General features: G+C 34.4%; 1 long non-coding RNA gene across 1 annotated transcript; it reads left to right on the top strand.

The window, feature by feature from the left end:
- Window positions 1–29596: 29596 nt before the first annotated feature.
- LOC118499587 lies at window positions 29597–41185 on the top strand. Its single transcript, XR_004902085.1, has 2 exons — window positions 29597–29783; window positions 40893–41185. It is a non-coding gene; the product is annotated as an uncharacterized LOC118499587 (long non-coding RNA).
- The last annotated feature ends 30904 nt before the right edge of the window (window positions 41186–72089 follow it).

Genomic DNA, 72089 nt, shown 5'->3' with positions numbered 1-72089 from the left:
ATATCCAGATCCACAAAGCCCAGAAAGTTTCATAATATGAACCCAAAGAGCCCCATATTAAACACATTATAATTAAAGTATCAAAAGTTAAAAAATAAGATAAAGTGGGAAAAAGAAAAATTACTTACTACATAAAAGGGAACCCATAAGACTATCAGCAGATTTTTTGGCAGAAATTTTGTGGGCCAAAATGAGTACAAAAATATATTCAAAATACTAAAAGAAAAAAAAAAAAAACTGCCAACCAGGAATGTGTCACAAAAACCATAATTATAAATAATTACTTTAAATGTAAATGTACTAAATTCTCCAAAAGATGTAGAGTGGCTCAATGGATAAAAACAAAACAATAAAATAGCAACAACAAAAACAAGATTAATCTATGCACTGCCTAAAAGAGACTAACTTCAGATGAATAGACACACACAAACTGAAAATGAAGGAACAGAAAAAGATAGTCCATGTAAATGAAAACCAAAAGAAAGCTGGAATAGCTATGCTTATGTCAGACAAAACAACCTTGAAGAAAAAGACTGTTACTAGACTTATAGAGGGGAATTACTTAGCAAATCATATAAATGTCTAACCACTGTGCTGTAAACCTTAAGATAATATAAAATAATATTGTATTTCCACTTTAATTAAAAAGGCAATAACTTATAAGGGAGAAAGAAGGTAAAGTCATTCCAACAAGAGGATATGACATTTCTGTACCCAAAACATGAGCACCTAAATATGTAAAGCAAATTTTAACAGACTTAAGAAAGCAATAGCATAATATAAGGAGAATTTAATAACCCACTATCATCAAGGTATAGATCATCCAGAAAGAATATTAAAGAAATAGTAGGCTTAAAGACATGTTAGATCAGATAGGCTGAAGAGATATACACAGAATATTCCATTCAACTGCTACAGAATGCACATTCTTCTCAAGTATAAATGAAATATTCCCCTGGATATATCATGTTAGACTTTAAAATAAATCTTAATAAATTTAAAAAGATTAAAATCACACTAGGCATGTTTTCTAACCACTATGGCATAAAAACAAATATTATTCATGATTAAAAGAATAAATTCAGAAATGTATGGAGATATATATATATATATATATATATATATATATCCATGCTACTGAGCAACCATTGGCACAAAGGAGAAATTAAAAAAGAATGAAAAACAAAGAAGCAAAACTGCCACAGACTCATTGATAGAGAGCAGACTAACAGCTGTTGGGGTTGGGAGGACTGGGTGGGTGCATTGAGAAAGAGCAAAGAGTAGAGAAAGAAGAAAAAACTCATGGACACAGACAATAGGGTGATGATTGCTGGGGAAAGGGGGAGGCATTGAGGGAGGGTGTCAGGGATGAATGGTGATGGATGGATACTTGACTTGAATGGTGAACACACAATATAGTGTACAGATGATGTGTGTAGAATTTTGGACCTGAAGACTATATACTTTTTTCACCCATGTCACTCCAAAATTTCAATTAAAAGGAGAAAAAAAAAGAAAATACAACATACTGAAACTTATGAGATTCAGTAAAATCAGTCCTAAGTGCAAGTTCATAGCAATAAAAACATACATGAAGAAATATTTCAAATAAATAACCTAACTTTACAAAAGGAACTAGATCAGATAAAACCAAAATTCATACAAAAAAGAACAAAGATCAAGTGAAAATGAATGCAATAGAGACAAAGACCATAGAAAAAATTGTGAAACTAAGATTGATTCTTTGAAAAGATAAAGAAAATAGAGTAACCTTTATCTAGACTCACCAAGGAAAAGAAAAGAGAGAGAGAGGGGTCAAATGAATAAAATCAAAATAAAGATATGTACTCAAAAAATTGTGACACTGAAGATATAAAATTAGATACAATAAATGAAAGCATATACTGTGTTCATGGATAGGAAGAATGAACATCATTACAATGTCTAACTACTCAAAGAAATCTACAGAGTTAACACAATTTTTATCAAAATATCAATGACATATTTCACAGAACTAGAACAAATATTCCAAAAATTTATCTGGAGCCACAAAAGACCTCATACAGCAACAGTGATCTTGAGAAAGAAGAACAAAGTTGTAGAAATTACCCTACCTAATGTCAAACTATACTACCACACTATAGTAATCAAAACAGCATAATACTGGCATAAAAACATATAGGCCAATGGAACAAAAAAGAATCCAGAAATAAACCCACACCTTATAGTCAATTAATACTTGACAAAGGAGGCAAAAGCATACAATGGGTTAAAGATAGTCTATTCAATAACTGGTGTTGGGAAAATTCGACAGACAAGTACAAAAAATGAAACTTGACCACCTTCTTACATCACACACAATAATAAATTCAAAATGGATTAAAAACTTTAATGTTAGACTTGAAACCAAAAAAATAAAAGAAAGAAAGAAATCCTAGTAGAAGACATAGGGAGTAAAATCTCAGGCATTTATCTTAGCAACACTTTTTTTCCAACATACCTCCCCAGGCAAGGGAAATAGAAAAATAAACAAAAGGGACTACATCTAACCGAAAAGTTTGTGCACAGCAAAGGAAACCATCAACAAAATAAAAAGACACCCCACTGAATGAAAGAGCATTTTTGCTGGTATAGCTGATAAGGGGTTAATATCCAAAATTTATAAAGAACTTTTAAAATTCAACACTAAAAACCCAAACAATCCAATTAAAAAATGGGTAAAGACCTAAAGAGATACATCACCAATGAAGACACCAATACAGATGGTAAACAAACATAAGAAATGATGTTCAATGTCACTAATCATCAGAGAAATATAAATTAAAACCACAATAAGATATCATCTTATACCTGTCAAAATGGATATCATCAATAAATCAACAAACAAGTTGTGGCAAGAATATGGAGGCAGTGGAACCCTTATGCACTGTTGGTGGGAATGCAGATTTGTGCAGCTACAGTGGAAAGTGATATGGAGATACCTCAAAAAATTAAAAACAGTTCTACCTATTGACCCAGGGATCCCATTTCTGGGAATTTATGCAAGGAAACCCAAAATATTAATTTGAAAAAAAATGTATGTATCCCCATTTTTACTGTAGCCGAATTTCCATCTGTAGATGAATGGATAAAATGGCTATGGTACAGTTACTTGGTAGGAAAAAGAAGAAACTTTTACCTTTTGTGATTGCATGGAAGGATCTGAAGAATGTTATGGTAAGTGAAATAAGCCAGGTAGAGAAAGACAAATATGATATGAATTCACTCGTAAGTGGAATCTAATGAACAAACTGAACTAACAAACAAAATACAGACAGAATCCTAGACAGAGAGCAGGTTGACAGCTCTAGGTGGGGTAGGGAGGTTAAGGAATTGAGTAAAAATGAACAAAAAAAGAACTCATGGAAGGGACAACAGTGTGCTGACTGTGGGGTTAAGTGGAGGTAGAAGAGGTTATAAAGGAGATAAATGATAACTGAAAAAAGAAATTAAAATTAATAAATAAATAGAAAAAGGTAAAAAAGATGTTAAAAATGATATCATGAAAATTTAAAGGGTCATAAACTAAGACTATGGATATTTATAAACCAAAAAAATTGGACAACTGAAAAGAAATAGAAACACTTTTATATACCTGCAGCCTACTAAAACTGCATCTTGAAGAAATAAATTTAAAAAAATAAACAGAACAGTTACTAGTATGGAGATTGTATCAGTAATCAAAAACCTCCAAACAAACAAAAGTTCGAGACCAGATGGCATTGCTATGAAATTGTACAAACCATTTAAAGAAGAATTAATGCTAATCCTCTGCAAAATCTGCATAAAAATAAAAGAAGAGGGAACACTTCAAGTCATATTTTACAAAGCTAGCATTAACCTGATACAAAAATGACATGACACTAAAAGAAAATAAAGTGCTACTATCCTGAAGAACATAAATGTAAAAGTCTTTAACAAAATATTAGCTAATTAGATTAAAAATTACATTTAAAGCATCATACACCATGATCGAGTAAAATTTATTTCAGGAAGAAGTGGATGGTTCAATATCCAAAAACCAATGTACTAGATCATATTAACAAAATAAAGTATAAATATGTGATTATCTCAATAGATGGACAAAAAAACATTTGACACAGTTCAACATTCATTTATGATAAAAAAAAATCTCCCACCAAAGTCTGTATAGAGGAAACATACCTCAGCATAATGAAGGTTATATATGACAGTCCTACAGCTAATATTATGCTCAATGGTGAAAAGCTGAAGGCTTTTCTTCTAAATTCAGGAACAAGACAAGGATTCCTACTCTCATCATCCTTTCTTTTAACAGTGTTTTTAATTGTATTTTTTTGATTACTAATTTCCTCCTTATACCCTCTTCTACTGCCACCAACCACCCCCTGCAATAATCACCACACTTCTGTCTGTGTACATGAGTTATTTTTCTTTTTTGCTCGATCTCTCTGCCCCTCTTCAAATGCCTTCTTAGAGCTGTCAGCCTGCTGTTTATCTGTCTACCAGTCTGTCTCTATTTTGTTTATTTTAGTTTGTTCATTAGATTCCACATATGAATTAAATCATATGGAATTTGTGTTTCTTTGACTGGCTTATTCTCTTTAGCATGATGTTTTCCAGGTCATCCCATGCAGTTGCAAAGGGTAAAATTTTCTTCCTTTTTAGGGTCAAGTAGTATTCTGTTGTGTAAATGTCCCATAGTTGTTTTATCCACTCCTCTGATGTGGATAAACATATCATGATGACACTTCATCATGATGAAGACAATGTTGTCACCACCTTTATTCAGCATAGTATTGGAAGTCCTAGCATAGCAATTAGGCAAGAAAAACAAAACAAAACAAAACAAAAGTCTTCCAAATTGGACAGAGGAAAGAAAAGTGTTATTCTTTTCTTTGCAGATAACAAAATATTATATAAAAAACATCAAAAAATACTGTTAGAACATTCAAATCACTAAGACTGAGTCACGAGGAACTAAAAACATAATCAGCAAAATTGCAGAATACAGGATCAATTTACATAAATCACTGTGTTTCTGTACACTAATGACCAACAATCAGAAAAATTAAGAAAACAATCTCTTTTTTGATTGCATCAAAAGGGGTAAAATTCCTAGGAATAAATTTAATCTAGGGGGTTAAAGGTCTATACACTAAGTTATAAGACACTGATGAAAAAAATTGAAGCAGGAACAAATAAATGGAAAGATATCCATGCTCATGGATTGAAAGAATTAATGTTGTTAAAATTTTCATACCACCCAAAGCCATTTATATATTCAATGCAATCCCTATCAAAAGTGCAATGGTATTTTTCACAGAAATAGAATAAACTATCCTAAAATATGTATGGAACCACAAAAGACCCCCAAATACCCAAAGCAACCTTGAGAAACAGGAACAAAGCTGGAGGCATTATGTTTCCTGACTTCAAACTATATTACAAAACTGTAACAATAATAACAGTATGGTATTGGCATAAAAACAAACATACAGATCAAACAAAATAGAGATCCAAGAAAAAAATATGTATCTGGTTAATTAATTTATGATAAAGAAGCCAGTAATATACAATGGGGAAATGATAGTCTCTTTAATAAATGTTGGGAAACTGGACAGTCACATGCAAAAAATGCAATAGGATCCCTATCATACATCATACACAACTCAAAATGAATTAAAGAATTATATTTAATATTTTGTAACCATAAAACTCCTAGAAGAAAACATATGCATTAAGGACCTTGATATCAGTTTTGCTGATGATTGTTTTTGAATATGACAGCAAAAGCAAAGGCATCAGATAATACAACAAAAAAACAAGTGGGGCTACATGAAACTTAAAAGCCTCTGAATAGAAAAGGAGATCATCAAGAAAATAAAAGGAAGAGAAAATATCTGGTAATTGTTTATCTGATAAGGGGTTAATATTATATATATATATATATATATATATATAGTCTATAGAAAAGACTTATATTCTGATTAAAATTGAGCAGAGGACCCTGGCTGGTGTGACTCAGTTGGTTGAATGCTGGTCTGTAAAGTGTAATGTTGGTTTGATTCCCAGTCAGTGCACCTGCCTGGGTTGTGTCAGTCCCTGATGGGGACTGGCAAAGGCCACTGATTGACGTTTATCTTAAGCATCAATGTTTATTTCCCTCTCTTTCTCCCTCCCTTCCCCTCTTTATAGAAATGAATAAGTAAAATATTTTTAAAACTTTGGCAGAGGATCTGAAGAAACATTTTTCTCAATAAGATGGCCAACAGGCACATGAAAAGATTCTCAACACCACTAGTCACCAGGGAAATACAAATCAAAACCACAATGAGAAGTCACCTCATACCTGTTAGAATGCTATTATCAAAAGGAAATAGATAAGTGTTGGGGAACCTCTGTGCATTGTTGGTGAACATCTCTAATATGAACCGAACATATATTGGTGCCACCACTATGAAAACAACATGGAGATATCCTGAAAAAAAAAAATAGTACTACCATATGAAGCTAGCAATTCTGTTCATGGGTATTTTTTCTGAAGGAAATGAAATAACTATTTTGAAGTTATATGCATCCCTATGGTCACTGAAACATTATTTCCAAATTCCAAGACATAGAAGGAGCTAAATATCTACTGCTAGATGAATTAATAAGTAAATGTGCTATATAAACACAGTAGAATATTATATATTTATAAAAAGGAAGAAAACCTTGCCATTTGTGGCAACATGGGTGAAACTTTAAAACATTAAGCTAAGTGAAACAAGTCAGACAAAGATCAAAGATATGATATGATCTTATCTATATATGGAATTTAAAACAAAACAAAGCAACTCAAACTCATAAATACAAAGTACAGGCTGGTGGTTGCCAGAGGGAGGGTAGGTAAGATGATTGAAAAGGGTCATGGTGGCCAAACACTTAGTTGTAAAATAAATTATTCATTAGGATGTGATAGATAGCATGGTGACTTTATTTAACAATACTGTATAGCATATTTTAAATTCCTTAAGAATAAACACTTTTACCTTATTTTTAATTGTATTTTTTCATTATCACTTGGTCTCCTTATATCTTAAAATTTCTCAGCACAAGGAAAAAATTGGCAACTCAGTGTAATTACAGATATTAACTAGTCTTATTGTGGTGATCATTTCAAAATACATAAAAATCAAATCATAATATTGTATACCTGAAACTAATATAATATGAATATATCTCAATAAAAAAAGTATTGTTAAGGCAAACATCTCCACATATGAAACATGAAGCGATTCTATTTAAGGAACTCTGTTTAAAGGAGAGTTGGGATTATTTAGTTCATTATATTCCTAAAAAGTTGTGATTCAGTCTATAATGTGCACTCTTTATCTCAGTACACAAAAGTACTAGAATAATTTTTCTAGATTAAGGTATTTTATCTCTTAATATGAAAAAATATTGTTGCATGGGAGCATCTATACAAATAGATTGGGGCACATTTTCAAAGTTGGAGCCAATATTTTTTTTTGTTTTACTTAGGAAATGCTATGATTGAGGATTTATAATCTAGGAGTATGATACTTTGGTAAATTAAGTATCCCATTAGTCAGAATACTCTAAGTACCATTCTTTGTGGGAAAAAAAATGTTACCATATGGATGTATAGTTGGATATTTTGATACATGTGTACATACTTATTTTAAACATGTGAATGATTTCTAGGTTCATGTGTATTTTAGAATGTAATATTGCACTTTGGTTATGTAATGCACTTCTGATAGAACACTTTCAGTAATAGTCTTTCAGTATTTCAGTAATAGTCTAAGCATTTTTTAAAATTTGAAATGGATAGATTTTATAATGATATGCTAGTTAGAAAAGTAAATGTTCCAGGAAAGGTACTATGCATAACATTTCATTTTAATATATGCATTTTGCAGTATTCTAATAACTTCAGCATTGCAATTGTTGGTGTACATATTTTCATCACAAAGAAAAACATGTTAACTCATGCTAAAACCAAAAACAGTATCTTTATACAGATTTGTCAATAGTATGCAAATATAGTAGACATATAGATGGAGAAATAAACCATTAAAAAACTAATGAATACTCTCAGAAAATTTACACAGAGTAATTTTCCTTTATAACATTTCCATTGTAGACAAGCCCCTAAACAATAGCATTAAAATATTGTACTCAGTGCAAATAAAGCACCTTCACATTTAAGAATTGAGTGGTTTATCATTTTCAGGTCTTTGGAAGCCAAATAAAATAGTCTATCAGTTCTCTCTTACAGTAAAGAAATCTATATTAGAGATGCTTTCTAACTAGAATTCTATCTGAAACAAAGTAAAACAACTGATAATTTCAATTTATTAAAATATCACCCTCTGTGTTCATTCCCTTTGCAAAATTTCAGTGAATTAAATGTATCTCTGTATGTCTATTTAAACTATAACAATCGAATTGAGACTTCATGATATGAATGTCTTTTGGTGCAGCTTTGGGAGAGAAAAAAGAATCTGTGTCTTAGAACTGCAAGCTATGTAGACATATGCTGGGGATTTTAAACAGTGATACTGGTTAAGGGCAGAATCTTCCGTGGTGTGTGATTTCTGGAATCACACTGTAATGATCAAAGCAGAAGTCATGTAAATTCATTTATTGAGAAAGTGATGGAGGAACTCAAGAGTTGGAAAGTTTTCAGTTTTAAGTAAGAGTTAATAAGCTTAGTAATTAAAGCACATAGAAAGCTATTGTTCCAGGAATTGGGATACATAACTAAGCCGACCCTCACTCCAAGAAACCCATAAGAAATCTGAACATTTTGCCCTACAAAGACTGCAAGCAATCAAAATGGTGCCTGAGTCACTGTGCTCCAGGGAGAGACATGTGCTGCTCCGGACACAGAAAAAGAATCACCACTGGTCAACAGATAAAAGGATTCTAGGAAAATTGCTTGACTGCAGCATCTATCTGATGAATTCCAATCCTGTCACCTACTTTTTTCCTGAATTGCAAACCCCTTACCTACACTTTTCTTCTCCTTATAAAAATGTTGGCTTGATACGGGATGTAAGATGGTCTTTTAAAATACATAACCCGCCATCTTCTCAGATCACCAGCTGATGCAGACACTGGCCTGCAGTGTCCATGTCATTATGGATGAAATGAGACATTCACACAGACTGCAGGGTCTGGTGGAAGAAAAGGGACAGCATGGCTTTTCTCTCAAGGGGAGCAAAAGCCTTGGCCCTTGCATCACCGGCCTTTATTTCTTTTCAGGGCATATTATATGATGGTCCTTATTTACTATGCACAGGTTTGCTTTAGGTGGTTACCTTTTACAGAAAACAAAGGAGCCAATGCTGCTAATCACATCACAGAAGAGGGATATTTGCAAATGAAAAGACAAAAGTGGTTGAACCGGTTATACTCATCCTTAGAAGGTTTAGCATGAATTTTAGGAAGTTACTTTGCAGTAAATGTTTGCCACTGGGGGCTCGGCCCATACCACTCGTGATGGTCTACTACAACCAGCCACCTGAATAAAGCACCTATAAAGATTCAATCCCTGTCTCTCCTTATTGTTCCTGGCAGTGACAAGCAACATGAATGCTGACTTCTCCCGTCTCAAAAGGACTTAGAGTATTTCTCTTAACTGCATACAGGTTAACTAAAAGTTTCCCCAAATACTCAGTTTTCATCTTTTATCATTTTGTGAACTTAGTATACCAGTCAATAACTCCTAGTCATATAATTTCAAAAGGTATGTAGAACCTTAAAATGACTAGCTAGGCATTTTTGTTTGGCTTAAATTTTCCCTCTAATTGTACTAAAATTAAACAAGAAACATTATGAAAATTAATTTCCACAAAGAGAAGGGAAAATTTGGTAGTTTTTCCAAAACTACCAAATAGCGGATATGACATTTCAATGCATTTCTGTAATAAAAAACAATGTTAGCAAGCAAAAGTGGGGTTCAGCTGCACGTTATCACCTGCAAGCAAATTCCAAAGACACAGTTTGGTGGGGAAGGAAAGAGATCTTTATTCATAATTTGGGAGGATGGAGTTCTCCCTGCCTCTAGGCTTATCTCTTTGCAATACACAAATAAAATCCAGACACTCCTCAAAACACCAAAGCCCAAAATAATGCCCAGTATTCCTGCTCTTTCTTATCTGCCCATTCTTATCTGTCTATTGGAACCTGAGGTGGCTAAGCAGGTGGCTGTGCAGCTGCAGGCTCTCACTTGGAGTCCATGTGTGTCTTCCTCTGCCACCATCAATCAGCATGTGGCTCCCCGGACTAGCTGACGTGGCAATGCTCTGTCCAGCACTTCTGCCAAGAGGATCGAAAACCAAGAGCATGTATCTCTTACTTTCCTCTTTTTAAATGTTCTGGTCCAAACTTCTGTGTGCTTCAGGAGGGTATGGTCCCCCTCAGCTAATCCCATCTTTTTCCCAGGCTAGACTGACAGGGCAGCACCTCCCCTGACACCATATTGACATCTTCAGACACATGTAGCGGCATCCTTTGGTCCCACCTCTACCCAGCAACCAGAAAGGAGTAAGAGGGCTTTTCCCTTAGCCAGCCTTGCCTAAGTGCAGCACCAGGGTTCCTCCTCCCCCCATCTTTGCCCGGGGGTGGGGAATAGGTTATCATATGCCATGCTAATCTCTTGTGGCCCTTCCCCTCTGCACCTGCTGGCACATAGGACACCAGCCAGACCTGTCCAGGCCTATCTATATCAATAGGGGATGTTTGAGGTAATGCAGAAAAGAAATATATAGCAACAAATGGGTAGTAGAAGATGTAGAAAGAAGAATGACGTTGAAACTCCTGAGACACTCTTTGCTCTATGGAATGCAGAAAGAGGAAACAGGTAAAAGAGAGATATTCAACAAAATATTAAATCAAATTGGAGAAAGGCAAAGCTCTTACTGTGTACAAGATCTGTACAGAAACTATCCAGGCATGTAATATGAAGAGGCATTTATTGAAGAAGATACAAGATATAAGAAACATTGTACACAGGACAATGACACCTCAATCCCCTTCAAAGGAGGCACATTGGGATCTCACACAGTTCTCCTAATGGCCATCAGCTGCCCCGTTGTATTTTCCTCATCAACAGTCTGAAATCTCTTCCCTTTCAAAGGTGATTTTAGTTTTGAGAAAAGCCAAAAGTCACAAGGCTTTAGGGGGACTGAGTCACCTGACTGATTTGATCCTTTGCCAAAAACATTGCACGACATATGATGGACGAGTGGGTGCGTTGCCATGATGAAGTTGCCAATCACCAGTTGCCCATAGCTGCAGTGTTCTGAATCATCCAAATAGATTCTACAGAGGAATATTAAAGCTTCACACAAAATTTGATGCAGATTTGTTCATCTACTTGCTCAGTCATTTAGAATGTGATGCCCACACAGTACACCTACTCACTCAAAAGTGTCTACCATCCCCACTGATTAGTACAGTGTAGTCATCATTGTCCACACATGTGCATTCCAGTCCACTCTCCTTGGCTGCCATGTCACGTCAACGTTGCACAAACTGTTCTCATTATATTAACAATGGTTCAACTTTTTCCATACAGACCTTGTATGTTGGTACTGATAATTAAAAAAAAAAACAATAAACATTTAGGAGGGGAAACTGTCCAAGAGAAACGTGTTTTAAAGGATTGAGTAGATTAAAAAAATAAATCAAACTAAGAGAAAAATTTTGATGTGAGTTTGAAGGGATGAGAATTGCAGCCTGTTATGGAGTTTAGTCTAACATAGGACCTGTGAGTTGGATGCCTTGCCTGCCACACACTACACATTCAGAACTCCAGTCAGGCAAATAACATCAAAGAAAGTAACTCCTTTATACCTTCTAATAGGCCAATTTTTCATTATGGAAAATTGAGGACCTCTAGGCATCTATAAATATAAGAAAGGATGATAATAAACAAATAAAAACTTCCAGAGGAAACCATTCAAGACTGAAAAAAATTTAATTTTTAATAGTTAAATTAATATATTCTAAGAAAATGTAGGAGAATTATGTTTATAAGTATAGAAACAGCTTTAGTCAGCTATTTTTTTGAAAAAATAAATACATTTGATAAAGAGATAAGAGCTTTTATGAATTGAAGATTGCCAAATTGAATACAAGTCAGAATAAGAGGGTAAAATATAATTTAAAAATATACCAGAACAATGAACAGAAAGATAAAATACTGAAGTAAAGATAGAAGATAAAAGACATGGTAAAGGGACAATTTTCAGAATAACCCAATTTTCTTTGAAATTGAGGACAGATAACTACAAAATTGAATTTCTTAAAGATGGATGCATACATTTGAACTTTAAAAATATACTTAGTTCTCAGCATAACAACAGAATACATACCTGCATTTAATTATATCACTGTGAAATTCACAACACCAAGGTTAAGAAGAGATTCTAAAAGCTTCCAGAGAGAAACCAAGTGAAACAAAACTAAATTAAATGAAGCTAAACACATTTTCCAAAAAAGAACAAAAACCACACTGGTATATGTCTTCCTACTGGGGACACTAGATGTCTGAAGACAAAGGAAACATAAATTATTGGCTTCATACCTTGATCTTATTTCAGTTAATATAATAGCCCTAAAGGTATTTGATAGACCCTGGGAATTAAGTATAATGCTGGTAAAATACAGACACTCAAAGTTTAACCTTATAAGCAAGTAAAAACAGACTGCTATTAGCATATTAGACAAGTGCAAAAAAGGTCATTTAAATTGTAGAACATTTTATTGTTTATTTAATCTATAGACCATTGTAGGAAAATGAGTTAATGAACTGTGTTAATCTTACTTGGGTCTATAAAAGAGTTTAGGCTTTTCTGTTAGTGGAAAAATACCAGTCTTTTGTGTTTAGTTTTTATCTGATATTTGGGATATAAAAAAGACAAATGATTGTTTTAGCAGATTTAAATCTAAATACAACAGGAGATTCATTTCTTGGCATTGTAGCAATAATTTAAAATATAATAAGAAAAAAGAAACTTTCTCCTAAAATTCACACCAGAATAACCTATTAATTAATTGATATTAATTGCTAGGGTATCATAAAGATATTTTTAAAACATGTACCCTTTCTTCAGGAAATATTTTGGGATATATTCCAGGAAAACTAGGAAACAAATAAGTGCATTTTGTGGAACTGAGAAACAGATCAATCCACTTGAGTGCCAGTAGGTGTACCGAAGCACAAGCTCAGTAATTGGCTCTGGATCTAATCCAGAGGAACAGTATAAGAGTCAAGGAAGTTACAGGATTGTGACATCAGCCCGCCTATATTGGGAATACTGTAAATGGAACAATGAGAGTGAGAATGCTCACAGGGAGCTCTTGGGTGAGTGGGTTGGTATAAAAGGTGAAGAGAGACTTGTAAGGTCACTATTATCTATGTTATATTCACCAATAACTCTGTTTCTTAATTTCTTCATCTGCACAATTTGGTTAATAGGATTATTATTAAAGTTAATGAATTGTTGTAAACAAAGTAATAAGAACAATGCATGCATTATACAGGGAAAACAATATTTTAGATATGAAGGAAAGATGATATGATAAGAAAAATAGATTTAGAAAAACTATGTCCAAGAAGTACTAATTTTCTAAAATGTGGTATCAATTATGGAGAATAAAAATTTCCATTTGACCTTGATTCCAGGTGCAATGTCCTTTTAGAGATCAGGCTTGTAGTTTTCTGATGGATAAAGAAATATAATTCTAACTCACAACTTGGCCCAATCTTCAATAAGATCTATAAAATCAGTCAAATGACTGAAAGATAAAAAACATGGTGTAGTCATGTTGAATGACACTTCAATTTCAAGATCAGACTTCTGCAAATTAAACATTTCTTCAAGAAAAATTAAAGACAGTAGTGATGCTGTGGACTATACCTAATGATGTCTATGCAGCTTTGACCAAGAATAGAACTGAAAAGTGTCCAAATAAAACCTCGTCTCCACACACCTTGAAAAAGATATACTTCAGAACCCAGCCATAGTTATATAGGGAATTTGAGGAGCGTTTATTCTGGAAATTGTGTTGTCTGCGAAGAAAGATTGGGTTGATTTCTGCCTGAGAGATAAATCTGTTTTGGGTCAAGGGCAGGAGAGGATTAAAGTTACTCACAGAAGTTTGTAGACTGGAGTGAGTTGACCGTAGACTGGGTGACTTTTCAAAACATTAGGCAGCTATTAATCGATTTGCTTTCAGAAGAATGTCCACTGTAATGATCTGTAATCGATCAATTAAACATGAAATCACCTGACAAGCAATGGTATTGCTTGTCATGGTTAAAACAGCCATCAGTTAAAAGCTTTAAACCTCCTTTGGTATTCACTTATAATCACTGATATAGAGGATATCTCTTTCCTAAAACTATGAGAAATCATTTTCATCGCTTTTGACCTTGTAGATCAGAAGATGCCCCTACTCTAGCCAAGCAGAATTAGTTTAACATTATATGTTTTCTATTTAAATGACCCATTTCCTCATTATCTACTTAGTCCTGTTGATAAGCATAGATTTCCTCATGAAGACCTCTCATTACCAAGACGCTTTTAGGAATTTATCAGTTCAGTATTATAGTACAGCAAAGTTTGTCTATTAAGCACAGTATGGGTTGTACTATGTAAACATATTAGCTCAAGTGCTATTATCTTCTTATTCTAACCTCTCCTTTCATATAACACATCTCTTCTTATTCTAAATAAAACATAGAATACAAAATATTTTGTCTGTCATATACACATTTCTGGTTTTCTGTTCATATATGTTTCTCCATTCCCTAAGACATCTACTCATTAGACAGTAGGCATTATTTTTATATCATTATTTTGATTACAGTTTAGTTAGTTAACTATATGTTATTTCTTTAGAGGATAGGTGGGAAGAATGTATGTTCTGACTTATTTTTCTTTTGCACTCAACTAAAATTATTTATTTTGGATATATTAACTATTTTTTACCAATGCAGAGTAGATCAATAAAATACTGTGGTAGAAATTGGTAAATACCTACCCAATATCTATCTTCTCTTATTTAAAAAGAGAACCCAATATGAGTGGAAGTGCCCACTAAAAGCAATTTGACTCCCTTAGCAGTTTTATTGCCAATGAGATGTAATTCACTGGTAGGAGCTTTAAGAAAATTCCTTTGAAAATGGGTTGTCTACCGTCTCATCATCATTTGCTCTTCCCATTTCTTTTCTTTTTTTAACCTTTCTTGGAATGGGAATGTGATGCTGGATGTGGAGAATCATCTTCTGACATAGATATTGATAAGATGTTGAATAACAATGGTATTCTGAACACAATACAACACTACTGAGCCAACCCTGCACTGACTGCCTTCCTCTAAATTTATCATAAAACATTTGGGAAATAAACCATATTAAATATTTCAAATTAAGTTGTGTGTACATGTGTCTTATTTGCAGCTAAATGCTTTCCAAATTTCTACAAATAGCTCTAATTACATGCTATTTCTCTATTAAGTGAAACTTACATACTTCATAGTCATAAAAGGATAATAAATTACATTATTTCGCAGTGATGGAACTCAGTATTATACTAGAAAATATCAGGAAATAGATATTTATAGAATATATATACCTTATTGATATATATATATATATATTTACAAAACTTTATTTTTCAAGTGTTTGAATACTTTATTTCATGTGTCAAGTAGCCAGGATGGTGTCACTCATCTGTCTAAACAAAGAGAATGTAATTAATACTGGTTGTTTGTAATATATGGGGGTAAAAAGTCAACTAAAGCTATCACATTTTAAAACTGTTTTGGCATCATGTAGATATAGGGCATATATTGTGCTATAGAAAATGATGATGATATACTTTTTAATGATTCTTGATAGAGAGGACATTGGGATCTATAGTTATAAAAAATTCAATCACCTTTTAAAACCTATGACAAGAGATGTAGTTTTGCATTTATTATCCTTCTACCAACAGCAAAATTTATTTGTAGTGCCTCTGCTTAACTTTTAAAAAATTGTGTTTATTAATATCTTATTAAAATACTAAATATAACAAAAGACAGAAAGATTTTATTGCATTTAAAGAACTTTTTGATTAATTTGAGCTGAAAGCTTGTTGCCTCACCTTTTTCTTGGAATAACAACTCTGTTTTTTTTTCCCACTATATAAAGTTGATTACATGGGAAAGAGTGAAGCAAAGTCTTTGTTTTTTAGTCTCTGCTCTGAGTTTTCAGGCCTCCTCAAGCTTCTTTAATAATTTTCCAAGTTGAGTTTATTTTAATACTTAAATGGTTATTAAATATATAAACAAGAACTTAAGAAACTATATTTCAAGGCACTTCAATTGTCCCTGAGTCTACCATCCGTCACACTTATGTTAATTTAGAGGGCATTATATTAAAAAATGAACATTTACAATGACGCTGGAGTGCTTCTTGTTAAGATGTGAATCATCGTACAGGTCTGATTTGAGTATGGCTTTGTGGCATTCAGAACAACGTGCCTGTGTCAGGAGAGCTGAGTCCTAGCTTTTAGTCTGTCTATAGCACCTTTTGGAAGTGGAGAAAGATTTGTCCCTTTTTTGGTTTTAGTTTTCAAAAAGTTAAAGTGGGTGTTAACATGCATGATGTTTAACGTTTTAACCATATCTGAGAGGCAATTAAATTTATGTGAGGATGGTAGGAAGTTATTTTTGTATTCTTAATACATTTTCCTTTCAGGCCATGTTTGAGTTTATCAGTTATTTCACTTTTCTGTGTTATAGCACAAGCCAATGGGGAGTGCATGAAGATTGTTGGCTTTAGTATCAGGAAATTAGAAAAGAACTGGACTGAGTAACAGTTTTACTGCTTATTGCCTGCGTGACCTTTAATGAAGCAATTAACCTGTAGACCCTAAGTTTTATCATATGCTAAATAACGATTACTATTCTTCCAGATATAAACATTGAATGAGGTAAGTTTTTAAGGCACCTAATAAGAAAGTGGATGGTATATTATATGGAGTCAATAAATATTAGGCTAATTACAAGTTTACAGATAAACTCTGACATGGAATACATTGGTTTATTATGATTCCTTGATAAGTAGCTTAAATAACTTTATCAAATTCCAGAACAGCAAGAATTATGTTCCTTCATATATGACACCAACACCTTGAATTATGTTTGGTCCTAAAAATGTTTCTTTACTGAACTTGAGTAATATCAACAAAATAAGTGTACTCTGAGAGACTCAGTTTGTATATTTTGATAAGAGAGAGTCTTAGGAAAAGTATACAAGATGTAAGACTGTACAGAAATGTTTATAAAGGGTAAGTCTATGCTGGGGCACTCAAAGAAGACCTCTGTCTTCTGTGCAGACAGTTGAGAGACACATCTCAAAGGAAAGGAAATACATCAAGGTAGGTAGAATGCACTGAAAACAAATTTTTCCTGTTTTATTTCTGATTAGCTATATGGGTTTGGGATTTCTTTAGAGGATGGAGAAGTCACTGTTGCTGCTTCTTTTGGGTTCAAATTCATATGAATTATAGGGTATAAGCTATAATCAAGGGAAGTTTTTTCTTTTCTGATAATTTCCTCTGGAATTTGGGTGAAAGTAAATATTACCTAAAATTTGTTAATTGTTCTTTATACTTTTGAAATTAACTCAATTTTTTTATCTTCTGCTCTTATGTATTTATACTACAATATCTATGTTATCAACGAGGTAGGTTTTTTTAGACTTATCTTAATTCTGTGGTCACAATTCTGCGGTTGTCAAATCTAGCTCTTCTTAGCTGGGAGACTTTGTATTGTAGTACACATTCATTATTATAATTATTTCTGCCATACAACCAAATGTAGACCTCTGTGAAAACTTCTCTCTTGCTCACTGGTCTCTAAATATCAATGGAACAGCAAGAACCAGCATTTTCCAAACTAACATCTATGATTTGGTCCTCATGACAAGCTGTGCTAACCCAGCTTTCTCTGCTGTCCTAGATCTGATAAAGTCACCTGAGCTACTTACCAATGATTCATAATAAACTAGTGTACTCCACAGTAGGGTTGATCTGTATATAAGGTCAGTTATCTTTTAAATGTTTTTGAAGATTCATGACCTTGTAAATGTCCAAAGTAAAATTTTAAAATCATTTGTATATTTCAGCTTAAATTGGATCACATATTGACTCTGAGGGGTTTCATACTTTATTTTTATGCATCTCTATGTTTGTATACAGATATAAGATTAGCAAAATGGTATTTTTTAGTAAAGTATTATGTATCAGAACAATTATACTTATGAGAGACTATATATACAAATAGATAATGGGCAGATCATATATAAAAATAAGCCTCCAACTCACAATCTGAGAAACCAGGCCGGGAAACCAACTCGTTATTTAAAGTAACCAGTCCAGAAAGCCATCCTGTTATCTTGAAGTCAAATTTATAGGAAGTCAGACCATTATCTCTAAAAACATCCATATGGCCAAACAATAACCCTTGTAACAATTGGCCCCAATGGTCTAGACTTGATTAATAACTGACAGCTTCCCTAGGATTTGTCATCTTCGAATTCAGTACCAATCAGAGAAAACAGATATGGATCCCTACCCAAACACACAGGATGCCCCTTTTCTCATAAACCTGTCTACAGCTTCCCCAAGCCGGCAGCCTCTAATCAGGGTACACTTGAAGCCTTCCTTTTTTTCTACCATAATGCTTTTTCCCACTCCTCTGCCTGCCTTCGAATTTCTGTCAAATTACAAGTGATAGTGGTCGACTTCCCGGCTAGAGGAAGCTCTAAATAAACAGCCTTTGCCTGTATTCGTTTGATTATTATTTTTATTTCTACACTTGTCTAGCTTACATAAAATGAATTCAGTTTAATATCCTTAGTGTAAATATTTTTACATGCTAGGCTTTGTGCCAGGCACACAGCCATGAACTAGATAAATGAAGTTCATGCCTTCACTGGATGTCTAATTGGCAAAGAAAATAAGCAGGTAAATAGGAAATATTTGTATCATGGGATAACTTTGAAGATAAAGCTAGGCATGAGTTGGGGAATAGAGTGATTTTCAAAAAGGAAAGATTGTGTGCTAGAAGAGAATAAGATGTATACACTATTTTTTAATATAAACATTCAGTGAACAATTAAATAAACACAAGCACTTATGTTTTATTTTCAATTAATTCCTTTATTTACAAAAGGTTTATACTTTTTATTATTATAATTTTAAAGTATTTGCAATATGTATTTCCCAAATATGCCTTCAGATTTGCTATTGTGCTAATAAATATTCAGCTCAGCATACCTTTTTTTCCTTTTGGACTAATGAGATTAGACACTTACTTGAAGAGTATTTAATAAATGTTTCCATTTAGATTCTCATATGGTTTTGACATTATATATTGACCAAAAGGAAGATTTTGATAATTTGGATTTGGTAATTAGTATTCTCCAGCTGTCTCCACATTTAAATAAAACCATTTAAGTTTAGTTTATAAAACATTCTCTGCAAGATTTTGGGCATAATATTAGATAAAGATTATTCTCTTCTTGGGGATAAGATAAGGTATTTGTTTTTTAGTATATTGCTAGATTCCTGAATTCTTTTTGAAATCTTAACACTATTCAAGTGTCAAAAAGTTGCCCCTTAAAATTTGTGTTTTAAAACATTTTGAACTATATCTAAAATTTTGTACTAATCTATAATTATGACAAATAAATATTTTTTTATCTTTAATGCAAGTATACATTTAATTTTAAAGTGGATGTGGAAATTGACCCAGATCTTAGTGATTGTAACAATAAATATTTATCATTCATTTCTGTGGGTCAGGAATCTCAGACCTGCTCATCTGGAAGGTTCTGGCTTAGAATCTCTCTATAGACTGCAATCAAGCTATCAGCAGAGGCTATGGTCACCTCAGGACTCACCTGGAAGTACCTGTTGGCAGGCCTCAGATACTTACTTGCTGGCTGTTGAATGAAGACATTGTTCCTTGCTGCATGACTCTCTTCATAGGGCAGCTCGTGATAGAGCGATTTACTTCTCTCAAAGGGTGGTATCTGAGAGAGAGTGGGCATGAGAGTCACCAAGACAGAATTCACAATATTTTTAGGACTTAATATGGAAAGTGGCATACCCTACCTTCTGCAATATTCTGGTCTTTCAGTGTCTAGTCCACAATCAAAAGGAACGTTTACACAACTGTGTGAATACCAGGAGGAAGACGTTCAGTCAAGAACATTTCAAAGGCCCCTATTATGCCAAGTAAGGAAACTGAGAAGATTACAGGCAAGTTCATGAACCTACAGGCAAAAATCCTTAATGAAATAATAGCAATTAGATTGTATCAGTGTTTTAAAGTGGTACTATACCCTAACCAAATTAGGCTTGTCCAAGAATACAAGGTAGTTTAAAGTTCGAAAAAAGATGTTGACTACATGATAATGTCAACTGCCTTACAAGTATAAAGGTAGAAGGCAATTAACTGAATAGATGCCGCAGAAAATCCTCTAATAAAATTCAACATCTAATCATGAGAAAAACAGCAAACTAGGAAGAGGAGAGACTTTAACTTTATAAATAATGTCAATCTGAAATATATAATAAAGACTACATTTAAGGAGAAAGTATAAGACATTACCTGTAAATTCAAGAAATAGACAAAAACAGCCATTTTAAGATTTATTCAGTATTTTCTGCAAGGTGAAAAATAACCAAAAAATATAAAAATAGGGAAATAAGACAAAAATAATATCACCATATTTTATGATTGCCAATATATACAAATACTGACAAAACTTATAGTTAAAGTTTGGTAACTTTTAAATATTAAATCTATATAAAAATTGTGTTTTCTACACCAGAAATAACTAGTTAATATAATGAAAAATAAAAGAACAAATGTAGGGTTAGTCAAAAGTAGGTTCCCAGTTGTGGATATGTGAAACAGAATTTATTCTTGTATTATTACTTGTTAATTATTGTATTATTTGCCATATAAACACTTATAAACCTACTTTTGCCCACCATTTTGCCCTACTTTTGTACCATAGAAATTAATTTTTGAAAAAAATACATGAGGTCTATAGCAAACACCAACTCTGATAAAGATTATAGAAAATTATCTGTAAGTATGGGCAGCTATTGCATACAAAAATAAAAGCAACTGAAAATACAAATGCTAAGGAAAATTACATCATTTATTATGGAAACGCTTCGCTTTCTATCTTCATTTATCTGTTATTTCATAAAATCGATAGTAAAATGTCTTGTTTAGTAAGATACATTTTTCATGTAAATAAAATTTAAAACCCTATTCGATTGAAGAGATAAATTGAAGGCATTTTAATGAAAACAAAAAAAAATGTGTTGAATGAATGTGTACTTAACATATAAAATAGATTTGAAAATTTGTAAGTTATAAATTTCTGAAAGATCAAATCTTATGCTACAAAACATAACTCGAGGACATCATGGCAACTCAGTCGCAAATAGGTTAAATTAAAATATGGAATTCATTTCACGCTCAGTATTCTATTGCCATCAAAGTTCTTTTTTTTTCCTATGGCAACTATAAGAAATAAGAAAGAAAATCAGAAATTACATTTTCATACTCCATTCAACTGAAGAAGTTAATCACCTGTTCTGAATTAGGGTCCATATTTTATTTCCTCTACTTTTCTATTTGTCCTTGCTATATAACCTATAATACATTGTCACAGACAAAAAAGCAGCATTTTGTGAACTGAAATGGAAGAGATTTACTCTGTTATTTGTTCAGAAGTGTGTGAACAAAATGATTTAGTTCTAAGGATTTGTGCAGAGATGTGTAACAGATTGACCTCACTTTGAAGGTGACAATTCAAGTCACTGGAAAAAATTGAAAGTGTATTTTTAGATTTATAATTACATTATGTAGATAATTAATTAATGAAATTAAATAAGGTGAAATTTCTGAATTGATGCCCTTTAAATTTTGATTTCACCTTTTCTCTCTTTTTGTACATGGATTTTTCTTCATCTTTTAACCTGAAAGACAGCAGTATGGTTTAAGCACAGATCTTAATGTGTACCAGTGCATCAGGGACAAGGATCTTCTCATATACCCAACCATCTTTATGGTGGATTTTTTTTTTTTTTGCAGAGGACTAATGCCAGTAGTGCTCTCTTTGCATTGATAATAAGTTGAGATTATATATTACTTCTTTTTTTATTTTCCTTGCCATATTGTAATATCGACATGTTGGTAATTTTCAAATTGTATGTTTGATCAGTAGTTCAATTTATTTTGATTTTTTGAAAGTACAGGAACAAATTAGCATGACACATGACAAAATCACCATAATAGTATAAATGTTTTTTTAAAGGGAGGAGGCCATGGTCAGGTAGCTCAGTTGGTTAGAGTGTCATCCTGATATACCAAGGTTGCAGATTTCATCCCCAGTCAGAGCACATATAAAAAGCAACAACTGAATGCATAAATGAGTGAAATGGTATCTCTCTTTTTCTCTCTCTATAAAATCAATAAATAAAAAATGAAAAAGGTGATGAAATGTACATAGTTGAAGTTTTTGGAAGATGATTTTATTTTTTGAGATAAAGGTTGATGATTTGTCTATTCTTGGTGTAAATTCCATTAAAATTGTCACTATAATAGACACTTCTGCAGTTTCAAATTGAATTGACCATTACTATGACAAGGGCAATTTTTTTCTATGAAGGCAATTTTTGATTCACTGGAATTGTACATCATAAGAAGTTTGTGCTAAAATTCCAGAAACTCCTAGCTTCCTTGCATACAAATGTGTTTCATTTAAAAAGTATTTATTTATTCAAGGTAGATTAATCAAGCACTATGCTGGTATTTTATACACAAGAAAAAAACCATTAAAAATCCTGTGGAATAGAACATTAGTTATTTTGCTAAAAGTAAATTTTAAGAATAACAAAATCAGATTCTGAAACTTTATGTGCAGGTAAAGATACCTGGAATGTAGTAGGCATGAAATTAATAAAAAGTTAATAATGCATAAATGATGAATGGTTTCCCTGATAACCATAAGCAGTCTTTGTGTTTTTATTTATTTACAGTTGCATTAGCAGACCTGTTTCACAATGTATGTACTGTGGCAATCTTAGATTTGCTTTGGGGTAGAATGTGCTGAAAGGGAAGTGTAATCTCCAGGTGACCAGTCACACATTATAATGGAATAGCATAAAATGATACACAGCAATAAAACAATGATTTTGGCACATGTCTGGCACACCATATGCCAATTCTTTTCCCTTCAGCAAGTCTCTCTTTAGTGACTGTGCAGTCCAATTGGTATTGAAGTTTGATTTGTGACTGGTGAAGGCGGCTCATGTCAGGGTGCCAACACATCACCTGGAAAGGAAGGAGGACCATCCCCGTATAGACCCACAACAAAACCTGATGTTTACAAAGACCCTTGGCACAGGGGCTCTGATTCTTGAAGCCAGGTAACCTTTGCAATAAAATGGCTTAGGAAAGAAAGAGCAAATGGATGCTCTGTATTCCTTTGTTTGTTTTGACTGCACTTGTGTCTAAAAAGATAATTAATACCCTTAGAGGTATAAATGGCCTCCCGACTCAGATTGAATTTAGGTTTTGTTGCTGATACCAATTCTCCTGGGAATATATACATGAAAAAAATGGTGGTTTATTTTGTCCCCCTTCAAATAATGAGATTCCAGACCTGGCTTTTTAAAACCTTATGTTTGGGTCTTGTCTACACAAGAGAAGACCTGAACATGATTTATGATGTACACAAAGCCTGAATTTTCTCTTTTGGAAAGGGATTAATGAGTGTTATCAAGGGCTGTCCAAGTACTTTTGCTGGGAAACTTAGGCTATTCCAAGTAAAATTTCCATGGTTTTCACAACACAGTTATATTAACCTCTATAATGAATTAAATAGTGCCCCTTCAAAATTTATGTCTACCTGGAATTTGTGAATGTGTCCTTATTTGGAAATGGGGTTTTGACAAATGTAATCAAGTTAAGATTAGCATAGGCTCTAAATCCAATATGACTGGTATATTTATAAAAGAAGAGGGATATTTTGACACAGAGACATGGGGAAGAAGGCCGGGTGAAGATGGAGACAAAAATTGGAACTTTGATTATTGCTAATAAACAAGAGAAGCCAGCAGACCCAAAGGAAGACTTCTCCCATACAGGCTTCACAGGAAGGATGATATTATTGCTGACAGCTTGATTTTGAATTTCTACGTTCTAAACTTGTGAAGCAAAGATTTTTTTAAGGCCCTAAGTTTGTCAGAGGAAACAAATTCAGACTTTGGTTCAGGGAAGTTGGGTGCTATTTTGATAAATACCTAAAATGTGAAAGTAGCTATAGTAAACACATGGAGATAGTTTTCTTTTTCACACACAAAAAATGTTCTCTTAAAGGTAATGGAGAGAGTCTTGAAGTATATGGAAGCACATGATAGTAAAACCTAAAATGCTTTTAAGGAATTTTTGGTAGAAATATGGACATTAAAGGTTATTCTAGTGAGAACTAAAAGAAATTAACAGAGCTGTACAAAAGCTCCTCCCATCTTGGAAGACACATATATTGTAATAAACATAATGTTGCTAGAAACATGAATACTAACGGCATTTCTGGTGAGTCCTCAGATGGAAATGAGGAACATGTTGTTGGAAACTGGAGGAAAGGTTATTTTTGTTACAAAGTGGCATGAAACTTGGCCGATTGTTTACTGCTATTGAGTGAAAGGTAGAACTTGGAAATGATTAATTAAGATATATATCTGAGGAGATTTCAAAGCCAGATATAGAAGGCACAGCCTGATTTCTCCTTACTGCTTATAGTATTTTGTGAGAGGAGAGAGATAAATTGAGAAATGACTGGTTAAGTACAAAGAAACCAGCACTTGATGATTTGGAAAATTCTCAGCTGATCCAGATAGCATGTTCTGGGAAAAGGGCCAAGGGTGTAGTCGAACAACCATTTATTAAGGTGAACGTTAGGCATGTGATTAGGCCATGTGATTTATGGACCTAACACCCTTCTCAGCAGAATCCAGAAACAGAGGTAGACTTATCCAGAAAGAATCTATGGAGAACCCTGGTGTCTAATAGCATGAATCCCCTCAAAATTAATGGAAGACATACAAGGGATTTGAGAATTTTATACCAGCAGAAACACTGACAGCTTGGACTGAAAGGGACAGAGATGGGATGGATGTCTCTTGTCTTAAGCCACCAATTTTGTTTTAATTTATTGTAGAAGTCCTGGGAAATTAACATAGTGTCTAAGAGAAGGAAAACTTCATGAAACAGTTTCATGCCTTAAGGAAGAATATAATCTATAATGGAAGGCAGAAGTCTGAGATTAGCTATATGTGACTCTTAATCTTTTGAAAAGAACTCTAATGTCTTACACATCAAGTTCAAGTAGAAAAGACAAGTGCCTGTCTATATCCATTTCCATTGACATTATCACATCCATACTATATATCTATATTTATAATTATGTATTCATTGCTCTCTTGCTCTAAAAGAATGAATGCAGAAGAGCATAGGAAAAGAAGGGAAAAATCAAGAAAACAAGGTATACCAAGGAAAGTATAAAACAAACAAAAATGGTTCAAGAACATTCTAGGTTAGATTGCAGGTAGACAAAGTGGTTGACAACTTATATCCCTGAGTGTTACATAGGCAAAGTAAATGAAAGAAACACATCAAATGCTTATATGTTGAACCCAAGAATATTTTTTATTTATTTATACAAAGAATGTATTCTCTCAAACTTTTCTTGAAGCTACTATTTCAAAATATTTTCTGGTTCCATTAAAATTCATTTTCCCACTTTTGACTGAGACATTATTATAGCTACATAGCCTTTGTGACACCTACCTAACTCTCCCATCGTGCTGTAAAAATAGCTGTAGATAATCAATAAGGTAATGAGCAAGGCTGTATTTTATTTACAGGAAAAAAATACAGGGTAGATTTGTCCTATGACACCTGGCTTACTGATTTCTGCTCTAGATGACAACAAAATTAATAATACTTTTCTTCTCTACCAAAAATATGTATAGACATCTATGCAATATAGTGCCTAGCATTAAATTCAAAGTCTGGGCTACATGTATACAGAATATGGCAGTAGTTCATCCTACTAGGTAGGTTTCTAAAACTCTTAACCCTGATCCTTCTAACACACTGCTGTACCGATGAGCAGTTCTGAATGTGTTAGTGTTCTGCAAAAAATATTTTCATAAGATTTCCCTGTAATAACAGAAGGAAATTCAAACCCCCAGCCTCCCAGCCTCCCAGCCTCCAGGCTTCCTTAAAATTATTCCCATTATGCCCTTTAACACATTTTATTAAATTGAAATACTGCCTTCATCCAGTCTCTCTTTGGTCATTTTTTTTTCTTTCCAATTTAATACATCTGTATTCACAGCTAACTGAAATGTCACTTTTCCTCTTTTTTTTTCTAATACAAATGCTTTTCATCCCCCAAGTAGATATCTTTCTTGTTAGAACTTCTACATTTATTTTATTCATACTTTATTTATGGGACTTTATTATTACATTCTGCTTGTATTCTTTGTATCTCTTTCATTATAATACGATTTTTGAAGATAGTGCTGGTGTCGGACTCATCTTTATTTGTTCTCAAAAATCTCACTATGTGCCAAGTACACATTTTTTAACAAATGTATTAGGGAAAACGGTAATATAGCTTTATTTGGAAGATAAAATTCTATTTTATTTATAGATTTACTGTTAGTCACCCTATTTTGCATAGAACTTAAATCATATTGCCTGAGGTATTTTTTCCTTGCTGCAGCTATATTATGCATAGGCAATGCACACATACACACATATGTAACCTTTCATATTCTTTAAAGAAATATTTGATTAAACATGGAAATCCTTGAAGTAGAAGGATCTGTTTAAAATGAAATGAAGGCATGTTCAAGAACAGGAATGTAGACATCAACAACAACCTTGATTTTCAGGTTTTAATCTGTACAATGATGGTACAATATCTCCCTTATAGAGTTCCTGTTAGGACTAAGTGCTTAGCACAGATGAGGTATATAATTGGTACCTCAGTTAATTTTGAGTTTTAGAATCATTAATCCATAGTGAGTGGCAGCCATATATATATTATGTGTAATATATATAACACTGTTATATAACACTATATATAATATATAATACTATACATATAATGTATAATACTATATATAATGGTGTACACAGTTCCAGACTTGGGCAATCATCATTAATATTACTGTAATAATTCTCACTGTTCAAATAACTCAGGCTTGATTTTCATTTGTATTACTTTCTATACTTTATGGAAACAACTTTTAAGATGCCCCATTGCAGCAACCACAGCAAGTACTAGATGTGGTTCCTATGCAGTGTCAATGACAACAACTCCAAACACATTAACATGTATAGAGCCCGGAGTTAACTGAGCAATTTAGAAATCACACAAGTTGTAATAAGTCAGCATTATTATTTATGTTGAGTAAAGCAATTTATACCAGAATAAAAAATATTTAGGGATTGAAAAAAATCAGAATCTATTTTCAACAGAGAAACACCATACATTTTCAGTTAGTTTTTATTTTTCTCTTAAAATGAGATGCTTCTCTGTCTTCATCTTTTCATAAATTGAAGAAAAATAGTTTAAATTTAACAGATTAGAGTTATCTTGTTTCATTTCATAAATATAATTCATTAATAAATAAAACATCCTAGGCCATAGCAAAATAAACAACAACAATAGCACAGTACCTGCTAAACATGGAAAATTAGTCCATTTTCCTCCTATGCTTAGACATTAATACTTCTTTTTTTGGTGTACAGTGCACACTTTCCATTCCAAATGTGAATTCCTTGAGGATCAGATTCTTGATAATTGAGTTAGTTTCTGGCTTACAAAGCCGCTGCCTCTGTGGGAACTCAGTTTTTGGAAGCAATAATTGCATCTAAGTCCACCGTTGCTGCTACAAACCACTAAACTGAACCGTTAAAACTTGGCACATACTTTTAATGCAGAGTTTCAATATTTCAGTACTAGTTTAATATGCACCAGTTTAATTATAAATCAGGTTTTCTACCATATCAAATTTCAAGAAGCTTCTCTAAATACAGAAGTACTGAATATCTCATGTTTTCTTACCAGTACACAATTTAACTATAATTTTTGGAAAAGCATTGCTCTTGAGTCACCCAGGCAAGAGATACTGCTGTTAGGCCTCAGGGTCTTCAGTGAGGGAATATCTAGTTGAATGAAAAGGGAAAAACAGTAACTAGCGTGGTGGAACACTTCAGGCCTGGCACCCTGAAGCTAGCTAGTAGGCCAAAATTAAAGTAGTAGCCTCTACATGCCAGGGTCTAAATGAACAACCTCAGATGATTGCAGGAGTGCACTGTGGACTAAGACCACATAGAAATACAGTAGCTTGTAGTCTTATGAGTCAAGAGATCTCACGTCAAAAATAAATGTTTTTTGTTACAGACATATTTTCTTCTAAGCCAGTGGAGTGAAGTTACCTATTTACCTCCATCATTACTGACTGGCTGCTTAAATGGTTCTCAATTATTTTTATCAGCCCAAAGGTCCAAATGTCCTGGATATTAGGTATTCAGTCTTGCAGAATTCTCACCACTGTTACCACTTTCTGCTGGATTTTGTACTATAGTGATCCCAATAAAACTCAAGAAATTTCAATTCAAAAAACAATAATCAATGTTATGCATGCATGTACAAACACATAAAGTACAGAAAAAAACCCTGAGATATCACTTGGTAAAAATATTTACAAATAAATAATATAAAACTATCTGTGTCATTTTATTAATGTTTCAATTTGTTTGATATTAAAAATGCTATATAAAATTGTGATAAAATGAAGATAATCATTCAACTCTAGATATGCATCTCTGTGAACTGGAAACAAACATATTCATTTGTGCTATAGTTTCACTTACTATAAATAACATTTTAACATTTATTCAAGTTAGTAGGAGGTGGAGAGAGAAAGAAAGAGAAAGTGGAAGAGAGGGAGGGAGAGGGAGAGAACAAGATGCAAGCCATATGAAACAGAGAAGAGACCTGTGCAGAGAAAGAAAAGTTACAAATACCTTAATAATTTAGACCCTAGGAATTATGACTCTTTTGCAATAGTTACGAGTGAATGTAAGAGAAGTGCTAAGAGGTCAATTATTACAGGTTACAGGAGTCACACCTTTCAGGGGTTTGAGTTTTTAAATTAAGGACATAAGGGTATTTAGAACTCTAAATAAGAAGAGTGGGGTTTGACAGACTTTGGATAAATCTTGATTCAGGGAGATCTGGCCAGGTCGCTGGTCAGAGGAGGGGCCGAGTGAGGGAGGGGTTGCAGGAAATGCTGGAGGCTGTGGGAATGAAGCCTTGCATTGCTAGTGTGGCTTGTGACAGGTTTTCCTACCCCTGGCTAAAAGAGTGTGCAACAGGCTGCACTCCCAGGTAAACAAACGAGCACAGCATCACATTACCTGGGCAACTGAGCTAGTGTGGTGTGTTAGGACAGATTCCATCACCGGCAGACACACTGCAGGGAGAAGCCTTGCCAGAATTTGTGCAGACTGGAGAGCATGACTGATGGAGGACAAAACCCTCCAGTTCTGGATTGAAGGGGAAACTAGATGTCACAGAGGTACATGTACCTTAAGGTTAACATGGCAGCAGAAGGAGGGGAAGACTTGACAGTCTAACCTACAGATGTTAGGGGCTGGGGAAGCTGGACTCTTCCAGAGTGCAAGTAATTTTGGGCTCAGAGATTTAAAGGAAAGGAGGGCAGAGTCTTGGTCCTTCTCCTTGCTTGTCTAGCCTGGATCCAGGTAGCTCTGAGGCTAAGTCTTGCATGGTGACCTGGACCCCAGAGATGTAGGCCCCCATGGTGGCCTGGACCCCAGAGATGTATGCCCCCATGGAGGCCCACGGGAAGCCAAATGTCTTCTGAGTTACGTGGATGGTCCTGGATCCCACCTTTCTCTTCCTCTGAGATCAGTGCACAGACATGCAGGCTGGAGTGTTTGCTGGCTCTGGGACTGGGGCAGCCTCTGCCAGCCCCACAGACCAAAACCCTCTCTGCATGACTGGCTGCAGAGTTCTGCAGAGGCCCAGGCCCAGCCTGGCGACGGCTGTGCCAGCCCCACATTCAGGTGCTCCATGGAGCGAGCCTGGAGCTGGAAAGCAGTCCACCCAGCAGCCTCCTGCTGCAGAAGGACAGATAGGGATGGAGCAGGGTTTTTGGATACTGTTTGTGATTCTGGGTATAGCTGGATTTTTGTGTGTCAGATTGGCATGGAGTTGGGAAGTCTCTGCTCCCCAGAACTGTGCAACATTTTGATAAAGACCTTTTTCCTTCCCCATCAACCTTAGTTTTATTCCACAGTTTGTTGGCAGGTAGCTGAACCCCATTTATATTTGATAATAATCTCAGCTCCTGCATTTACAGCTTTATTTCCTTGGCCAAATTTGTTCAATATTTTCAGGTTTGGTTTGTTCACATGTAAAACAGGAATAATTTATCTACTCCAAAAATTATTATAGAAATTAAGTGGAAAAGTAAATATTGACTGTTCTGGGGTAATTAACATACTGCTGGCATCAGTACATCCTGTTTAATGTCGGCGCTCTTTCTCATTTTCTTTTCTCAACAGATGACAACTAGAACTGTACACATAAATGAAAATTCACTTGCACAGCCTAGAGTTGGGATTATTCTTGTGTTGATTTGTGTAAAAATCCTACTACTAATATAACCAACTTGTGAATTAAATGCTTCTTACTGATTTAGTTCATTTTTCTGTTTATTATCTGAAACCTCAGTCTCTTTCATATGAATAGCAGTGTAGGCCAATGCCTTCACCCCGGAATGTTGCTATGTAAATATAAGGCTTCTCGTCTCATTTTGTTGGGTTAACCACATCCTGGTTAACCCAACAAAACCCAACCATATTACCCTGGTAATATGAGAAGTCCTTTAGATTTTTATTTTTTTGTCTTGGTCTCAACTTGTTATTATTCTTAAAAGTGGCCCATGTATATCACTATGCAAAATACTTTTTGAAAATGTATCACAGATAGTTGCAGTGGACGGAGCTTGAACCACTGTGTTCTGGACTTTTCTCCAAGCTGACCTTAGTATATTGTTGGTATTTTTATATGGAGTTTCAAACTTCACCCTTGTTTAGCTCATGGATTTCATCTTGTGTTTATGATAACCCTGAGACTCCAAGCTAATGTCTTGCTGAAATTTTGACAGAGTCTGTGTATAGAGTCCAACCAAGCTCTCAGTATAGTAATTGATGTCAGTCTAGCTTGTCTGATACCTAGCCATCACTACTTTCCTTTTCAAATATTTATCAGCTTCTTTAAATAATTCACTTAATGATTTGGTCTGGATCTAGGTTCATTAGTGTGTATTTTTTATTTTATTTTTTCCCTTTCAAAAATTGAAATGTCATTTCCCCTTATCTTTTCTTTCACAGCTTTCCAGTTAGCCATAATTACTCAAAAATTACTACCAATGCCTTTACAATTTTACTACAACTTTTCTCAGTGGCCTGAGAGTAATTGTTTCTGTAGCTGAAGATAAAATTCACTGAAGAACACATAGGTATTTTTTTTTACTATCTCGTCAATCATGTTTAACTTCTGTTCAGATTATACATTCATCCTACCTTTTTTTAGGATGAAGATTTCTGCTTCTTGAATGAGACCAGAATGGTAAAAATCAGGTCTTATTACTCCCTGTCTGATAAATTTACTACTCCAAGCTGTGAGTATATCCTTTCTTTACTCCTCTTACTCAGGTGTAACTAGACATTCTCATCTTCCCTCCCTTTTTCTACCATGTCATTTTTATGGAACTCAAGGCATTCTGGGTAGGCATATTTGATCCTGGGAACACATCATAGTTCCTTTCACAAAGAATTCAATTGTTAGGCACAACCAAATGTATTTATGATGCAATTTTAGTTATAATCTATACTCAAATGTGTGCTACTTGATAGCTATAGGAGATGTTGGCTGTACTCTGTGTCAAATAAAATAATATTTGAACCTCTTTAAATGTTGTTTGAAAGGGTAACACTGGAGGACTTGTGGATTTCAACTTTACTATTTAGAGTTTCCTCAACCAAACTATATGAGAGTATGTCCAAAATATTCTAAGAATTTTGAAAGTAAAAATCAATAACCACTATCTTAAGTAGTGTTTCCTGGGAAACAGATTATGAGGTAGAAATTTGCATGCCTGTAGTTTATTAGGAAGTACTCTTTGAATCAGTATTTATTATGGAGTGAAGGAAGAAAGATGGGGATCAGGTGGAGGTTGTAATGCTTTGGAGGAAGTTCTGAATTTGAGAGGTCCTTATTTTAGGCAAGATGGTTGGGATTTCATACCTTTGCATTGATCAGATAAGGATGAGGACTGCCCCTGAGATGAAGACATAGCCTCAAGTGAAGTAGTTCCCTTTAGTTCAGGGCTTTGTTTGGAAAACGAATCTCTCAATCCTGAGGACTATCTGGAACACAGTAGTGCCTACTGCAATTTACCTGTAGGCACTAAGATTCATTCCCTTCCTGTAATAATAAACTGACCCCATCATTGAAATTCTTATCAGTCCTATTTCCGGGGAAATTGATCAAAGGAAACTTGGAAGATAAACAATAAGCCATCCATTGCAGTGGGTCTTAGCACTGCAACTGTATTCATCTCTTTCCTCTACTGCTTATTCTAGCATCCCTTCATCTTTGTTTAGAAACTCTAATGAATAGGTACCTTACTAGGTGGAGTGACCTAGACACTCATCCCTTAAAACAATCGTCTGTGTCCTCCCTCATCAAGCCTTTCTCATGCTGTATCTGCTGTATTTATCAACATATGGTAAAATATGCAAGCAGATGACCCTTAAGAGCACATTTATTATTGTCTTGAAGGTTTCTTGTTCTTGGGGAACTTAGTCTCTCAGGAACATTTTTGTGGCACATCTATCTTGCTCCTAGGATTGATGTGTTCTATTAATTATCGCCATTCCTCTGTGTGTCTCAGACTACCCTGGCTGCCATCTGACTTGGACACTCATCCATAAAGGATGCCCAATCACTATGCCTCTACTTGATCTCTGCTAGTAGGGGATTCAGTTATATAGCATTTCTATCCTCATTTCTAGCCTGAAGAACACAACCTCTACTGAGATTCTTAAGAAAGCTGTTGTGTTCTTCCTAGAGCATTCCTTGTTTCCATTGTAAATGAACTGTCTTTTACATTCTTGAATGGAGATTAGTCAGCTGGTGAGCTCCATGTCCTCAAGCTGTGTATCTATTCCAACATGCCAACTTTGCTGTGCCAATGACTCTCTACCATGGCAGTTCTAGAATTTCTATTTCATGTAATGTGGATCATCTATCACTGTTTGCTTCTAAGAGTCATTCTAGTTGTGTATTAATACCATGTCGTGGGACCTTATCAAGGTTTCAAATCCTGTATCATAGGAGAGCGTTCCATATTGATAATTTGTCATTTATCCAAATTTATATACCACAGTCCTGGATCCAGTACTTTGGGCTCCATTCCCAAGCATGTTCTCTGTACTTCTGCTGGTACATGTATTGCAGCTCCCTTAAGTTATTAGCAGACTTGAAATTCTCCTGACCAAATTACATTTCCTTGTAATCCTACTTATCTAGTGGCTGGTATAAGGGATGAGGATAGAACCTGAGGGGACAGTGTATTGTCTGGTGAAGCAGGGGCCTCTGTATCCTTTTCTTGGAGGAAGAAAAACAAGTATTAGTGAGAGAAATGAGTTACTTCTGTAACACTAGAGAGTCCAGAAGGACCTGGGTTCTCAAAAATTTTGAATACTGTAATCCTGATGTTCTTATCTACAAATCTCAGTGTCTCATTCCTTCCCAGTGAGGAATCTGATTTTAATTTATTAGCTCCAATAAAATCTTAATAAAGTCCTGGGCAAGATCTTAAACTTTCTTTGTTCTCTGGCTGTAGGAGATAATAGTCTCTTTAATAAGCTCCCAAGTGGTCCATGTTCCTGTCACATTTTATCTTGTGTTGGTAGAAAATCAACTTTATTGTTCTCCTCCAAATTATAAGTGGCCCTCCAAAAATAATCATTCATTTTCATGGTTCTTACAAGTACTTTTCCCCAAAACCTCACAAACACCTGAGGTTCTATTTGCCAGTGTATTCCTTTACTTTGGTAAACCATCCCTATTTATCACCAGTGAAAGCTGGGGGAATGAATGGCTGAATCTATAAGGGGTCATCTGGGCAGTGTACTATAGCATACACTGCCTAATATCATAAAGTTTACAACATAGCAGAATACAACTTATTTCCATTAGGGGGGTGTAATATAATAGGGCAATATAATGGAATGTTGTACTATCAATTATATTTTCAGCCAACATGGTAATGATACACTGAGTGAAAAATATAAAATGCCCCAAAAATATAGCCACAAAAATTTTAATATGTTGATAAAAACTTTTGTCTTTGTTATTCACCTGGTTTCTAGAGTATTGAAGTAATACCAGTGATGACACTTTAAGTTTCAGGCAACAGAATACCCAAGAAGTAACTTAAATAATGTAGACATGTATTACTTCATAGATCAGTGAAGTGTGAGATAAGCATTTTACAGGGTTAGTTCAGAAACTCAACCATTTCAATAGGAGGCTAGGGGCTTTTCTATTTTCACTCTGTCCTTGGAGAAACCCCAAGAATTGCATCCTGACAAAAGTGTTTCACAAACAGGAAGTGGGTGGGGGTAAAAATGAATTCTCTTCTATCCATTTCTGTCAGAAATAATTTTTTACTGAGTTCCTTATGTCTATTATCCAGAAATTTTTCACTTGATTACTCTTAGAAATTCAAAAAGGGATACAATTACTACATTTGGCAGAAGTCACCTAATTAATTGCCTGAAACAGGGCTCATTGGTTCCCATACCTACTAAATTAGCATGTATAAGGAAAAGAAGGGGGAAATAATTGTTTCATAGGAAGTTTCTTTTGCCACAGATACCATAGGGAAATCAGACTCACGTGTAAATTAGGATGTGGAACATGAGATGTTCACATTTAAGAAATAGTGGGAGTGATTGTACCAAACAAAATTTTATTAACTCCCACAAGAACAATTTTTTAAAATGTGGAAAACACTGTTTTGAGAGAGTTTGAACAAACCTAATGTTTTAGTGATTGTGACATATTATTTAATATTTTGCATTCAAATACTGTCATGATCTTAATGTATGGCATATTAGTATGCCAATTGAAAATGATGACAACTAAATTTTTACTTTACTGTTGCTTTTCTCCTTAAGTATTCAAAATGTTCTGGTATTTCAGCAAGATAATTAAGCATATGGCTATTGTGGAGAGCACACTACCCTTGCTTTTCTCTGTCCTACAACATACACACACAATCACAGCACCACTGTCCTTAGATCTAGACACAGCCTTCAGCTAGAGTATGTTTTAAAGGAACTGATGTATTTCAAATTGTTTACAAATGAATGAACTTAGTATCTGTTTCCATAACTTCTCTTACTCTTTTCTTCTAGCCCTTTAATGCAGCTTAGTTTGGCTTTCCGTCAATAAGAGTACCCAGGCCTAGAGCAGTTTTGGCTTGCGCCTTCTAATAACTCTCCACACTTTTAACATTGCTCCTCATTCTTATTTCTTTGGCTTCACTTCTTTGTTTTGGTAACTGAACCAGCACTTACTGAAGTGTGGCTACAGGTCTCCCTCCTACGGACCTTCCTCAGTTTAGCTTGCCAGCTGAGTGGCTAGAAAACTCAAGTTCAACCTTTTACTGTAAGATTTTAAAGTTTTTTTTCCCTACATTTAATTTTTTGAAAATCTAAATTTTTAAAGATTGAACAAACCAATATTATTCAGAAAGATATTCCACAAAGAAGTATCTCTAAAAGAAAAAATAGCTCCTATATATGTTTAAATTATAAGCTTTATTTTTTTCAATGAAAATTAACTGTCACTTTATATGTTTGAATTTGTTTTTCTCCCAAGGGAACCATTTAAGATTTTCTACAATGTTATATGTTTTAAAGGGTCTGGCTAATCATTATATTTTTATCTCACAGTATTCAAATTTCAATGTGAATATGGATATATCACATATAATATACTCATTAATATGAATTTTTTAAATTTAAAATATGCTTTGTTTTTATTATTTTACTTTACTTATCACCCACACATGACGTAAATAATGGGAATACAAAGAATAAATGTAATATTGAGTAAAAACTAATGTGGATTTCCTGTCACGGAGAATCATGTATTAATCTGCACTCCACTCAAGTAGCTTTTCATCAAAGTTTATGAAATAATCAATTTTTCCCATAAATACAGGATATAGTTGCAATAGCTTTAGCTGTATACTCTTGCAGAGCATTATGATTATTGCATTAGAACAAACTGACTCTAGGTGGTTTTTCCTAGAAATCAATGGGAATCATTGAAGAATTATAAGCAAGAGTAACAGAATCAGTTAAGTTATTCCTGTGTCATGGTAGAGAATGAATCAGACAAGAAAAAGCATTTAAGTAAGGGAAACAGCCAGGGATTATACTAGTCTAGAAATTGCTGGATAATCCATAACTTTGATACCCAGGAGGCCCCTAGAACTTCCTTAAATTATTCAGTGTCAAAAGATAACTGACAAATTGAGGGAGTTCAGCCATCATGTAGTTGTGGGGCACCAGCAATAGAACTGATTGAAAAATACAGGTTCTGAAGTCAGGTAACTTGGGTTTGTAGCTAGCACTTCCACACATGACCTGTGACCTTAGACAGGGGATCATCTCTTTTTCTAAGCCTCTGCTTACATACCTGTAAAATGAAGAGAATTGGGGATGGTGACCCATTAACCATCGCTCATAAAGTGATGGCAAATTAAATTAGATTAAGCAGCGATCCTTACAATGGCATTGGGAAGAAAGTATATCATTATGGTTTTAAAGGTAAGTGTATTTTTTGCTGTTCTATGAACACGTTAATTTAAACAAATAAAACTTTTTCATCTTTTAAATCATCCTTTCCTCATGTTTCCGATACTTCTATTTTATCTACAAAAATGTATCTTTCTTAAATAATAAATTCAGCGTATGAAAACTTATATAGTCTGACAAATTATAATTAATTCTGAAAATTTCATCTGTAATCTTGAAAGGATATATATATGTGTGTGTGTAACCCTAGAGAGAGGTAGTTGGTCAAAAAGCTTGGTTTTTTTTTGCACGATAACTATAATGCTTAGTGGTCTTTAACTTCACTTGAAAGAATTTTGCTAGATTTTATTGTGATAGCTGTCATATCAGTGTGCATTAAAAACATCAAAATTGGTGAAAGAATTTTGCTAGATTTTATTGTGATAGCTGTCATATCAGTGTGCATTAAAAACATCAAAATTGGTGAATTTTTGTAGTTGTTTTAATATTGAAGATGAAAGTAAATATGCAACATTTTTTGGCATATTATGCTTTATCATTTTAAGAAAGGTAAAAATGCAACTGAAATGCAAAAAAAAAAAAGATTTGTGCAGTATATAGAGACATGATTGAACATGTCTAAAGTGGTTTACAAAGTTTTTTGGTACTATTGATAATTGGACAAATAATTCTTCGTGGTGGGGCTGCTTTATGCATTGAAAGATGTTTAGCAGCACCCTGGCCTCTACCCACTATAAGGGAAAAGCAGGAGATATCTGACAAACTCAGAGTATCCAAATCAATAAAGTTACTAGTGAAAATGAAAAGTGTGTCTCTTATTTTATGTTAGGTAATTGTGGTACACTTTAGAATTTCTTTGAAACTTTACTCAATATTTTTTATTGCATTAGCCATTTTAACATTACTTTTCTAATTAATGTCATTTTTAAATATGCTTGTCATAGTTCTCAGTAAGCATTTAATATCCAGTTATGATAAAAACATTCAACAAAACAGGTATAGAAGAAACATACCTCAACATAATAATGGCTACATATGACATAATCATAGCAGACAATTATGTCAATGGTGAGAGGCTGAAAACTTTTTGTCTAAGATCAGGAGCAAGACAAGGGTAACCCTTCTCATATTCCTATTCAACCGAGTACTGGAAGTAGTAGCCAGAGAAATCAAGAAAGAAAAATAAAAGTCATCAGAATTGGAATGAAAGAAGTAAAACTGTTTTTATTTACAGATGACATAATTTTATATATTAATGTGCAAAACTCAGTAGTGTTTCTATACCTTAACAATAAATTATCTGAAACACAAATAAAGAAAATAATCCCTTTTACAATAACATCAAAAACAATAACATATTTAGGAATAACTTTTACCAGGAAGGCAAAAATTCTCTACACTGAAAACTGCAAAATATTAATGAAAGAAATTAAAGTGATACAAATGAATGCAAAGGTATCCTGAATTCTTCAACTGAAGAATTAGTATTGTTAAAATGTCCATACTACTCAGTGCTATTGGTAAAGTCAATGCAACGTCTACAAAGATTCCAATTGCATTGCTCACAGAAGTAGAACGATCCTAAAATTTATGAGGAACCACAAAAGACCCCAAATAGTGAAAGCAATTCCAAGAAAGAAGAATGAAGTGGTAGGCATGATACATTTTTTTCAACTTACATTATAAAGTTATAGTAATCAAAACAGTATGTGTTGGCATAAAAACAAGAACATAGCCCAATGGAACAGAATCAATAACCCAGAAATAACCCTATGTATATATGGTCAATTAATATTTGACAAGGAAGCCAATAATATGCATTGTAGAAAAGACTCTTTTCAATTAATGGTGCTGGAAAAGATGAATATTCTCATCTAAAAGAATAAAACTAGACTTTTATCTTTACACCACTCACCAAAATTAATTCTAAATGGATTAAACACTTAAAAGTAAGTACTGAAGCCATAAAAATCCTAGTAGAAATAATGGAAAAAAGCCTTTTGACATGGGTCTTTAGAATGATTTTTTGCTTATGAAACCTAAACCATATGCAGCAAAAACAAAGTAAACAAGATGGACTACAACAAACTAAAAACCTCTGCATAATCAAAGAAATGACCAACAAAATTAAAAGATGAGAATAGGGGAAAATAGTTGCAAATCATATATCTGATAAGGGGTTAATGTTCAAAACACATATAAAAATTACATACAATTCAATAGCAAAAAAACAAAAACAACAACAAAACACCCAAAACCAATGAAAAGTGGGCAAAGGACTTGAATAGAGATTTTTCCAAGGACATTCAAATGGCCAAAAGGTCCATGAAAATGTGACCTACATTACAAATTATTAGAAAAAAATACAAAAGGTATAAACTTCCAGATATAAGATAAATAATTACTGCGGATATAATGCACAACATGACTACAGTATAAGACATTTGAGTGTTGCTAAGAGAGTAGATCCTAAAAGTTTGCATCAAAATGAAAAAAAATGTTTTTTGTACTTATGTATAATGATGGTTGTTAACTAAACTTACTGTGGCAATTATTTCACAATATGTATCAGGTAAATTATTATACTGTATACATAAACTTACACACTGTTATATGTCCATTGAAGTCAATAAAATTTAAAGAATATAAAGTAATAGGAATACAAGAAAACTTCAGGCATAATAATTCTGTCTGTGTTATTTGCATGTATCATTGTTTGTATTCTGGCTCAGTATACAAATATTGTATTTGTTATATATTGTGATTAAGAAGTTTTGAAGTTACTAGGAAAAAATATACATTAAGTTTTTGTTTGTCTTTTAAGTCAGAAATCATTTAAAAGCACTTTCATCATTTAATAATAAGTGCTCAGTATAATATATTTGAAAGTAACTTTATATAATCAACTTGTCCCTACCCTTCTCTTTTGAAAAAGTTTAAAATATGTTCACTAAAACTGTAAAGGTCTAAATACAATCTGAATAATTAATAGTCTATTATGAGGATTTCATACCAGCTATTACAATTTTAGAATAAATCATTAATGTCATTATTATACAAATAGAAATGGATTTAACTGGTGACAGAACTAGGAATTTAATCAAAAACTTCTTTTATTTTTAGTCTCAGTTGTATTTAAGACAATAGTGTCATGGAATTTTAAAGAACACTTGAATAAACAACCTTAAGTACCTTTAAAATACAAGATAATATTAAAGCTCTGTGACAATTTGCATTATGTTCCATTAAACATAATAAAAATCCTTATTTCTTTGTTTTTCTAGAACTTGAAATAATATTAGCCCTAATTTTGACTTTCTAGATAAATTATCAACTTACAAATAAGTATTAATTATTCACAAATGTTCCTGAATACATATTTCTATATATCTTCATGTTGAATTAGTAAAGTCACTTTTATAATTTCTTTAAATGAAATGTAAGATTTTTAATTTAAATAAAAAGTATGAGAATTTGGCTTATATCACATGATTCAATGAAAAAGCTACACAGAGTTTAATACATACATAATTTTTTTCTATTTTATTTTATTAAGAATCATAGCATGCAGCAATTCCAGCATTCCCTGACAACCAAAGGATTATCTAGGTCAAAATGACCATTTAACAGGAACTCAATGTGGAGTGCAATGTGTATTTTAGTAAAGATTTTCATTTTTGCAAGGTCCAATGAGTAATGCTATGCATTAAAAGTCAATTTCTTTGTGAATTTAGTGATCAAATATGTCACTGTATTTACAGGTCAATAGATCTGAGTTCATCTGGTAGTGGCAGGGCTTGCAATAGTGAGTACGGAGAAGAAACCTGAGTCCCCAAATGAGAAGCAGCCCTGCTCCCATTGAACTGTACTGGCCATGTGCCTCCACTTCCTATTCACGTTTATTCACCAAGCGTTCTGGTGGTTGCCTATGCTACAGATGGAATGCAAAACAATAAAATTATGATTGCTGGTACACATCTTGAAGTAATAGAATTCCTTGTTAGTACTTTGTATCCAGCTGTGATGTCCGAAATAAACTGAACGTAGTTTTTAATTGGGCTGGCTGATTCCATGAATATATGATCCTTTGGTGTCTGAAGCCAAGGTCATGTGTAACTTTATAATAGTTTCTTACTCATAGCATTTCTTTATAAAATTGTATAAAGGTATTTTAAAATGATATCCAAGAACAAAGTGCTCATTTTAAATAAAATATTTTCTCTTCATTTAGAACATAGCTTTGAATAGGCTATTTCAGTTGACATTTCCTTGGTATTTTGGAAACAACTTAGTTGGTTTCTTGCTGCATTAGAGCTGGAAGGATGGTGGCAACCGACTTTGGAAGTCATGAAAACTATAACTGAATATCATGCACCAAATTTGAAAAAATAACTGCATAAGTAAGGTGTAAAAGTGACAACAAATATTGGAAATTAATATAGATGATAGGAATACTATCTAAAAAATGTTTAAATAATAAATATATGACCGAAGAAATTTTCTCTAGGGAAAACAAATTTCTAAACTGTTTTTCTACTTATTGAGATTACTGGAAAGGTGAACTTTACCAAAAAGTCTGATGGTATTAAAAGGTAAAATTCAGTTTCAATGTTTCTATTAATTTTTGTGCCATTTAAAGGCATGGGACAAATGGCTTTTTTTTTTTTTTTTTTTGGTCCGTAGTGGAGAACACATTTTCATTGCTTTTTTGTTTTTTTTTCTGAGAGAGAGAAATGTGAGAGAAACATCCATTGGTTACCTCCCTTACACAGCTTGACTGGGGATTAAAGTCACAACCTTTTGGTTTATGGGAAGATGCTCCAACCAACAGAGTGGAAAAGGCCAGAGTGGAAAAGATGACTCTTGTTTGCCAGGGCACTTTAAGGTCTTAAAAAAACAGAGATCAACCCAGAGTCTGCTTTGTGTTGGGGGGCATTGGCAAATTGGAGTACTGTGCATATTAAGAATTATAAATTTGTGAAGTCCTGGCTGGTGTGGCTCAGTGGATTGAGTGCCAGCCTGTGGACAAAAAGGTTGCTGGTTTGATTCCCAGTCAGGGCACATACCTGGGTTACAGGCCAGGTCCCCAGTAGGGGGCACACAAGAGGCAGCTGCACATTGATACATCTTTCCCTCTCTTTCTCCCACCCCCTGCCTCTTTCTAAAAAAAATCTTTTAAAAAAAGAAATATAAATTTGTGCACCATAAACTGGCTTATCAGTTAGTTAGTGTTGGTTGTATAAATGCTTCTCTAAAACCTAGAGACTTAAAACAGCAACCATATATTTAGCTCATACTCTGCAAATTGGCCATTAGAACTAGGTTCAGATGGGCATTTTTCCTGAATTGGCCCGTCTTGTCTGAACTTGCTGTTGTGTAGCACTAGCTGGTATAGCACTGGCTGGTTTATGATGGCTTCAATTACAGAGCCTTGGGTAACTACAACTCCTTTCTAGCAGGCTAATCATGCTTATTTATGTGGAAAGTTGCAGTTAGTATAGCAGTAATAAGGCAGTCCGTACACAAGACCTTAGTCTCTGCTTGCTTCATATTTGCTATTTTCCAAGGCAAGTCACATTGCTTTGTGGAGAGTAAATTTGAGAGGGAACTAACAAAGGACATGTTTACTTAGGAGGTTTGAGAGTCTGTTGTTACAACTGGTTCACGTCAGCAAGCTACTTTTCAGGGGTAACAATACATAAGATGTTTGACATGACCCAAGCATGCTGAGACACAGGCATACCTCTGTTTATCATAACTGGTATAGTTCATTTATTTTGGAAATAATATGTCTAGTATTTTATTTAGGTTTTAGTTCGATGCTTTGTAGTGATATAACACCAATTTGATTCCCAAAACTTCAGCAAAAGTCTTTTTTGCCCTTCTTTTCAATACAGTGACTTTTTAAATGGATACTTTGATAAAAGAAATATATTGTAGTGTGATCCTTCATGTGATTAACTGGAATAAAAAAGGACACAGACTGAAAGACAAGATGCAAACAAAAAGCCTGAAAATCTATTCAAAGCAGAGGTTCAGGCAAGAGATACTTAGAAAAATTGACATTCTCATAGACTTTTGAAGATTGTGGAAATGTTTTGGTATTTCCTTTTGAAAGTGGAATGGACATGTAAGAAGAAATCATCTTTATTTGCCAGGAACTAAGCCCTTTTTATATATTAGCTTGTTTAATCTTCACAGTGTTCCCTTCAGGTATACTCTGTAGTTCCTCTCTTCTTATAGGAATAAAAACTGCTGTGCAGAATATTTGCTTGATCTCCTCATGGTCACAGGACAGATAGACGATGCACACATGAGGCAAATACAAAGGGACTGCTTACTGACCTTAAACTCTTAACTATTCAACTTTATAAACCGTGTTTGGAAAATTAAATGGTAATGAAAATAATGGGTTATTTTATGAATTCAAAACTAACACAGCTTTATTTAATATTGTTGACTTTGGAAGACAATCCTATTTTTCTTCTGCATTTTGAAATCCATTTATAACAAACATAGTTTCAATTCTTCTCTGTCCACTGTTTATTTCCTTCTTGCCTACATATTCTACATTTCTTGCTACTCAAAATTTGTACTTTTCTCATATTTGTAAAATCTTTATATTGCCATAGTAGTTCGTTCCTTCTTTTATAGCAAAGTTGTTGATATTTACCTTCACTCAATTTGTATATCAATCATCATAATAAATGGAGTTAAATCATTTTATTTGAATGTTAAGTAAGGCATAGCTATAAACAAACAAAGCTTTAGCAGCCTTATTGACTGGTCATGCATTTTTAGATGTTGCAATAAGTCTACTTCATGCAGTACCTTCTACTTTAATACTACATTTAATACTGAGTCTTTCTACTTTAATATTAAATGAAGTGTAACTACAACAAAGTTAAAAGCTAAAAACATAGACAGCTTTAGACTACTGGCCCTGTCTTACCATGCAGCCCATCAGACACTGCTTTCCAGTAATAGCAACAGAAACAGTTTGGGCTTTTTTTACTTATGAAATTGAGGCAATAACAACTGTATTAGCCACTTAGGGTTGCTATAACAAAACAGAACAGACTGGGTGGCTTAATCAACAGAGTTTTATTCCTCACAGCTATGAACACTAAAAGATTATGGTGTTGGCGGGTTACGACTCACCTGAGACCTCGCTCCTTGGCTTACAAATGGCTTCCTCCTTACTCTATGCTACATGGCCTTACCTCTGTACACCTACATACCCCCTTGGTGTCTCTTCCTTGTCTTATGAGGACACTAGTCTTACTGGATTAGGACCCACCTTTGTGACCTCATTTAACCCTATTTCTCTCCTTAATGACCCTACATCCAAATATAGTCACATTAGGGGTTAAGACTTCAAGCTATCAATTTTGGTATACAAAATTTCACTTATAATGCAACACTCTGAGGCTATAAATTTTATATATATATATATATATATATACATACATACATACACACACACAATTAAAATCTAGAAGTGCTCAGGAAAGTTTAGCTACCATTATGATATACTTACTCTCTTACTAAAATCTTCATTATTCATTATCATTTTGAGGTGATATTGAAAAACTTTAGAACAGTTTAGCTAATATAAATCAGCACAGCTTGTCAATCATACATCAGGTTTCTCTAAAAAGTGGTAAGGTTCTCCTCCCAGACATGTTTCCTAAAAAGGGTAAAGCTCACAATCTGAGGTTGTTATAATTAGGTAGATTCCAGCATCCACACTGTGATGTTATTGATTTAAATATTGTATTTGTCTAGAAGTGGGCCAGACATGATTCTAAAAAGATGAATTTTAGCATGATGAATGCAACATTTACAATTTAAAGACATGAAGACGGAATCATTTTAAAGTGAAAATTGGTATAGTTACTCAGATAAAAGAATATTCTTAGCCCTGGCTGGTGTAGCTCAATGGATTGAATGTGGGCTGTGAACCAAAGCATCACAGGTTTGATTCCCAGTCAGGGCACATGCCTGGGTTGCAGGCCATGGCCCCCAGCAAGCACACACTGATGTACCTCTCTCTCTCTTTCTCCCTCCCTTCCCTCTCTAAAAATAAATAAATGAAATCTTAAAGAAAAAGAATATTCTTAAATAAAAGAGAGATGCTAAATGGAAATCATAATGAACTTCAGGTGTGAGGAGTGTGGGGTGTAGGAGACATGCATGTGTGGAAGGCCAGGAGAGAAAGGCTGTGGTTGGTAGGGTTATGTAGAAGTGGATCATTAAGAATACTGCAGTGCAGAGTGAGACTTCAGATGTTTTCGAACTCAATCTAAATTGAGTCAAGCTCAGCAATTGTCTGTAATTTGTTTGAGAGACTCTTTATCACATATTATTTGAAATTGGATTTAGTATTAAGATTAACTATATGTAATGGATTTTTGATAGGACCTAAAGGATAATTCGCTGGGGTAATAATTCTGTGATATTAGCAATCAACTAGGCTCAGGAAATTTTCCTTTTTTTTTTTTCTTTGAATAATTTGAAACCAAGGCTAAGTCTATACATATTAAGTATCTCAATATAACATGAAGTTCTTCAGAATGTTAGATAATTTTATTTCTATAAGGGAATATACCTTTAGTGACTCCACATTTCATTCTAATATTAGTTCTCCTGAAACTAACATCTTATGTCTATTTTAATTTTTAACATTAGCTACTTCATATATCATCAGTTTTATATTTAAAAGTTTAAGTTTTACACATTTAGTTTAATTTTAATTCAACTAAACAAAATCCCCCCCCCCCCGCCCTTTTTTTAGAGAAAGAGAGGGGAAGGAAGAGGGGAAGAGAGGGAAATATTAATGCGTGTTTGCCTTTTGCACACCCCCTACTGGGGACCTGGCCTACAACCCAGGCATGTGCCCTGACTGGAAATTGAACTGGTGACCCTTTGGTTCACAGGCCGGCACTCAATCCACTGAGCCACACCAGCAAGGGCTACCCTTCTTTTTCATACATATTATCATTACAACCACATTTTATTTCTTGATCAAGTTTCACTTTTTTATTAGTCGTAATTAGGATAGTCTTCTGCAATAACAAACAAACTAAAATCTCAGTAATTAAGACTGTATTGATTTACTCTTCATGTTTTGTCCAGCACAGACAGCTTCAGTGGAATCTATACTCAGAAGCTAACACAAGAGTCCAGACACCTTCTGCTTTATGCTGTTGCCTTCTTAAATACTCTTCCTCTGGTGTCACCACAGAAAGGGACAAAAGGATGTATACAGGAGATTTTAGACCCAGGTTTCCAGGTATTGCATTTCCAGTAAATGAGTCATTTGCCAGAACTCCATCATACAGCCACAATACAATTGCAAGCACTACAGTTGAAAAGTGTTGTCTTCCTTTGTGATCAGGAAGAGAAATATAAAATAGAAACCAGCAAATCACACAGCATGTCTCTCTCGATACTTGAGGCCTTATTCTGGGAAACAAGGGAGAAGGAAAGAATCAGAACTTTTTTGGCAAGGGCAAACTGAAGGAGCAGGGGCTGTTAGGGGATGAAGCTGTGCAGCAAAGTAAAGTTAGGGAAACATGTATTAGAGAGGCTAGCAACATCCTCAATCTAGTAAACCAGAGAGGAAGAATTCATAACTTACTAAAATTGAGGGGCCAAGCCAGTTGTTAGGTAGTGATGTATGGAACAAGTACTTGGAGAGACAAGGTTGACATATGCAGTGGCCTGCCGTGTAGGAGAGTAAATGTAGGAGGCTGGACTAATTTCCGATGATATATTTGATGCTCTTCTCGAAGCAATATTATACATTCACATGCTCTTGAATTCTGGAATGGAAATATAACTTGTGTTGACCAATGAAATATGTATGCAAGTAACATGTCAGTCTATTTTGAGTTCCTGGAATAAATAGATCTTCCTTACCTCCTGGTAAACATACAGTATGAACTCAGAAAAATGTTATAGTTTTGAGATATTTAGGTTGTTGGTGATTGCAGAATATCTTATCCTCCTAGGACTGATATAGAAAAATTGACATCAGGAATAAGATTCTGATGTATCAAAAACTGTATAATTGGGTAGTACACATGAAGGATTGGGGCTAGAAAAAGGTAATTTATATTAGGCAAAAGTAAAACATTCCCTTGGATAACTTGGAAGGTAGATGACATATTCAATATTTGTACTTTTAAGAAAAAAGGAAAACAAAAGAGACTAAGAATGTGGTTCTCTCACAAAAGTCTGATAAACTCAAAGTACCTGGCATCAATTCTTAAGTGAAAATATACTTCAGACACAGTAGCTCTGCTATTATGGACAAAAAATCCTGCAATAAAGCAGAGACAGATGATACGCATAGATGACACTATGTATCTTGTTGATTGCTATTATTCCAAGCACATAGCAAATGCCTGGAACATAGTAGTGTTGTCATAAATATTGTAAAATGTTTCTAGCTTGTAATATTTTCTCTTTCTCAAGAAAACAGAAAGAGAATGAAATAAAGAAAAAAGATACAATCTATTATTTGTTTGCGATTTCTTCTTCTGTTCTTTCTTTTGTTAGCAATAAAATTAAAAGGGAAAAGAGGCTTTATTATGTAGCTCTTGACTTTCGCTAAATCCACAAACACTTGTCCCCTTAAAAATACTTCCCATCACACGAGCTCTGGCTCCTCCAAAATTGTATCAGAGTAACAGACGGAGTCCTTGACCTTGCTCTTCATTAATTTTTCTTCTGGAAATTCTTCCATAAATATCTTTTTCATATTATAGTTTTCAGGCTTGGTCATTTTCTACCCCTGGAAATTGACTACTATTCTTTTTACATTATGGAAGGACTATAATTTATTGGCTTTCCTATGCAGGTTTATTTTTCTCTCTTCCTGATATCTTTTTACTATTGCCTTTATAAATGTCTAATTAATTCTTTGGTTTATGGGGGTATTTTTGCCCCACCTTGAAACTGCTACCTTCCATTACTTAAAAAATGAAATATCATGGTTTGTTAAAAATCTTTCTCTCACTAACTTTTATTCAAACATTTTATTTTATATAGAGTTTGTTTTTGTAGTCCATTATTTACGGACTGTTGGACAGAAAATTAAGAGCCTATCTTGCTCCAACAACTAAAAAAATCCCTTTCAAGTAGATTTTTTCTCCTCAAACACTCCAGAATTATATAGTTTTATTTATTTCTTTAGTGTAAAAAGTAGATTTAAAAAATAACCAATATTATTTTCTAAGCTTTTTTCCAATTGTTCAAATCCATTTCTATTTTGTTTTCATTTAGTATTGATATCCAGATATACTTATTCAACCCTTTATTCTTATAGAATGGCTCTATTATCTGATACATTAGGCTTTTCTTACATGTGTTTTATTCCAGCTTTATTGATATATAATTGATGCATAATGTTACATAAGTTTAATGTACACACATTATCTATTGCAATATTAACACTTCTATCACCTCACATAATTTATCTTTATTTGTGGTTAGAACATTTAAGACCTATTCCCTTAGCTACTTTCAAGTATATAATACAGTGTTGTTAACTATAGTACCATAAAGCCTAGGGCCATAAAACCCTAGGAAAAAAAATTAAACAAAGTTTTATGAGATTGGTCTTGGTAAGAAGTTATTTGAGCCCTGGCTGGTGTAGCTCAGTGGATCGAGTGTGGGCCTGAGAACCAAAGGGTCAATGGTTCGATTCCCAGCTAGGGCATATGCCTGGGTTTTAGGCCAGCCCCCTAGATAGGGGCGTGTGAGAAGCAACCACACATTGATGTTTCTCTTCCTTTCTCTCTCCTTTCCTTTCCCTCTCTCTAAAAATAAATAGATGAAATGTTAAAAAAAAGAAGTTATTTGATATGAGAACAAAAGCACAAGAAAAAAAGAAGAAATTTAGTGGCACTATACCAAACTAAATAGTTTTTGTGCAGCAAAAGAAACAATCAACAAAATGAAAAGGTAACTTATGAGATGGTGCAAATATTTATGAAACATCTACCTAATAAGGGGTTAATATCCAAAATATATAAGGAACTCATACAACTCAGAATAACTCACCCTAGGCTTAAGAAGAATACACTATAATTCAAACTTCAAAAGCATCAAAATCTGGTTGTATATGCAAAATACGTGAAAACTTGCAAATAAAGATGCATATAACACAATGCTTTGATTGCTATAATGGGCTATAATGGTACAGGTGGAGAGGTAACTCCAGGGAAGGGGCATTATGTTCCTATGTCTTCACAGAGGTTAAATAGACCCATGTATGTCTCCTCTTATTACTTGACATAGTGATAATGACCTTTAAAATTATTTGTTTTCTCCAGTGAAGGCCATGATAGTGAGACTTTATCTAGCTCTCCACAGTAACACAAGTGTCTTTCATGTGGTCTGTCACATATAAATTACTCTTTGATGGCAGAGGAGAATAGGAGTAATTCAAAACTGGACACAGTGGCCTTCCAGCCTGAGAAAAGGGCATGTAGGTGGGCTCTGCAGGGCATGCACTTCACCATTCTATGCAATGATGGCCCCTGTTTAGGGCCACTAAACTTCACTGTGCCATCTTCACTAGAGCCATCTTCACTGTGACTCATTGTGTGTTTCTTTCATTTATAAGTATAACACAGTCTTCTCTTTCTAATCAATTAAAATTTAGACTTAATTATTTTTCTTTTCATAGGTTGCATGCAAGCACTTCCCATGAATTTTGGCTGTATTTCCTGTGTCTTTTTCTAGTTCCTCCTCTTAGCCTGTGTCTTCTTGAGGGGACCTATCTGCTCCCTCCTCAGATACTGCCTTCCACTGATGCCTCAAATCTGTCTCTAGCTCCCATTCTGTACTGAGATCCAGGCCCAGAGATACAACCAAATTCTAAAAATCATCACTTAACTTTTCCACAGGTCTTCAAAATTGACCTGCCTCCATAACATATTTTATTCTATCTATATACTACTGGATCGCACTAAGAACTATCACATTTCTTAATCAAGTGAGCTGGTTATTAGTTGGTGTTTTTCCTTCTCTTTGCTCTGCCCTTTCAATCACCAAATCCTGTGTATTCTAGTTCTAGATGGCTGATGTATTTGTCACTTTTTCCTTCTTCCATTGCCAACTTCTTTTCAATGTACCATCAACTCGGGCCAAGATTATTTTAACAGCATCATATTTTTTGCCTCTAATTTCAACTTCCTCCACATTTCTTCCAGCATGATCTTTATAAAACGTAAACCTGATTTTGGCATTCCCTGCAGAAATACTTCCGATGGCTTCCTGCACAAGAATTCCTTAAATAACTACACAATATCCATTTCTTCCTTCTTCAATTATATTCAGGAGCTGCATTGGTGTTTAGAACAGCTCCTTAAAGGTTATGGACTCAGAAAGAAAGCATGCATTTTTGCTATTCCTCTTTTTTTGTGTGTCTGAAATATGGCTGTGATGCTGGGGCTTCAGTAGGCATTTTACACGTTGAGGCTATGAAAACAAGATCCATACACTAAGGAAGGCACAGGGGTTAAAAGGAAGGCAGCTGAGTCCCTGGTGTCTGTGGAAAAGACACTCCAGACTTGGCCTGCTTCGCTCCAAGCTTTTCTTATATGAGACAGAAGTAAACGTTTACCTTATTTAACCATGTCTTCTTTTTTTTTGTTACAAGCACCCAAATCTAATTCCCGTTGCAGGATGAGCTACATAATTTGTGGATAAGGATAAAATGTGAAAATGAAGACCCTCTTTTTCAAAAATAATTAAGACTTTCGAGGTGGCAACATCAGAGCATTAAGCCAAGTACAAGTGTGTGCCTCCTCTAAGCCAGCATCCCTGTGAGGCCTCCTAAGTCACAAGCCCATGACAACAGACCTGTTTGACAGAGAGATTCTTATCCATCTTTGGTAAATTTCAAAGACCTAAGCATGTTTTACTGGACCCATTGTAATCTGGCATTTTCTTGCCTTACCAGATTCTTTTCTCACCACTTGCATCTATAGTGCCATCTTAATGAACTATAATCTGGTTCCAAGTGTCCCTGGGATAGGCCTATCCAGCCAATCTCATCTTGTATTCCTCATCTCAGTAACATCTACCCACCTTGAATATTTCAAATTTGAAGGTATTTCTTTCTGGGAAACTTCCCTGACTTTTTAAGCCTAGTTTAAATGTCCTTGATGTAAAGTTTCATTGAAATTTGTATTTCTTCTAATGCATGCACTCACAAAATATGTCAGTATTAATTATTCTACATGTAATTATGCATAGTTATCTCCCTGGTTCCACTTCATATTTTTCCTCTCCACTTCATGTTTTTTGCATCTAAGATGGGATATGGTACATACAAGTTGGATACCTTTTAAGAAGTGAAAGATTCTAAATTTTATGTTTAAGAAATTATTCTTTATTCCTCAACAAACAAACCTGTATGATGAGGGTAAACTAGTAAAGCAGAAAGGTAAAATTGTTTGCCTTTCAAAGGCAGAGTGTTAAATGTCAGAAATTCCATTGTAAACAAACATTCAGAGTTGCCCGGGGCACAAGAGACACCATGTTTTCCCAGTTGCAGTTCTCAGCGTTTGGAATGTAAGAGTCTTCGTGGCATGGAATATCTAAAGCAAAGAATCTGGATTAATATTTCTGGATTAGAATATTAATTAACATAATATAAAATAATAAAACTTGATGTTCACAGGCCTCTTAAATCCCATCTTCATTTAAGAAATATTTTCAGTCCACTCATTTTTTGTTTGTTTGTTTTATTTTTTTCGACATAGATAAACATGCTGTTTGACATGGATAAACTTCACACCGTGGGGCAATAACTGTACATTGTATGAGAGCTAGAGTGCCCTTCACTGACCACAGTCACAAAACCCAGCAAATACAAATCCAGTGGAAATCAATTCAGCTAGGAAATGTCCCACCTTTTTAAACAGCACAGCAAGTAGTCTTTTTTGTTTAGGTATGTTTAATTAATACTTTATGGTCTCAAGTAGACCATTTTAATGCTGTAAAACAATAGATACCCCATTACTTACCTGACTTGTTATGTCTATCAGAGACTTTGGTCCTAGGTAGATAACACAGGGTTCCTCTCTGTCACTTAAACATGACACATAGGCCTCTGCTTGGACTTAATAAACTTTAAAATCACTTCACAATAACTTCTCAAGTTATGTTTCTAGCTAACTACAGTGAGTGTGCAGGCATATGCTTGGGTACGTCTGTGGTACTTTGGCTACATTTGGTTTTGAGTTGGTTTGAAATATAGAATATTTTTAATTTTTAAAAATTGGTTTCACTAACTCACTTTCTTTGAGTCTGATTTATTTTTCATTTGCCTGGCTTAATTTTTCTTTCTCTCCCTCCCTCTCTCTGTCCTTCCCTCCCTCCCTCTCCCTTCTCTTTTTCCCATATGATTTAACTTCTATTTTTAATAGGCCCTTTCTTTTATGTCCCTTTGGTATTTCTCTGCATTTGTTTCTTTAGATGTTTTACCTAACACCTTTCTTTTCACAGATCCATAATTGAGGAAAATACATTTCTTTGGAGGCAAATGCTCCTGACTGCTTCCTTGCTCAAGCCCCACCTTCTGCTTTCTTTCTCATCTCTCGTTTATGCTGTGCTAGCCTGTTTTTCATTGCCTTGTTCCCATGCACTGTTTGAAATCTCCTTGCTGTTTACTCTTTTCTGTTTTTTTCCCTCCAATCCCATTTTATGTCTTTTATTTTTTTTCCTTTCTAACAGCGAGGCAGTTTCACATAAGGGAAAGATGTGAGACTCAAATCCAGAGAGTGCTAGGTTTAAATCTGGCATGTCTCTTGCTGCCGCTGTAGTCTTGGGCTAGTTATCAGCCCTCTGTGAGTCTCAGCTTCTTTCTCGGTGAAATTGAGATCATAACAGCCGTTTCGTGAGATTGTTGCCAGGCTCAGACATAATGAAGGTAAAGTGCAGGACTATTGCCAGCACTCCACGTGAGAGGCCCTTCCTTTCATTTTCGTCACTAATACTGCCCCAGTGGGATCACGGTTTTCTCTGTAGACATTAGTCCGTTTGTTGATTCATTTTCTCCTTCCAGTCTAGACCCTTGAAGCTGCACAGCCAAGCTTGCGTTCATTTTAATTTGACATGTGTGGGGGCAGCTTGTACAGAGAGAGATTTAATCTGATGGTTATATTTAATCATCTTTCACAAAACCCACTAATATATACTCATTTCCTATATAGAAACTGTTATATCTGACTACTTTTATATATTAAGATTTCATTTTTTGTATTCAGATGTTTTTGGTTGCCAATAAACAGCTATAACCTCTTTTGTCCTAATTCTAATTTATGAAATTAGATGAATAGCAGTTTTTTGAAACAGTACATTACCTTTAATTTGTACACTTTATTCTTAAAGGAAACATACTTACTTTTCCTGAAACCACAATCACATTATTTTTAAAAAGCAATTTCTAATGTTTCTATAACTATAAATATTATTGAGGATTTTCTGTTGTCTTAGAACTAGCTTCTTAATTGGTATAATATAAAACAAGAATACCCTCAATAAATTTCAGCAAAATATTGGAGGGTGAGGAGCTATGTGAACATATTCATGATACTCAAACTCTACAGCAATCAAAGTAAAATTGCTGTCACTTTAGTTCTCCATACTGAAAAGAAAGCCCAGGAGCTTGTTGGATTCTTAGGTATTGAGGAAAGTATGTGCCTCACTTGAGTGTCTTCTTTGGTCCTTATATGGGACTAACCTGCTTCACATCTTTTGAGTGCAACTCAAGCCAGCTGGCTTCAGGGGGAGCATTCTATCAAGTTGTGGCACACTCTCTATCACTGAGTCCAAACAACCCAAATGTTCTGAAAGGAAAGTCATTCTGATGTTTTTTTCCCCAGTTGGAGCCTTTTGAAAACATAGGTAGCCTCAAACCAGAGATAATCCTTAGGGTCTTGGACTAATTATTTTCCAGATATTATCATGTTGGGAGTTAGAACTTCAACATATAAATTTTGGGAGACATAAACATTTAGTCCACAACAGCCACAATGGTTTCTTCTCATCATAACTGAACACCGGACCCAATACCGGGTATTGATATGGAAAATGGGACCAGTCAAACTGACTTTGCTGAAGTAATCTGCTCTGGTCTGAATGTTTATGCTCATCCCCCATAAATTAATATATTGATATTCTAATATCCAACAGGATGTGGGAGGTGGCACCTTTAGGGTGTTATTAGGTCATTAGGATTAGTGCTTTTATAAAAGAGACAACACAGAGCTCCTTAACCTCTTCCACCACATGAACATGTCACAGGACATCTGCAACCTGGAAGGTAGCTCTCACCTGACCATGCTGGCACCTTGACCTCAGACTTCCAGCCTCCAAAACTGTTAGAAATAAATTTCTGTCATGTATAACCCACCTAGTCTGTGGTATTTTCCTCAGATAAGACATGGCCCTTTCAAAGACGAGGACTAGATTTAATTATCCAAACAGAGTTGGCAAACCTGAGGCTTACCAGCCATCTGAAAGGCCATGCTGAAGGTAATTCAATCTGGGTAGCCCAACTGCTTTAGGTCTCGTGTGGGAGGGGGGGTCCAGTATCTGTAACATGTTTGTCCAGAGGACCCACATGTGCATCCAGGACGACACTTCTTATATCGATGGGCGGCTTTAGATTTTCTGCCCATAAGACCATGATAGCTTTCACCCTAGGAGAAATTATAAGACTTTCAAGTGTTAAAGTAAACACTACCAGTAGATTATACAGCCTTTTCCAGAAATATATTTGAAATTGGTCTACCTTAGTTTCAAGAGGAATTCCAGAGGAATAACTAATTCATTAATTATGTGCATCTAGAGGGTATTTGTTCCAGCTGTTGGAGTCACCCAATTAGAAAAGGTGGTATGAAATGAGTCCAGACTTTAGTAGGCTGAGTTCCACTAATCTGTATTTCTCAAGTTTCCCTCTTGCTTGGCAAACTCCATTATCCTGATTTCTTTTGTTGAGCTCTGTTATCCTGCCCATCCTTTCTAGTTGGGGGTTCAATAGTTCTCTGTACTCTGTTCTCCTCTCATCACATCCTTTCTCTCTCCCTTGTTTTCTGTCTCTTCCTAGATCTCTCTAACTACTACCTATATTCAACTAATATTCCTATCTACATTTTTATCTTAAAATCTTTCCTTAAATCTACCTTGGATATTGATGAGCCAGATACTTTACATAAACATCTCATTTAATTCTCACTAATCCTATAAAGTAACCATTTTTCCCCATTTTATAGATGGTAAAACTGAGATCTGAATAGGTTCTATAACAAAGTGATACATTTCACTGTGAATCGATGGGTTAAATACTCTGTTCTTTTTCCACTTCCCTACTTATATGTGTGATAAAAAGAAAAGTAAATCAGGGTTACTCTTGTTCAATGAGCATGCCATCTCTTGTAGAAGAGTTTGACTTTCTGTTCTTGAATACAAGAGGCTCTATGACATGGACCCAGAATGGACTTCCTTTGTACATTTTATGTTCTTTAGAATTCCCATCTCTTCCTTATCAGCCTGGAACCCCCATTTATACTTTCATCCTTTTCTTCTCTTCCCTAACCCTGTAGCTCTTACCTAAGTAGAGTACCTTCATGTATTTTTCACCTTATGATATGTTCATATGGTATTGATACGTTTCTCCTACTGGATTTTTAGTTCACTGATAATGGGTATATATCCATGATGTAATCCTGATTGAAAGCCTAGACACTTAAATACATTTTATTAAATAAATCAAATAACTGTGTTTTTGGCTTATGGCTTTGGGAAATGTGATAACCATATTTTTGTTTGTGTGATATAAAGCAAAGCTGTTATTTTTCTCTATATATGTTCACTTGATAATAATGTTTATGCTGAAATCCACTATGTTTTATAAGCTATTAAAATTTTAGATGTACATAGAATCATTTCCTCTTTTTTCCCCCCATCTGTTTTGGTATGAACTTTGAGGATCAGCCATTGACCAAGTTAGGACGTGTATCACAGAAACACTGGCTTTCAGACAGCTCCACTCCCCCATCGCTCCTGGGCTTCTGGCTTCATAGAAGCTAATGCAGAGATTTCATGCACTGTATGAGATCATGAAGTCATTATAAATGTGATACAAGTTGGAAACTAGAGTATTTTTCTGGGCTTGAGGCCAGTTATTACTTATAGAGAAACAAAACAAAAGGATCCAGATCTAATAATTTCATTAGTTCTCTTATTAATCTTAGTTGACTCTACTTCAGTGTGAATATTTGCTGTTAAAAAATTCCCATGACCCTAGCACTAAAAACTCTATCAACACTTTTTTTTAATTATTTTTAAGAAGTTCAGTTATCTTATTTCCAGGTGGTTCTTTCTTTCTACATTCTGCTCTGGGGTAGACTTTTTTTTTTAATCAGAATACTAGAGCAAACATAATCAAGGGCTTTTGACACACAAGGCTTGGATTTTATCCATGGTATTTTCAATGTTCTTTATCCAGAGTATTTTTAACTTAGTCTTCCCAAACACACTAGTTTAACAAATATTCTTTCATATGTGACAGGTATTAAGGTTACTATGGGGAATTCTCTGGATCTTTCTATTGTAGTCCCCAGACAGATTTGAAATGCTCTACAAACACCAGTTTCTGCTATCATAACATCTGTACTAATATTAAAATGCAAGAATCTGTATTTCAAAATACTGCACTTGAAATAGAGAAGTCAAATGGCAATTTTTATAGTTATTATAATACAACTTAGAATATATATTATATATTATGTATGTAAAATCTGAAAGACATTAAGTAAATGACTCAAATGTATTTTTTAAAAAATAAAAATTTCTCAAGTTTTTGTAAGAATATAAACTCTAAGAGTTGTTGACTATTCATTTATGTATTGTGTCTTTAAGGATTTGAATCATTATTATTATTGGAATCCTTATTATTATTATTGGTCTTATTATTGGAATTACTGACTACTGAGTATAAATGTTATATTTTTAAATAACAGTTTATTCAGACTGTATTAAGGCTAAAACACATAGTGTTTGATTTACAAATGTGAATTAAATGTCTACTAAATTTCAAAAATGTTCAAATAAAATCTGCAATAGTTAAAAAATAAAGTTTTACTAAAAGCTGATGTGAAATTCAGTTACAATTTTTTTCTTAGTGTTTCACAGAGAAACCCCTAGTATCACAAGATTCTACTGTGACCCTAATATGTAATTTTCACAAGACCTAGAGTTTTTGTTTGTTTCATTCACTGTTGTAATCTGACAAATCTAAAAATAATATTTAACACATAGTAGCCACTCAAAAATATTTGTTGAAAGGATAAATAATCACTTCTTGATTATCAGGTTAATAGATATAAAAGCTTGAAATATCAACCCTATAATTCAACATGCTCTTCATCGCTCTTTACTTAATATAGTCCCTGAGAAGATAGAAATTACTTCATTTTAACTCAAGGGAAAGGACACATGAAAAGCCAGTTGACAAGGATTGCTTTCCTGGGGACAGAATTATGAGGCTGAGAACATATTTAACAAATAAAGGAGATTAATTGTGTAATATTTTAGGATTAAGATTTTTGTTTTTTCTGTCTCATTTTCCTATGCAAGAAGCAAAATAACAGAGTCAAAAAACTGTAGTAAATTTCCAAGTTCTTATCGGGAGTGGCTCTGAGGGCAGAGGTTAAAAATCCAATCTTAAAAGCAACCCTTTAGCCAATCACTCTTCTCTTCTACTTCTACAGTCTGCTTCTCTTCTTGCCTCAGTGTGGTCTCTCCCTCTACCAGCTCTCACTCTCACACCCACCGCAATGGATGTAGACTGCACTTAATTCTGTGGTCCTTGAAGTGCCTTTTAATTTTTAATCTGTAAAATTCATTTTAAGATTTAATCCTATCTAAATGATAGAATCTTTTCCACTTGACAAGTCTGAACATCCCTGGGGAAATTTTTAAACAGCTCCTAATTTAGCTAAGATGACTTAGAATGTCAGTAAGTGGGATGCAAAAATAAGTTCTGAAATTTGAAGGATGTTTAGATACCTTTATAGGTGACTTCCACTGACACTGCTGAAGAGGTACAAAGCATGACCTGAACATGGAGTAAGGAGTTCCATGTCCTTCTAGCAATGAAAGTAAAAATCCAGCCGGACCCGCCCTTATCCCCTGCAGCTTGAAATCTAACCAACTGCCACCAATCATTGTTTCTTTACTCTGACAAGTAGTAAAACACTCTGAGGAGTACTGTTTTGTAGCTATCTGACAAAGCAAATATTAGAATAAAAATTTCATAGGGGACAGTGTATGTGCAAGATTTTTCAAACTCTGTAGCACTCTGTATATGTTAGTTGTTTTATGAACAATAATTGAATTGGTTGTGGCTTACTGTTTTCAGGGCTGGGTCAAAGAGTCTTTATTTAACTCATGCTTCCTTTTGCATTGGCTCAGAAAGTATGTTTCATGGACATTAACTGGGACAGCTTTCTGGAAAGCTTTCTCTTGTTTGCAATGTCTTTGTGAAAGATTTCTTAAGGTTACAAAGTTAGTTTCAGAATGTGGTACTTTAGTTGGTAAATGAATTATTTGTGAAGGAAGGTCACTGTGCAATGTATTATTAAAAACACTGAAGAGGATGCAGTTTGCTGACTTTTTCTGAAAATAGTGATTCCTGAATATTTTAATATTAATTGAACCTGGACTCTGTAATGGAAAGAGTTTAGAAAATGGAAGAAAAGAATTGGAGTTTAATGAGAAGTGCTAGAAGGCATGCTCATTAGTGCTCATTGGAACTTTAACCCACAAGAGTATCAGTGCCTGTTCTCTGTGTCAATACCAGTTCACATATTCATGCCTTGACTGACAAAAGAACGTAAAAACAGAATCTTCTCCCTAGTTGTTTGGATTTGTTATCTCTATGTACGTGTTCTTGAAAGTAGTCACTTAGTATTTCAGTATATTCATTGACATTTTAGATGTAAAAAAAATCAGCTTGTGGCGTATGAGCAGATGAGATTTTTCCATCTGGTCCCTCAGCCCCCACTTATTCATTTCCTTTACTGCAAATATTTTCTCCTTAAGCAGCTCCTAAGAGAGATGATCCTCCATCAGGAAATAATACAGGCAGAGGGGAAGAAATCCTGCTCTCTGCAATCCTTTCCAATAGACACCTGCTTAAATACCTTAGCTCAGGGAATCTCTGCTGCCTGCTCTGCAGCAGACTGAACATAAGCGTACATGATGAGCAGAAGCCGTAAACTAAATGTCTATGGAGAAAGTGATGTTTATCCATATAACGGTAACATTCCTGGTAAATATATAAATATAGTTATATATGATCTCATTTTGTCTCATTTTTGTGCTAGCTTTGAGAAACCACATACATACATATACCTGATTTTTTCTAAAATAGTTCAATAAAAATATCCCTTCCTCATAAAAATGGAAAAAATTCAGTAAAGATTAAATTTCATATATATACACACATATATACACATATGCATGTGTGCACATATGTGTGTAATATATTAATATTATATATTATATATATTAATATATATATATTCCTTCTCACCTTAAAATGATTCTGAAATGTTAACAGAGCAAACAAAGGAGCAACTCAAAGCTTTTGTCCAATATGAGAGAATTTCCCCTTAAATATAAGCTGTCAAGGGTGTATTGTACAGTTTGCTAAACTTAACAGTTGTGTAAAAGTTACATCACCTTCCTAGGAGTCTGTCATGTCCTCATATAGATTATGTTTTGCAGCTATTGTCTTGGTCCATTGAAGCTGCTATAACAGAATACCAGAAACTGGATGGCTTATAAACCATGGACATTTCTCCCAGTTCTAGAGACTGGGAAATCCAAGATTTAGATGCTGACAGATTTGGTGTCTGGTAAGATCCTGCTTCCTGGTACCTAACTCTCTTTTCACTATGTCTTCAAATGATAGAAGGGGCAATATAGCCAGGCCTCTGAGGTCTCCTTTATAAGGGCATTAGTCCCATTTGCAAGGGTATAACCATACAAAAATCCTTATTTTCTTTAATCTGCCTTTTTCTTTCCATTTTTTTCCCCTTTGAATCAAACTGGCCTTCCCCAGTGCCCTGACTCACCCAGGATAGTTTCTTTCTCTTTGTCCATCAAATATCTTTTTTTCATATTTTTTTAAGATTTTTTATTTTATTTATTTTATTTTATTTTTTTAGAGAGGGAAGAGAGGAGAAAGAGAGAGAAAGAGAAACATCAATGTGCGGTTGTTGGGGGTCATGGCCTGCAACCCAGGCATGTACCCTGGCTGGGAATCGAACCTGCGACACTTTGGTTCACAGCCCATGCTCAATCCACTGAGCTACGCCAGCTAGGCAATATCTTTTATTAAACTATCTCTCCCTCTCCCTCACTTAATTATTAAGTCCTCAGGACACTGAGACTCTGATCACCATCCAGTAATCTTAGGGACAAGGTCTTGGGTCTACTGACTACACAGAGAGAGTTTTGAATCAAACTAAAGATAACATTTTAGCCTCAGTTGTGTTTTAGCTCTGGACCTAATAAAGCAGAATGATCCCACCAAGAAAAATTCCTTGCAAAGTCAGACAGAATGACTCCATGGATGACATTAGGACTCAGGGCAATGATCAATTACCCACTACCAACTAATTAGTAGAGACTACAACCTTAACTCTGTTAGTCACTGTGTTTGATAATTTTTCCCTATAAAGTCTCATCCCCTGGGAGCCACTGGGGAGCCAGGTCTTTAAGCACTGGCTCCCCTGTGACTCTGCATATGGCACCACCTCCTCAATTAATGAATCCTTACTTTCTTGGTTGCAAATTCCTTTTCGTGTCTTATGGGGCTTCGATGTGTGCAGGCAAAAGGACCTTTTCAGTCTGTTAACAAAGGTTCCACCTTCATAATCTAATTAATCACTTCCTGTCATGTTGGGGATTAGGTTTCAACATATGAATTAGGGGGAGGTACAAATATTCATTGTAAAAGCAGCTATTAAAAATGTGAGTTTCCAGCCAAAATTCAGGCTGCCATTACTTGCTCAATGATGCCCTCAAGAAGCCAGTCTCCTCTCTTCCTATTCTACCCTCATGCAGAAGGTTCAGAGATAAAAGAAAAGACAGAAATAGAAGAATTATGTTTCATTAGCCAGGAGTTGGATACATGACCCTGAAGAAAGTAATAAAATTAAATTTTAGCTTTTACAAACTCTAATAATACATTTAGTCAAACTTCTATCTTCCACATGTTAAAATGTCTTGTTCTCTTGGCTCTGTCAGAGGTACTAGTCCTTTGGAAAGTATGCACTTGCCATTTAGTAAAAATTGAAAAAAATGACATTGAAAAATAACACACATGTCATAATTTCATAATGCCACTTAAATTCATAGTTTATGAAAATAAAAATATTTGATGGACAAAGAGAAAGAAACTATCCTGTAATGTCAGAAGTGTTTGTCACTGTGGATCACAGAGCATCTGTGTACAATCTGGGGCCACCTATCTCTAACGGCCTAGAGAGCAGGAGTGCCATTCTGTGTCCTTTCCCAGGCAAAGCTCCAACAAAAGCCTGGGAACACTGAAGTACATGCAAGCCAACCAGAGTGTTATACTTATAAGAGCTGAAGAACAAGACTCATTAATGTACTTACAAGATCTAAAAAGAAACCAATGATGTGTCTCTTATTATCCCACTGAGAAATCCATCAGCTTTCTTTAAGACTTCAATTGCCAAAACCCTTTTCTTTCTAGGCCTGAATGTTAGTTCCTTAATAGTGATTAAAAAAATAATACTTGGAAACCATTCTCCTAAAATATTTATCCTGCCAATTGTGATTGCCCAAGGCTTTAGACATTTCTTTGCTTCTGTGTTGTTTTTTAGTAGAGTATATTTTCATAGTTGGCTACATCTGAGAAGACCAAAACAATTTAAAAACAAAGATTGTTGAAGCTAGAATGAACTTCAAGGCAATATTTTAAAGCTTTCCTGTTTTCAGGCGAGACTGTACTATACTCAGTTTAAGAAAGTTATCGTAAATCCAGCATGACTTAGATAACTGGTTTATATAAGAGAAGTTCAAAATAGTGATGGAGGAAGTGACAGAACGGGCAGGCAAATCAGCAAAAAACTAGCTACTGGGTGTCCAAGCAGGGCTACAGGGGCAGAGATTTTGCAAATCCTCTTTCAAGAAGGGAGAGGGGAGGGAATTTCAAGGGAAAAGGGGAAGTGTTTACAGGAACAAGTATAAAGGACATATGGACAAAAACTAGGAGGGGGTGGAAACTGGAGGGAGGTGGGCTGGACTGGGAGTAAAAGGCAGAAAACTGTACTTGAACAATTAAAATAAAAATAATAAAAAAAATTAGAAATAAAAAAATAAAATTTTGGAAAGATTAAAGAAAAACAAAAGGGTTTTTTCAGTGAGGCTTGACAACAGATAAACAAGCACTGTGTGTTATGTGAATCATAAAATATTGGATGAATAGAAGGAAGGAAGGAAGGAAGGAAGGAAGGAAGGAAGGAAGGAAGGAAGGAAGGAAGGAAGGAAGGAAGGATATAGGGGACCTATAATCAGCAGCAGACTTCAAGAGCAGATCCTCATTCCAGGTGTCAAGAACAAACCACTGAGTTCATATAACTGGGGTACAGCAATAAGACACAGACCTAGTTCAACCAACTACTTATTTGTTTTTAGCCAGGGGCATTTTAAGAGTCCTATCGAGACGAGTAATAAAAAGACCTCTTCCCTGTTGTAATTGAGGGCACCAGTTCTAATAAATATATTTTTGTCTTGTTCCTGGGTTCCCACCTGGAAACAGGACACCAAGAAAAAAGTCCAATTCCCAGTACAAGAGAATTTGCAAGAACCACTTTATCTGAAAAGAGAAATCAATGACGTGAGATGAGGTATCAAGGGCAAATAACAATTGGAAACCCAATACTGATTTTGCTGGTGAGACCTAAGTCATAGACAATGGGTCCAGAAAGCTGGGGCATAGCTATGGCAACAAGTAGAAATGCTCAGAAAATAGCGATAGCCCGAATCATGATCATCAGTGCAATTGATTAGACTAGACTCACCTGACCAAGTCTCTGTCAAATAGTCTTGTTACAAATAGTTTTGTCAGATTGTTCAATGCATGACATTTTAAAATTCAAGAAGTTTTACAGGTTTGTAACAGGAACAAAAAGTAGCACTGTCCCTTTCCACTTCTGCTTCTTGCTTCACAGAGCCAGCTGTTTTTTTTTTGTTTTTTTTTTAATAGTTCTCATAGCGGTCACCTCCATGCTCCTATGTTATATTCTGTGAGTTTGCAAGTTTAGTTTTAGATATTATCTTTTGAATTACTACTAGAAAAGGTGAGGACGTAATTTACTGTACCTTGCCAGCACTGCTAACCACATGCAGTTGCCTATTCCCCGCCTTCCCAACACAGCTAGTTAGTACATTCAAGTTATTGTCCCATGCATATATTATTTCTACGTAAGTATTGTTCACAATTGAGTCCTTTAGCATATAAAAGTTACATTTCCTTTCTTATGCAATTTTTATGTTTGCTGAAGTTAAAGATTGCCTAGTTTTTCATTTTATCTGGGTTTTTTTTTTAGTTTTCTGTACCCCTATGATGAATTTTCTTTCCTAGTCAGAAGTGTAGAGCTTTCCTAAATAGTGTGCCTTTTTTTTTAAGGTTTCATTTTCTTTTCAGTTTCATTTCTGGGCATCTCACTTTATTGCAGCCTTCTGTCCAATAAGTCTTGGTTTTCCTCTGAATCCTTCACCATTACTTCCAGAATTTTCTTCCCCTCTCTCCTGGGTAAATTCTCTAGGGTTTTTAATTCCATGCCTTTTCTTTCCTTGTCATCTCACCTATCTAGGTGGAATATACCTTTCAATATGTCTTTGACAAAAAAAGGATGATAGGTAAATACTTTGAGACCTTGTATTACTACAAATTTCTTTATTCTAGCCTTGACTGATAGGATGGCTGGATGTAGAAGTCTAACTTAAAAATTAAATCCCCTAAGAATTTTTAAGGTATTGGTAAATTGCCTTCTGGTTTCCAGGGTTGCTTTTCTAGAGTATAATACAGTTTGGAAACTTGATATTTTGTCAGGCATGTTTCTCTGGAAGCTTTTCTGATTCTTTATTTGAACTTCGTGTTTTTAAATTTCACTATGATGTACCTTGGTACAGGGTTTTTCTTAATCTCTTAGTATATTTATTTGCTACAGCTGTCAGAACAAAATATCACAGACTGCGTGGCTGAAACAAGAGATTTACTTTCTCACAATTCTAGAGGCTAGAAGTTCAACATCAAGGTGTCAACAGGTTTGGTTTCTTCAGAGGCCTCCCCCTCTCATTGGCCTGTCGACGACTGCCTTCTCAACGTGGCCTCACACAGTCTTTTCTCTATTCAAGTGTGAACCTGCGAGTCCAAACTTCCCCTTATGAGGACACCAGTTAGACTGGATTAGGGCCCACACTAATGACCTCATTTTAACTTAATAACCTCTTGAAAATGTCCCCAAATAAAATTGCATTCACGGGTATAGTGGGTTAGGATTACAACATATAAGTTGTGGGGGACGGACACAATTTAGCCCATGACACTTGTGGATAATTCCTTTAGCTCTGAGACATCTCTTTTATTAGTTTTAGGCAGTTTATGCTCCATCTATTTTATCTGTTCTCTTTTTGAGATTCTTACTCTATGGATACTGAATTTCTTTTTTTTAATATTATATTTATTTATATTTTTAGAGAGGGAAGAGAGGGAGAAAGAGCGAGAGAGAGAAACATCAATGTGCAGTTGCTAGGGGCTGTGGCCTGCAACCCAGGCATGTGCCCTGACTGGGAATTGAACCTGCGATGCTTTGGTTTGCAGCCTGTGCTCAATCCACTGAGCTATGCCAGCCAGAGCATGGATCCTGAATTTCTTAAATGATCTGATTCCCTAAAATTTTCTAATTTTCCTCTGTTTTTTTTCTTTTTAGTACAGCTCTTCAGCTGTACTAAAGCATTTTTATATTTATTTGATTCTCATGTTATAGTTTTATTTTTAAGAGTTGTTTTTGTACATTTTATTTTTATGAGATCATCGTCTGTTTTCACTTATCCTTGAAATACCAGAAAATATTAACATTTTTAAATTCTTCACCTGTTCTTTTAATTTTTTTAATCTTTTTTATCTCTTGTATCTTAGGAGTTTTGCTCATACAAATGGTGATTTTGGACTGTTCTTTCATATTTAAGAACCATACACCTTATAGCTAACTGAAAGTTTTGTCTAGGTTAATTCTTATCAAGTGGTCAATTTTGTTGGGAAATCTCAAATTGCTAGTATTTACTTTTTGAAGATTATTTTATCCAGGGACAAACTCTCCAAATTCATTTACAGGATCTAAACCCGCCTGTCAGTATGTCATGATTTTGTGTAATGGGTGACTAAACACTGTTAACTAGTATTGCACTTCACATCCATCCTCTGAGTCTTAATCTCCTGCCCTCAGCTCATTGGCTAAAGCCAATGTAAATACTTTTATGCAAAATATGGAAATAACCACACTTTTAAAATATTTGTTTAATATAATAAATATGTAGACTATTATTCATTCCAAGTGATATGGCAAATAATGAAAGAAGTTAATTGACAAATCTGTTCATGTTTTCCTTACAATATCTAGAAAAGTGACTCTACCATGGTGTTTCTCAAACCTGTGTGCACTTACTTTTAATACCGAAGCCATCCTAGACTTCCAATCAAGGTTGCATTGGTAAATATGATGCTTGCCTCTTCCCATGACCACATTAAAATGACAACTAAATTACAGAATAACCACCCAAAAGCCAGCTGCACAGAAGTCCTATAACTAAAGATATGAAGAAGAAGACATGTCAAGACTGGTGGAAAGGATGGGATGTAAAATAGCTGGTATAACACCAACTGTGGTGGTAAAGAATTGGGAGAAATATCTTGGGTGAAGAGGTCTCCACTAAGAAGTGATGGGTCCCAGCCCCATACTGGGCTCCCTAGCCCAAAACCCCAGTGCTGGGAAGAGGAGTCCCCACAACATCTGACTATGAAAAACAGCAGGGAATTCATCCAGGTGAGCTGTAGGACAGCTGCACAGCCAGGCATCCCCTTAAAGGTCCTGGACACAGGCTCACTCACTCACAAACACTTGTTCTAAGCTCCAGTGAAGGGACAGCAGCTCAAAAAGTACCAGGAATGTAAGGGAAGAAAATGAATTGTCTGACTTCAATGTCAAGGCTAAAAGGTCAGCTTTCTCTATGATAGAAGAGTTGGCAGGTGCCATTGTTCTTTGCTGGGTTCTTCCCTAACACAGTGAATAGGTGCAGACAGAAGTCCTGGTACCTATCATTGTTCCTTTGTTGAGGTTTCTTTCCAGACAGCTGGAAGGTGTAGGTAGAAGTACTGGCAGGTGCCATTGTTGTTTTTCTGAGACTTCCCACCACCCAACATGCAGGCACATGAGGACACCAAATATGAGTCTCCATCAACTTGGCTAACACTATTGGCTCCACCTACGTGATTTCCTGAGACTCTGCTATACACCTGGTATACCGGGATGAACTTTTTTAGTGGCTGCCTCTCACAAGCTACAGCCTTATTCTACAATGCAGCCCTAAGCCTGGTACCAGGTACAACTGACTTAGGTTCACAATATATGTGTAGACTCTCAGAGACACCTCCAAGCCCAGCATAGGCATCTATGAACTGCAGATTTGTAGTGCCAGATGGTCCAGGTGAGCTAATGAGAACTAATATTATTATTTTGTTGATAAATTAAGAATTACATACTATTTATTTTAAAATATGTATGTATTACAACTAACTGCATGATGATTCTTTCTGTATATTCTTATCTGCAGGGTTTTGAATTGTAATTTACAGATACAATCTTTGAATTAACTTATTCAAATTTATTTACTGGTAAGATAACTGTATTACTTTAGTATGAAGTGGTCTCTAATTATTAAAAATATATAATTATTTCTCCTAGTGGCTAGTGTGGAAAATTTACAATGTATTTCCAATACTCTTTGATATTAAAAACTGGCTGTTCTGAAGCTGTTTTCTCATTTATAGTGGTATGATGGAATGGAAAGGAGTTTTGGGGAGTGACGGTCTTATCACTTTCACTGAACATAGTATTGGAAGTCCTAGCCACTGCAACTAGGCAAGGAAAAGAACTAAAAAGCATCTAAATTTTAATGGAACAAGTAAAACTGTCACTATTTGTAGATGACATGATACAATATCTAGAAAACACTAAAGACTCCACCAAAAAACTCTTAAAATTCAATGTCTGCAAAGTAAAATCAATATACTAAAAAACTATGTAATTTCTTTGCACAAATACTGAACCATAAAGACAGAAACTAAGAGAACAATCTCACTTACAAATCATAAAGTATAAATTACCTAGAAATAAATTTAACTAAAGAGGTAATAGGCTTTGTGCACTGAAAACTATAAGGCATTGTTGAAAAAAATTGAAGAAGACACAGATAAATATAAATATTTCATGTTCATAAATTGAAATAATTAATATTGTTAAAATGTCAACAATACCCAAAGAAATCTATGATTCCATGCAATCGCTATCAAAATTTCAAATGCATTTTTTTACAGAAGTAAACTAAATAATTTGTATGAAACCATAAAGAACACCGAATAAACAAAGCAGTATTCAGAAAGAAGAACAAAGCGAGATGTTTTGTCCTGTCATGACCCCTGATTTCAAATTATCATTACACAGTAACAGTAATCAAAATAGTATGGTATTGGCATAAAAACAGACACACGGATCAATGGAACCGACTAGAAAGCTTTGAAGTAAACCCACAGAGGCATAGGCAATTAATTTATAACAAAGGAGCCACAAACATGCGATGGGATAAAAACAGTCTCTTCCATAAATGGTGTTGGAAAACCTGAACAGACATATGCACAAAATAAAATGACACTAGACTACCATCTTACAATCGTACACAAAAGTTAACTCAAAATGAATTAAAGACTTGCATGTAGGCCTGAAACAGTGAAAGTCCTAAAACAAGCTATAGGGATTAAGTTTCTTGACATCAGTTTTAGCAATATTTTTGGTTATGACTCCAAAGGTAAGGGAAACAAAAGCAAAAATAAGCAAGTGGTGCTACATCAAACTAAAAGGCTTTGGCACTACAAAGGAAATCAATAAAACAAATCGACAACCTATAAAATTGAAGAAGGTATTTGCAAATCATACACATGTGTGTACGTATATATATATATATTATATATATATATATGTATATATATAACAGGTTATTATCCAAAACATAATATCTCAATAACATAATTAAAAGTGGTCAGAGGATCTGAATAGACACTTTTCCTAGGAAGGAATATAGATGGTCAATAGGTTCAAAAAATATATTTAACAGTATGATTTCTTTTTAAAACTAGAAATAGAACTACCATATAATCCAATTATTCTACTTTTGAAAATTTATCCAAAGAATACAAAAATACTTATTAAAAAGATATATGCACCCTTATATTCATTTCAGAGTTATTTACAGTATCAAGATATGGAAACAGATTAAGAGCCCATGAGCAAACAAATGGGTAAAGGAGATGTGAGATGCACACAGACACAGGAACACTACTCGGTGATCGAAAAGAAGGAAATCTTGCCATCTGCAATGTGGTCAGACCTTGAGCTATTGTGTAAGTGGAATAAGTCAGAGAAAAAAAGATATCTAGTGTATGATTTCAAGTAGAAATGGAATGTAAAAATAAAATAAAACAAAAATAAACCCATAGATACAGAGAGTGGTTTGTTTGTTATCAGAGGGGAAGGCTGTTGCTGGGAGGGCGAAATCAGTGAACAGGATCAATTGTATGGCAATGAATGACAACTAGACTTACAGTGGTGAATGCTGTATAGTATATAAATTTCAAATTATAATGTACATCTGAAATACATATAAATAATATTTTATACAAATTTTACTACCATAGAAAATTTAATTAAAAAGAAGTTTGAGAGGTCAGACATATCCAAGGTTGAGTGTAATAACTGCCTATTCTAGTTCTACAGTCTTCAACAAGATGTTCAATGGCTCTGAGCTTCAACTTTTCTCACTTTTAAATGAGAATAAACACCTATCTCACAGTGTTGTGCAGAGACTAATTAAATGGAATAAATAAAAGGTCCACTGTAGGCTCCCAACAAGTTACATCTGCTTCTGTCCCTAGTCCCCCAATCCCATCACCACCAGCAGGAGCCAAATCATGTTCCTGGAGCAAAATGGTGACCAGATTCTATGAGTCTGCTTGTAACTCTGCTCTGCAATGATCTTGGCAAGAAGATCCCAATAGGACTACTTTTCAGGAAGCTCCAAAAGATGGGACAAAGGTAGTGAGTTGGGAATTGTCTTAAAAGGTGCTGGGGTAGGGAGAAGTTTCTAAATATGCAAGTGTAATAATAGATGCTGCTTTGGCATAAAGTATGCTCAGAGGAAACGGGTAATTGCACTTCCTTTTTAAATTGGGGCATATTCACACTGCCCCTTAGGGGAATGTTTCTCTTTACCATGAGATCCTCATCCTATGCTTTCTGAAACCTCTATAAATTATTTTCCCAGAAGCACAGCATTTTATTTAACTCCTAATTTTCTCAGTTGAATTAAGTATGTCATAATTACCCTGAACTTATTTTAGAGGCTTTTCAAACCAGAAGCAGAGTGAGATTGAAACTCTCGGGCTCTAAACCCTTAACTACATGTCCTGCTCAGACAGTAAACCTTGGCAGACCAAAACTGCACCTGTCTAACTTAGAGATTTCACATGCTCAAAACTGACCTCTGTTTGCACTAGCCTGAGATTTGATTGACATATAAACACATGTAAGGTAAAGTCATTGCATTGAATGTTTCCAGATAAGAAGAAAACTTCAGAAACTTGCAGCTTATTATTTTAATTTTACAGAAAAAAAAAATAAGTTTCAGCAACTACTTCAGAAAAATCCCTTCCAATGTTTTACTTAAATAAATTATTTAATTAAATAAATTTTTGTAGCCTTGCACATTTGTCTAAATATGTAAAATATTTAACTACAAATCTTTGTTATTTCTCAATCTTATAATAATGATATAATATCACTTTTATATTAAGTTAATAATATCATAAATTGTCATTCTTGGAACTCAATAGTATACTTTCTATTGTATTTATTTATTTGTTAAAAATGCATAGAAACTAACATGTAAGAAATCAGGAAGGATTGCCCTGATTTTTTTTTACAGCTTTAAATAAAGTACTATATAATTGTACATATTTTGGAACTCTATTAAATTATATAATTATGATGTATTTATCATAATTATATATTTGATACATTATCATATTTCATGATATATTTTGTTGATCTATATTTATAGATCCTTTTAGTCTATTGCAGATAGCATTTAAAATTATAGAATATAATTTAAATATGGCATGTCAAATTTTCTGGCCAAATTAATAAATAATTGTTGAATTAAAATGTCAAAACATGGTGTCTTTAAAGTTTAAAATAATCCTTCTATGTGAAAAAATAATTTAAAAAAATAGTAGTGTATGACATTTTTCTATTTTCCATGTTAAACAAAATACAGCTTCAGGAATTACTTAGCTGAGCCTCATAGATAATAATTTGATGACTCTCTAATCTAGATTGTACCTACTACTTATATTAGAGCTTTTCAATTCCTGCTAACATTTAGTTTATTGTTTATACATTTTAGAAATAATTTTTGTGGACATCACTTTATTAATTACCAAAGCTTAAATATGCCCAGTTTGATCAATGCACAAAATATGGCATTCTCTTTACCAAAACTGTAATTTTTTTAAAAAGTTTTTCCCAAATATATACATCATTGAAATATTTGCTCTGCTTGTTTAATTTGTTACTTTCTTAAACCATTTCCCTGTCCTCATTTGAAACATTTCTTTTCACCTAGGGAATATAGCAGCAATACTAGAGCATATGCAGACTAAGCTAAAGGCTGGTGTGTAAAATCTCAAGAAAATTACTAAGATTATGGAACATTTAGGAGACTAATTTTTGTTCTACAATAAATAAAATTTTCAATTCCCAACTTTGTTAAAATCCTTTAAACTCAAGCTAGAATACTGTAGAATGTTAGGATAAATATACCTTCTTCTGCTTATGTCATTTTTTGTCTGTAAAGAAAGTTGCTTTGATTTACCCATTTCAAATTTTTGCTTGACTAGTGGAAGTTGTCATCTGCATTATTATTTAAATAATGAGTAAACCACAGTGAACAAATGACCATAAATACCCATTTTTGCATTCACACATTTTTACTTTCTTAATGAAAAGATTCTTATTGTAAAATTAAGAAACTGGATAGTATCCAAGTATTCCCGGTAGACTATGAAGAGTTATTTATTTATGAGAAACACAGAAACAAAGTGTTTCTCAGTGTTGCTAAAATAGAGCAAGAGAGAGGAAGAAAGGAGGACCTACTCATTGAATATACTGAAGAGCACCTAAGTTCGAAAAATTGTAAGATAAAGACAATGTAAAGATGTTGCAACGTAGAATGTGTTCATTACAATGATTTTGTTTAAAATTTTCTCTTCTAACTAGTGAATGAGAATCAAAGCACTAATAAGGATGAAGACTCTTTTTTGAGAGTTAGCAATAAAGGTTTAGCAGCAGCACAGTCTAGTAAATGCAGGAAGAGACAGAGGAATTCTGAGATTTAGAAGGCCAAGTCCCCCACTTGCATTGATATAAATGGCTTGTTTGAAACTTTTTTCTTTTTGTGAACTTGCCAAAGGATATGTCTACTGCATCTTGATTATGGAG

This window comes from Phyllostomus discolor, chromosome 1 (assembly GCF_004126475.2).
Source record: "Phyllostomus discolor isolate MPI-MPIP mPhyDis1 chromosome 1, mPhyDis1.pri.v3, whole genome shotgun sequence".
NCBI lineage: Eukaryota > Metazoa > Chordata > Mammalia > Chiroptera > Phyllostomidae > Phyllostomus > Phyllostomus discolor.
This window is presented reverse-complemented; position numbering and strand designations above follow the sequence as displayed.